The sequence below is a fragment of the Carassius gibelio genome, chromosome A22, assembly GCF_023724105.1.
Source record: "Carassius gibelio isolate Cgi1373 ecotype wild population from Czech Republic chromosome A22, carGib1.2-hapl.c, whole genome shotgun sequence".
In the NCBI taxonomy this organism is placed as follows: domain Eukaryota; kingdom Metazoa; phylum Chordata; class Actinopteri; order Cypriniformes; family Cyprinidae; genus Carassius; species Carassius gibelio.
The window spans coordinates 16,386,718-16,458,806 of record NC_068392.1 but is presented as its reverse complement, the minus strand read 5'-3'; the positions used below and the strand labels follow the sequence as shown (position 1 = coordinate 16,458,806).

General features: G+C 38.1%; 1 protein-coding gene across 2 annotated transcripts; it reads left to right on the top strand.

Moving 5' to 3' along the window:
• The first annotated feature begins 16,495 nt into the window (after nucleotides 1-16,495).
• LOC127942643 (CD276 antigen homolog) lies at nucleotides 16,496-63,773 on the top strand. Of its 2 annotated transcripts, none has more exons than XM_052538498.1 (4): nucleotides 16,496-16,590; nucleotides 62,461-62,501; nucleotides 62,608-62,940; nucleotides 63,020-63,773. In XM_052538498.1, the coding sequence occupies exons 1-4, from the start codon at nucleotides 16,574-16,576 to the stop codon at nucleotides 63,160-63,162; spliced, it is 534 nt and encodes a 177-aa protein (XP_052394458.1). In that variant the 5' UTR covers nucleotides 16,496-16,573; the 3' UTR covers nucleotides 63,163-63,773. The 2 variants fall into 2 exon arrangements, with proteins under 2 accessions (XP_052394458.1, XP_052394459.1); XM_052538499.1 differs by lacking the exon at nucleotides 16,496-16,590 and adding an exon at nucleotides 31,295-31,496.
• The last annotated feature ends 8,316 nt before the right edge of the window (nucleotides 63,774-72,089 follow it).

The following is a 72,089-nucleotide window of genomic DNA, read 5'->3' as shown; positions in this document are numbered from 1 at the left end:
CACTTGGTGCTTTACGCGCAGTGCGTGATGTGCGTGTGTGGAGCGCTGGCCCTGATGTTATGTGTATGCCAGGTTAAAGAGATGGGTCTTTAATCTAGATTTAAACTGCAAGAGTGTGTCTGCCTCCCGAACAATGTTAGGTAGGTTATTCCAGAGTTTAGGCGCCAAATAGGAAAAGGATCTGCCGCCCGCAGTTGATTTTGATATTCTAGGTATTATCAAATTGCCTGAGTTTTGAGAACGTAGCGGACGTAGAGGAGTATAATGTAAAAGGAGCTCATTCAAATACTGAGGTAAGGTTCACTCCACACGGAGTATGACGGCCTCCAAGGCCTTCTTAGCAGGTGCATCCATGCTGGACATCTGCAGAGCTGCAGGGTGGTCCGCACCCTTCACTTTCGTTAGACTCCATAGTCTAGATATGCAAGCCACACCCAGCTCTTATGTTCTCTCGTCCTAAGCTGTGCTCTTCAAATACACACTAGGCGGGGATTTGGTAGTCTGGCAGTGTGGCAGTGTGTGACGTCATGTTCTTCCAATGGTCAGTTTACACATGATATTCAGAGCGTTTCGATACAGCGTCTCGCTCCCTCGAGGAACCATGGTTACATGCGTAACCTTGAGACATTTTCACTGCATATGGCCCATTGTGCTTACTATTAATTACTTCCCAAGGTTCCTGAAGCTTGAACTCATTGTTTCCAATGAGGATTTCCACTCCAGCATCAATTTGACGCAACTTCATTGAGGTACAGCCATTTGTCATTTGGAATGTTTTCCATTGACACTGGTATGCTCATTCGTGTAAACACTTTGGGAAGTTCAATGAAGTTGTTCTCTTCCAATGCACTCACTTCTAAGTTGGTGAGCACATAACTTTCCACTCGTTTCTTTGAGTTCATGGTGCTTACCATCATATCAATCTTTCTACCCTGGACATTCAACTGTCTTGCTAGTGCATCAGTACAGAAGGTGGCAGAGCTGGCTGGGTCCATAAAAGCATACACTTCCACACACATATTACTCTTTATTTTGACAGAAACTTTGGCAAGAACACAGTTGTCTCTGGACCCAGTGCAGGCACTTGTCTCATGACTCACTGTGGCAGGTAAGTGGTAACTTCAATCTTCAGGAATCTTGCCTTGTGTGGTTAAGTGTAAAATGCCAGGATTTTTTTTTTTGAGCACAGCTGACGTGCTTCTTCTGTTACAGCTTAAGTGTCCCTTCACCAAGCATCCAAAGCAAAATGCACTCTTTGTTAAAAAGTAAAATTTGTCTTTATATGGCTTAACACCGAACTGAAAACATTGCTCCAAGGTATGGCCTTCATCACAGAATGCACAAGGTTTTGTGTAGGCACGGATGACTGATGTTCTGTTGGTTTTCAACATAGTCTATTCTTTTTGAGCTCCACCAAACTGTTTGACGTCAATTACAAAACTGTTGCTTCTTTTTCCTTCTCTGTTCAGCTTATCACCTGTCAGAGCATCCAGATCTCCAATCAGTGGGTTTAATATTACCTTTGCTTGATCAACAAACTTCACCAACTGAATGAACTTCTTTTGTTGTGCTCCTCATAGTCATAAGCATATGCTCTCCATCTTTTGCGCTACTTGCAGGGCAGCTTTGAGATAATAATCCTCATGTTGGTAGGATTATGCAACTAATCCATATATTCAATATCCTCCATTACATAGCGACAAGTGACTAGGAAACAATGAAAATGCACTTAAAGACTTTCCATCCTCTGACTTTATTTCAGGCCATTTGGATGTCTTTTGCATTAAGGCTGTTGCAATTTTCAATTCATTTCCAAACTTCTCGTGCAAGAGTCTCTGGGCTCACCTCAAGTATACTGCTCCAGGAAGTACAACTTTTCAGCACTACTGTCAGCTCTGGAGTTGACAGCATCTTTGAACGCTTTCATAAAAGACCTGAACTCAAGTGGATCTCCATGAAACAAAGGAACATCACATTGAAGTAGACAAGACATCTGTTGATTCTTCACGAGCATTGCTGTGATATCTGTCTGAGTTTCATCACTCTTTGAAGTTCTGATGTATCACGGCCAGATACTTCATTGACTGGTGCTGACCATCCCTTAGCAGTAATTGTTTTCTTAGGTCTGAAGCTTACAGGCATACTTGAGTAAATTACTTGAGGATGTGATGACTTTTTGTAATGATTTGATGATACACTATAATCATCATATTCATAATGCTCCTGTTTTGGAATGCATACATCAGCTGCTTGGATAGCCCAATTTTGACTTGCACATTGTTGTTTTTCTTCACAATCTTGATGCACTATAATTTTGGCATTAGACATTGCAAGAGCCTTTTCTATTTGCAACTTTTCCATTTCAGCCTTTAACTTTGCTTCTTTCATTTCCAACTCCTGCCTTCAAAGGTGCTGATTTAGCCAACAAAGCTGCTCTGTTAGCTTCTTCCTTAAGACAAGCTGGGGATGGTGTGGATATTGAGGATTTTTGGGAAACAGACATTGCGCTACTTCCTGACACAGCTAAATGCACTTCTTGGTTTCCTCAAACCACAACCAATTTTTTTTTTGCAGCATATTAATTTAGGCTGATTGGCATCATGCTCTTCATCTTTTAAATACAGCAACACTAATGCATTACTTTCAACAAATTCTTCAAACAGCCTTTTGTAGACTCTAAATTGCTGGTTTTCAACATTATTCAAGTTGCAAACATTCTCCATAAGTAGTTCAATCTCGTTTGATTTCGCAGTTAATTGCCTCAACTTGTCTTTTCTGGTGCTTGCTGTGGAACTTCTCTTCCAAACCCTTGTCAGTTGGCGCCCTCCTGCGTTCGGACCAAGTAATAGCATCATCATCGTTGTCTTTGTTGTCCGCCATTTGTGAAACCTAAAAGCGTGCAAGTTCACTTATGAAGTTTCACATTAACTCTTCTTGCAAAGAAGATGATTGATCTTGCTTCAGTCATTCCTCCTTCGAACACAATACGGCATGACTTTGTTTGTCCACAGCAAACGAGCCCTTCTGACTTTGTATGCATGGTCTTCCTCTAATGTGCTGTAAATTGCGCACTTGCAATAATTCCTTTAGGCTTTAACAACGGAGAAAGCTATTGACTTACATGAACGGGACATGTGAGTTTCTTTTTGATTATACCACAAGTTTTGACGTGTATATTCCTATTTTGCATTCATCAAATGAAGTCCTTAGTTTCCTTCATCTTGGTTTATTCTTCCAAGTCAATAAAGAATTACACTTTTCACATATAGCATAACCCTCTTGCTTAGCGATATCTTCTCAACAACTTATTTATAGAGATACTACACTTGTTAGCCAATTTATGCTATATCAAATACAGTTATGAAATGGTCAAAAGTTTTGTGTTCTTCCATTTTTCTGAACTTATTGCATGTGCGTCAATATCTGTTCAAGTGAACTACAAACAATGACGTAACTGAACATGCACAGTAAGAATAAGTATAAACCAAATAAATATATTCAACAGTAAATGACTTATTAACAAAAACAATATTTGTATATAATTTATATAATAAAAATGTTAAAATATAAGTTCAGATATTACAAGTATGCTTGAGAGTAATTTTGCTTATTTTACATTTATTTATGTCAGAGTCTGCTGTCACTTTGGTCATGTTTATTCTTAGTTTTGAAGCAGCGCCCTGAAACACCTGTGTCCTGTTTTTGTGTGGGCACATGGATTTATTTTGTGCTACTATGTGCCATGAGTTCCCCTGTCTAGAATTCTTGATACCCACCCTTCTTGTTAACCCATTATTTGCTCTTCCAAGCCCACCCCCCTTTTTTAATAGCGGTTGGCATCGAGCTAATTGGTAAATTACTGCCACCTTCTGAGTTTGGATCAAACAGGGATTTCTTAATCATTATAACCTACTGTATAATAAAAACCTGTTTCTATTAGAAAGACTAACAGTTCCCTGACCTGCACTCTTTCAGTCATACTAAGGGCTTTGTTGGTTCATTTGCTGAACCTGTCCTGCTTTGTTTGCTTCCCTATTTATCTCCATTTGCTTCCCCCACAGTGTTTCCTCTTCTGTGCTTGTTTTTTTTTATGGCCTTATGTTTAATGTAATGTTTAATTTATTATTAAAAAAGAGTCCATTGCATCTCGCATTTTAATACTTGTCCCATCGCTAACTCAATACCCAAAATTTCTGGGCCATTTAAATATTAAATTCAAATAATACCTACAGTAATTATGCATGTGAGATATTCAATATTTTCATAATTTGTTACAGAATCTGGAATATGTAAAAAGGACGCTCTAACTGCAAGCTGTAGCCCCCAGGGGGTTCAGGCAAAATGGCAGTAAAAAACATAACAAAAACAGAAATACTTGAGAAAGTGTGCATAGTAATTTTTAAGAATTGAATGCATGGGCTGTGTAATATTCTAGCTCTGAAATTTTCTAATCTAAAGCAATATGCACTTTTTTATGGATGTATAATGGCTTATTTAAACAATGTAATAACTTTTCAAATTAATGTATTTCATTCAGGTTGCCTGCCACCAAAGAATGAGTAGTGCTACACTGAGGGAAAAACTGTATTGGACACATACGGTAGCATGTGAGTAAACACAGATGCTGTTTAAAAAAGGGTATTTGTATAAAAATCTTAATGATCTTGTTATGTTTTTTCTGTATTTGTGTCCTGTGGACTGTTTAAATATCATTAGTCGCTGTCCAAGTGTTGTTCTAGGGTATGTTTCCCAAAAGCAATTTCAGCTAACTATAGTCACAAGTTTTAATGTTACTAGTTCCACAATTCAGCTTTCCCGAAACCAGAGTTCAGACATACTACAGAATTTTCAAACAGCATTGCAAACTTAAGTGTTTTGAACTACAGGCTTCAGCCTGTGGTTAGAAGCATAGTTTCTTGTTAGTAAGACAGTAAGCAAGCTGACACGCAGTACATCCTGTATCATTCATTCCAGTTAAATAAAGCCTATATGTTTTAAAATTCAAAATATAAGGGGAGATAGGGGAAGAGGGCCCCTCTAAGAACAATGTCCATATACTAATAAACTACAACACAATTACACATGTAGAGTATCAATATTATGCATTGCCCAACATATTTTTATGGTAATCAAATGAAAACAATTAAAGTCCCCATGAAATCAAAATGTAAGTTGTTTTTGCTTTAAAGGGATAGTCACCCCCAAAATAACAATTTTACGTTTATCTGCTCAGGTCGGGTAGAGTTACATTTACTTCGTTACATTTACTTGAGTAAATTTATTGGGTAACTAATACTTTTGTAGTATATTTAAAGATGGGTTCTTTTACTCTTACTTAAGTAAATTTTTGGGGGAAATCTGTACTTTTACTTCATTACCTTGGGCAACGCTCCTCTTGTTACTTTATTTTAATGCAATAAAAGTTATAAATACTTCAGTTTATTCCAAACGCGCCGTCTACTTTTCTCTGGGTAATGAGCAATGCTCATTTGCGAATGATTCATTCTTTTGAGTCAGTTCTGTTCAAAGGCTTTATCAAAGGAGTTGGCAAACCAGTGAATTGGTTCGTGAATCAATTTGAATAATTCATTTGGTTCCTGCCGTGCGGGCTGAGCTTCTGAAGCGGTTCACTCAGTGTTGTATCCCTAACATTAAGAGCGTTGAAGACCTGGCTATGGATCTGCACTGAATTGAAAGCAAATCTTTAAAGGCTATTGTTTGCTAGTAATGACTAGCATTAGAATGGATTGAACAATCCGGATGGGACAACATTGTAATATGTAGTGTTTCTGTATCTTCAGGAATTACTTTATGAGATTCTATTTACAAACTCAAGAATAAGTAGGCATGGGAAATACATTACATATTTGTGGGTACCAGCACATATGGGCATCCAGGGAAATGAGAGAGTAGACGGACTGGCAAAAGAAGCAACAAAAAAATGAAAATGTTGATGTCAAAATTAAATTATCAAATCGGAAGGGAAGAGTTTAGTGAGGAAAAAAAATACAAAAGTGGCAGCTACAATTGATAATGAAATTAAAGGGAGACATCTGTACATGATACAAAATATGATAGGTATGGAAAGTAAGAAAGGGGGAAAAAAGAAGGAACAAGTCATAATAAACTGATTGAGGATTGGACATTGCAAGCTAAACAAAACTCTTCATATTATAGGAAAACACCCAACTCGATTAGGAAACAATTTATAACATCTTTATATCATGTAAGAAATATATACTAGAAAGACAAGAGTTCAAGAATCAGCTACGGGAAATAGGTATATTAGAATGAAATGTTAAAAATATAGTAACATATGGAAAAAAATACCAAGTACGGAGATATTTGTTTAATTTTCTAATGAGAACTGGACTGGAAGGACGAGTTTAATTAAAATTTACTAAGTTATAGTGATATAACAGATTGCAATAATGCAACACTATGGATGTCAACTGCCGTAAAACTTAAATGATGAAAAAGAATATGAAGATCTTTATTAGATTAACACCGCGTGTGCTGTCCACAGTTCAACAGGTATAACTTAGGCTACATTCGATAACAGAACACAATACCACTATGACATTACTTTGTTGTACGTGTAACTTATAACAGAAGGGAGCCAAGTTGAATGCAGCTTCCAAAAGACAAAAAAAAGCCGATCAATATAGTGTGCTCCCTTCACTCGCTCGCTGACTGAATACCTCTTTCTGGCGAATTCTCTTGTCAAAAACAAAAAAGTGCAGATGTGTGTACGAATCTGTAAATAAGATATTGATTTCACAGTGTTAACAGTTTCAGTGATTTTACTGGGAGTTTTTGAGAGTGATTGAATTCTAGACTGTCTGAAAATGTTGTAAATGTTATTTGCTTTCTTTCTGTACAATGAAAGATTAGTAGCCATTATTGTATCACATTAACTTTCAATGTTAAATACACATTTAATATAAAGTCAGTTGTATTAATAATATGTTATGATTTGACACCCATATCTGTAACTTAAGTAAACTGCATTCGGTTCGTTATGTTCAGATGTTCGGTAACTTAGTGGTCATGTGAGGAGTTTTCACTCTTCTCTGTGTCAGAGGTTATGTATACATATATAATACATTAAAATATAATTTATTTCAGTGATGCAAATGAGCATTTACGTCAGCTTTTTTCACAGTTATGATACTTCAAAAAATTATTCTACTATATTTATTTATTACCAATGCTGGAAACAGTTTTGATGCTTCATATTTTTTGGAACCTGTGACATTTTGTTTAGGATTATTTGATGAATAGAAAGCTAAAAAAGAACATAACTGATAGTAGTATTTCTGAAGGATTATGTGACATTGAAGACTGGAGTAAAGGCTGATGATATATATATATATATATATATATATATATATATATATATATATATATATATATATATATATATATATATATATATATATATATATATATATAATTACACACACATTTCATCTATATATCTAAATAAAAATTGACTATAGATATTCAGTTTTTGACCCAAAGTAACTAACAAGGTTTTTTTTTTTTTTTTTTAATCTGATACTTCTTTACTCTTACTCAAGTAACTATTTGGACTAATACTTTTACTTTAGTAAATAATTATATAAGTACTTTTAATTGAGTTCAGTTTATTGGTACTCTGTCCACCTCTGCCCCCAGGGCATCCAAGATGTAGGTGACTTTATTTCTTCAGTAGAACACAAACGGAGATATTTTACTTGAACTGTTGCAGTCTGTTAGTCATATAATGGAAGGGGTTGGGAATCATGGCTAAAACATACACAAGCAAAACCAAATTAAACCCAGCAGCTTGTGGCGAGACATTGATATCTATAGGTGGTGGTGGATGAGGAGATACCCCATGACAATGTAAAGCGCTTTGAGTGCCTAGAAAAGTGCTATATAAATGTAAGGAATTATTATTATTAAAGACACAAAACGATAGGTCTATGTGAGAAACTGAACAGTATTTATATTTATTTTTTTTACCTCTGATGCATTAAAATGCCTTAACTGCACTGCGTGTCCATGGAACAGTCTGTGCGTGAGGCGTCTTCTTGCTTTACGGTGGATCGCAGACTTATAAGTGCTTTACCGGCACATATCTCAAATGGACCATTGACACAATCTCAATTGGAAGGGATGAAAAAGAGGAAAAAAGGAAAGAGGAAAGAAGTTCACTCAAGAATTCACTTCAGAATCTACTCCAGTTAGTAAATCTAAAGCTTATTCAATAATCTGAGCTCAGTCAAAGATGCACATTTAGCTCAGCCCAGATGAGGAGGTTGAGAAAGAAGAAACGGTTTTCTGCATGCCTATTCCTACAGTGTATTACGTTTACATAAAAAAACTGCCTTTGTTTTGTTAAGTATTTGATTAAATATTTCACATTTATTTGTGAATTCCTCGTCTGCAACAGAACTCTCACACGCCATGTTCTTTGAATATAAAAGATGTAAACTCCATTTTCCTGCAAAATGGTGGGCGCATTACACAGGCTTCGTCATGCGGCAGTGACGCCATCAGCCTTCGAATGCGCCATTGAAGTGTGCACCATTCACTTTGGGATGCAGCCTTTGTCTTTGTTAGAGGAAATTTACTTGGAGAAAATCCTCTCTACTTACTTTTACGTAATTAATTTTATCTAGTCTGGAAGAGGCGTCTTGATTACCATGGTAACCAGGGGTCTGTGGGTCGTTCACAGACGTCTTGGCACCAAGTCTGGTTGTTTTGGATGAGGGGTGTTGGATTATTTGTTAAATATAATTAATAATTGTGTGTCTGATTGGTCCACACGCTACATACCAAATAAAACACACTTTTGATGAGGTAACAAGAAAGAAGGATAATGTAACAAACTTTTATAGATTGGGAAGAATGAGGAAGGAATCTGCAAACATTCAAATACAATTTAATAACAAAATAAAAACAAAACTGAAAACAACATAAAATACAGGTCTGGTCCTCTCTCGCCATCACTCCTCTTTTCATCCTTCCAGAGCTCCTCCGTGGGACTTGAGACCGGTGAGTGGTGCATGTGTCCCTAATTACCCTTTACTCAAACAGCCTCGCTCCGTTCCCATGGCTCTCAGCCCCGCCCCACTCATCACAGATATGCACACAATAATATCTATACCCATGTATTTAAAGAGGTAAATTCATTTGGTGCTGTTCCTGTGTGTGCTCAACACCTGTTCGCTTTGCATATACTTCTGGAGGATCTAGAGTTAAGTCAGTTGATCTCAACAGTTTATGTGACACCTTTATGATTCTGTCACAGTATTTGCCTGCTTCTGAAGAATGGGTAGTGTTGCATTGAGGGAAATATTACACTGGACCCAACAGAAAACCAACAGCATGTAAGTAACTACAGATACTATTTTAAAGAGGGTGTTTGTATAAAATATTAAAGATACAGCAGTTTAAAAAAAAACGTATTAATTCTAAGGCTGATGATACATGGGGCAACTTTTTGGGCAATGTTGTCATCAATGGGCATCCAGGTGAGACACAGGACCCAGTACAAAACTAAAGTTTACAGATAGAGATGTGTTGCCCATTCTAGATGGGAAATGCCAACATTGCTCAAAAAATCTTCCCTATGCATCATCACTTTAGGAGTCATGGGCTGTTTCTCAATATGTGTACAGTGTCCTGTGGACTTGTGAAACGTCAGGCTTCTTACAGCGGAAGAGGTTATTTTGGCCTCATTGCCATTGCTAAGGAACTGTTGACAAGTTTGAGTGCAAAACCCACATGATATTATACTTTCAGTGCCCTGTAGTTGGTGATATCACACATTTGCAACACTCATTACAAATGTACTGGAGTTAAAGTATGTATGTAAGTAAAGTACAGATGCCTATTTAAAAAAATAGTGAAGTAGAGAGTAAAGTCACAAGTTCTATTGTTACTACTTCCACAATTCAACCCTTCCTGAAACCATAGTTTGCACGAACATTTGCAAACAGCATCACAATCTTACATGGTTGCCACTACAGCTTTTGACCTATGGTTAGAAGCATAATTTCTTGTTAGTAAGATGGATTTCAAGAGATCATGCTCTTGGGTACAATAAGCATGCTAACATGTAGTACCTTTTGTTTCCTTCATTCAATTTAAAGCCATTACTTTTACAAAATTTATAAAATTGTGCATCTAGACAATGTAACGACAATTAACGAGATGGGTCTTTAATCTAGATTTAAACTGCAAGAGTGTGTCTGCCTCCTGAACAATGTTAGGTAGGTTATTCCAGAATTTAGGCGCCAAATAGGAAAAGGATCTGCCGCCCGCAGTTGATTTTGATATTCTATGTATTATCACATTTTTGAGTTTTGAGTTTTGAGAACGTAGCGGACGTAAAGGATTATAATGTAAAAGGAGCTCATTCAAAAACCGAGGTGCTAAACCATTCAGGGCTTTATAAGTAATAAGCAATATTTTTAAATCTATACAATGTTTGATAGGGAGCCAGTGCAGTGTTGACAGGACTGGGCTAATATGGTCATACTTCCTGGTTCTAGTCAGAATCCTGGCAGCAGTGTTCTGGATGAGCTGCAGCTGTCTAATGGTCTTTTTGGGAAGGCCGGTGAGGAGGCCATTACAATAGTCCACCCTGCTGGTGATCAAGGCATGAACAAGTTTCTCCAAGTCTTCCAACTTGTATTATTACTATTGTTCAGCAGAATGTACATAGCCCCACTACTACTACTAAAATGAAACAAACATATTTTTTTAAAGGAATAATCACACAACATTTCTTCCATGTTTTATTTTAGTAGTAAATCCCCTTTATTTACCAAAAAATAAAGTTTGCTTAATTTTCAATAATTAAAAGATAAATGAATGTTTTATGCCTTCATTTGATAACCAGAAAAATGTAAATACACAACAGAATTTCCGAGGGGGAAAAAACATTTCATAAGGCTATGTAAAGAAAAAAAATGTAACACATTAAGTTGTTTTTATGCATTTAAATAATTACACATGCTAAAACACAGAATTGGGTAACAATAAAACATATGGTGAAGAAAAAATAAAACATTTTATTAGGGCCTTAGACGTAATTTTTGTTAAACTTTTAATAAACTGATTTGAAAATGTATGTTTTATGATTTTAAGTAATTGGACATGTTTTTTTATTAATACAGTTTAATTAACCATTAAAAAAGAGTTGAGAAAAATTTAAACCCCCCCCCCAAAAAAAAAAACGGAATTTGGGAAAAAATAAAACTGATTTCATAGAGGCCTACAACTGCCGTGAATGCAGAAAGTTGGTGCCAACCAAAGCTTCTAGCACCACAAGCCTTTTCTACCATTTACAGACAAGGCACAAGCTCGCATACGAGGAGTGCACCAGACTAAGGATCTCTAAACCCACTAGCTCTGGCAACACTCCACACACTACAAACACTACACAGATAACACTCCACAAATCTTTAACGCGGAGTGTAGAACATGAACGAAAGAGCGCAAGGTAGTGTAGCATCACAGAGTCTGCATTTCATATAGCGGTGGACGTGGCACCCATTTCCGTCATTGAACAATGTGGCTTTATATGCATGCTAAAAACACTTGATGCAAGATACAGTTTACATAGTCGGCCACTAGCAGTCCTTTTGAAAGGATATTCAGCTGCAGCGGAAATATAATTACTTGTCAAAGGGATGCACTTAAGCCTAAACCAGTTGCATCGGTTTTCGGATCACCAGTACTTCTTTCGGAAGTTCAATAAACCGGTTGAAGAAAATGGTTCTCCGGTTCTTTTGTGTCGACCTAATGACATCATTTGCGATGATTGCCCTTGATTCAAGCCTTCGGTTTGCCCGTGCTCATAACACTAGCACAGAATCAGTTCAGAATCAATCACCAAAAGAATCAGTTCAGTTCAGACGCCCTGTGTGTCGGTCTGCTTCACGCTGAATCACACAACACATGCGCAGTATCATCAGCTCCTCGGTTCACGAATCTGTTTTCGAATCGGTTCTTGACTCGAGAACGAGTCAATCTTTTGTTCATTATCTGGCTCGGATCGGTGTTCATTTTCAGTTCAACTCAGAGGGAGTGTCAGCCACATTAAAAAAGTTAACAGCTTAAGTCATTTGTGGATTAATGCTTATGCGAACCATTTCAAACGATTCAGTTTGCTTTGGTGAACTGGTTCAAGAAGATCCGGTTACATCAAATGATTCGTTCGCGAACCGGATATCACTACACTTCAGTTTTTTGAAATCTCACAACAGACACGGAAGAGAAGAAAAGGCTGAATAAAGCTGAATAAAATTTATTTTCGATGCTTCAAAAAATTCTAACTGACCCTCTGATGTCACATGGACTACTTTGATGATGTTTTTCTTACCTTTCTGGACATGGACAGTAGACCGTACACACAGCTTCAATGGAGGGACTTAGAGCTCTCGGACTAAATCTAAAATATCTTAAACTGTGTTCCGAAGATAAACTGAGGTCTTACGGGTTTGGAACGACATGAGGGTGAATTATTAATGACATAATTTTGATTATTGGGTGAACTAACCCTTTAAGTATTTGTTTAGTTTATTAAAGGTTACCTTTTCAATAATCTTGCCTATGAAAGGAAAATTTTATATTGGTCTATAATTGCTGAATATGTTGTTATCAAGATTGCTCTTCAGAAGGGACTTAACAACTGCAGCTTTCAGGACATTTGGAAAATTCTCAAAAAGAAGTGAGGAATTCACCACATCTATGAGATCTGTTTCTAAACTAAGCACCCTTTTGAAAAAAATATGTGGGAAGTATAGACCAACAAATATATAGAATACAGCATATATGCAATCAGATAATAATTGCTGTTAATAGTTTCATCGTCTGGCTGACTACATCTTGTTTAAATTTTTCTGAAAATTCCAGTCATATGCACATAATCTGACAGTCACCACTTATAAGCTACTACTAAATATTGTAGAAACTTAATTTTCTTCACATTGCTTTGCAATGATTTGTTTCATAAAAAGCGCTATACATATAAACTTGAATTGAATAGACCATTTTTTGATATCCAACTCCTGTTACTTTCCACAATTGTCTATTAGTTTTCATAACACTTGTTTATCTGTCTGTCTTAATAATCTGTTACTGCACAACAGGACTATATTCTTTGGTTTTACTCATTGTTACCCTATTTTTTAGCAGTGCCATTTTTGAAGAGTTCACATGTATAAATGCGGAAATCCGCAGTGAACCAAACATCAAACAGAGCAAAATGACAGTGAACACAAAACAGTGAAGTAGTCACTAGGTGCACTGTTTCTAACAGTGACATCTTGGAGATCTCAAATACCCCTTTTCAACCAATGCAGTTTGGGTGCTGGTTCGGAGCTAGAGCCTAGTTTCAAATTGGTTCTTTGTCTTTCGACACCCAAAGCACCAGCTCCGAACCAGGAAAAGTGGTTCGTAAGTAGCACCAAAACATTGCTGGGATAGAAGTAAGAACTGCTTGTGTCAGGGGCTGGGGTTATTGTGACCAACAAAGTCCCATATTTGAAATAACAGCTAAACACGAATAAGTTGGATTCGTTGTGTTTGGATGCCAATGTACTGTAGGTTCTTAAAGCCATGCACACCAATAGCAATGGCACATCCAACATAGTTTATGATGTTAAGGTTTGTTCGGGATGGGGGTAGCCGGACTAGTTGGCGTGTGGCACTGGTGCAGTGTTAATTTCGTTGACGAAGACTATGACGAAAAATATTCGTCAACTAACCTTTTTCACGGACGAAAACTAAATAAAAACTAAATAAAAAGTCAGATATGATGACGAAAAACGTGACGAAATATAACTGACACTTTAGTCAACGAATAAAAATGAGACGAAAATATATGGGAGGGACGAATGGAGAAGAGATCCAATCAGAGCGAATCTTTGAGGGTAGGTTGATCTATGCAGAAGCAGCCGAGCCATTTTAAAAGCCGCGGCAAATGGAATGGAAGCGCCACAGCTAAACAAACGCAGCAGCAGTTACACGGAAAAGAGAACAAAGATGAGTTTGCAGAAATTCGCACAGTTTCGAGGACGTTTTCCCATAACAGTTAAGTTGTTTACACAGGGAACTACACTGCGACCTTTTGAAATGCCATTGCGACCCAAATTTTTATGGGGTCGTAAATGTATCACTGATTATTTTTGTACCTATTTATGTGTAATGCTATGTTTTAATATGAGCATTTATTAAAACAGAAATGTGTAAGAATACGTTTTATAACGTGCTCCAAGCATTCAACACATCAAGTTGGCTTCAGCCCCGCGCTGCGGGAAAGTTGAACTGAGCAGCTGGTTACTCGCGCAACACTGAACTGAGCTCTCCTTCAGGACGTTTGCGTCCTCCTGCACCTGAACGAACAAATACAAATCGCATTTTAAATAAACATAAGAAAAAGAGCGAAAAGTGAAAGAGCTCAATTCAGCAGCGCGGTGTTCAGGGAGCAAGCAGAGACGCGTCTCAAAGTCTTCTTGCTTTTGTACCGACAACAAATACATACTAAATATGTCGAAATACCCGTCTTGGAAAGTGTGTTCGAAAAAGTCTGTAGTTGTGTCTTCAGTGAAAGTAAAGAGTTGGAAAGAAATCGGATGTGTATCTTTATAACGGATGCATTTGTCTCTTAAAGTGACCGCGCCTAATTTACTAGCTCTGCTGTCAGTGTCTTTAATATATGAAAATGAAAGTAAATCACTCACTGCTCTTGATTAAATTACTTTGTAGTTTTAACAAGAATTTATCCAAAGTCAATCCAAAAATCAGATAGAATAGATTATATTGTTTTACTAGTGACTAAAAAAAAAAAAAAAAAATTATTAGGGACCTGAGCATGTTTTGCTTAAGTGTTTCTTTCTTTAATTGCTAATGCAACCTTTTCACACCACAGACTGAACCAAATTAAGCATTGCATCAGACATTATCAAGATGAATTTGTTGTTCTGACACAGTTTAACCCTGAGTTATTGTCATATTTTATTACCAATTTCTAAACTACAGCAGATAAACTGTGATATTGTAAGAAACGTTGAAGGTGTCTGAATACATTTTGGTTTGATTGTGTATTTTATTTTACAGTGAAGACTATGCAGTGCTATTTTAAATGAACAAAAACAAACTTAAAAAAATTTAAACTTTGTGTAAATATCACAAATAAAGAAATAGAATGAACATACAATACAAATATAATATAGGTGGTTGTCTATTTCAATAATACTGTACTTCATCTTGAAAGAATGTCATATGCATTGCATATCATTCAGGACGAATGCATATCTTTTTCAGAGAGCATGTATATTTTTCATTGAGAGCAGGCCTTATGTTTATTTTATAAATACCATTCCATAACAGACTGATGGAAACATTTAGTCAAGTCAACTAAGTTGACTTTGTTCTACTAAAAAAAAAAACTAGACTAAGACTAAAAGACTTAAGACTAGACTAAGACTAAAACTCTTATGATATTTAGTCGACTAAAACTAGACTAAGACTAAAACATTTCAGATGACTAAAATGTGACTAAAACTAAATGGTGTGTTATTCAAAAGACTAAGACTAAGACTAAATCCGAATTTGCTGTCAAAATTAACACTGCACTGGTGCACCACGGGAGCGACTGGAAGGCAGACGGCTCTTTATGCTTTTGAATTGTTCCCACGATGCTTCGGTATCGCGTGCTGAATGGTCCGCCCAATGGTGATGCATTCTGAACAAGCCCATTGTGTTTTTTTGCACTGCCACGCTACCGTTGCTAGGGGAAATTAGCTGTATTCAGATGACGTAAGACCTGGCTCTGTGGTGGCTCTCTAGCCAGTGCGGCAACCGGTTCTTAGAAGGCTAGCCTAACCAGCTCTGAACCAGCAATAGCTCTGGCTCTGAACAAGCACCCAGTTCCTTCTGGTGGAAAGGATTAAAAAATTATGAATTAATACAAGTTATTAATCAACCACATGCATGTTACGTCATCAATAATACAGTAGTTCTATATTGTTGAACCAGTGTGATTCAAATGATAGCATTGTGACCATGTTCGGGAAACAGTCGTGGCTATAGTTAGGTTCTGCATTCATACATTGTAGTTAATCAGCATGTTACATGTATGCATAAGAAAAGTAGATCTGTGGCTGGTTGCATAAAAGTCTTAGATTAGTTAAGTTAGTCATCTAATTTGGTTAGCCATCTAATTTCAGTTTCATAAAATGTTTGAATCTGAAAAATAAAAGAATAATTAGCCCTTGGCTAACGGCTAGTTGATGATGCTTGTTCTTAAGACACAGTTGTAACACAGCAGCTGGGTGAAAAAAAGTGTATGATAGGAGACCTTTAAAAAATTAACTTGACAGAGATGGATGTGAAAAGGTGCATACCTTTTATGATTGTGAGGGAGGAGCTATATGTACAGACAAAGGTACGGTAGTCTTTCTATGATTCTCCTCTCTACAGACTGTGTGGAATGATTTAGTCTCATTTTGTTTAACTAGTTTAACTTTTTTTTTCCCCCATGTGAATATGATGCAGCATTAAGGGGTGCATGGATTCCAAATGTAGGTAGGTGATTATTTTTTTTATTTTTTTCATGTAGTATGTAGAGTTTTACTATTGCATGTATAGTTTAGTTTTTTTAACATATAGTATTTTATTTCAGTGTATATTCATTTGTCAGTAATGAACACATATTTCAAATGTTCGGCTGGTATCTAAAACAATTCTCATGTTTAACAAAAAATCTAAATGCATCAGGGAATTTGCTCATAGTTTAAAGAAAATGGTACGAGTTGGTGCAAGTGTGTACTTGCTGGGACCCCTCAAGCAGCTGGAGTGAAAAAAATTCCAACATTCAAGTGCATGTTAGTTCAACATTTGGGTTAACTTTTTTTTTTTTTTTTTTTGAACTGAAATATTTTTTGATTGTTTGCATTTTAAAGTTACATATTTATTTAAGTTTTACATTTTATAATGTAAATTGTTAAATTGTTGTAATATGTAGGTGTTTGCCAGGCTTTCTCAGAAAACTTCGACCATGTATTTTCTTAAGAAATATGTGTTAAAAGCATTGTTTATTAAGTCATAATGGTTTCACATCACAATAAAGTTAATCAGACTCATTATGCTCATGTTTTTCTAGTGAACATATGGCTCTTTGTAAAGTGGAAACTGTAGTCCTGTTTACATTTTCAAACAAAAGAGCTCTTTAATGTTTCAGCTGCTCTTCATTGTTTAATTTGTTCATCTTGTGTAATGCGATGAGTGAACGCAAATATTTCCCTTGTCAAATCCCATATGAAATTCATCCATTTGTGCCCCTTCCAAGCATTTTAGCTAGCTTAAATAGCTTGTTGACACAAACACATGCACAAAGAGAGCAAGATTGAGGTGGTTAACCAACATCCCCAGCTAAGTTTGCTAATGAATTACACTGGTCTATTAGCAAGACAGCACCAAACCAGCACCAGCATGTTGAAAAATACAGGTAGAATTTTCAAACCTTTCAGCATGGTAGTGCTAATAATTTCTGATAATATAATTTTAATAAGATAAAAGGCCACTTAATTGTACTTAGAATTCATCCTGCATCCCATTTTGCATACTATACAGGTGCTGGTCATATAATTAGAATATCATCAAAAAGTTGATTTATTTCACTAATTCCATCCAGAAAGTGAAAATTGTATATTATATTTATTTATTACACACAGACTGATATATTTCAAATGTTTATTTCTTTTAATTTTGATGTTTATTACTGACAACTAAGGCAAATCCCAAATTCAGAAAATTAAAATATTGTGAAAAGGTTCTATATTGAAGACACCTGGTGCCACACTCTAATCAGCTTATTAACTCAAAACACCTGCAAAGCCTTTAAATGGTCTCTCAGTCTAGGTATGTTGCACAGACGTACAGTACGCAAGACATGGGTTTCAGCTGTCGCATTCCTTGTGTCAAGCCACTGTTGAACAACAGACAGCGTCAGAAGCGTCTCGCTTCAAAAAGGACTGGACTGCTGCTGAGTGGTCCAAAGTTATGTGCTCTGATGAAAGTCAATTTTGCATTTCCTTTGGATATCAGGGTCCCAGAGTCTGGAGGAAGAGAGGAGAGGCACACAATCCTCGTTGCTTGAGGTCCAGTGTAAAGTTTCCACAGTCAGTGATGGTTTGTGGTACCATGTCATCTGCTGGTGTTGGTCCACTGTGTTTTCTGAGGTCAAAGGTCAACACAGCCGTATACCAGGAAGTTTTAGAGCACTTAATGCTTCCTGCTGCTGACCAACTTTATGGAGATGCAGATTTTATTTTCAAACAGGACTTGGTCCCAGCACACAGTGCCAAAGCTACCAGTACCTGGTTTAAGGACCATGGTATCCCTGTTCTTAATTGGCCAGCAAACTCGCCTGACCTTAACCCCAAATAAAATCTATGGGGTATTTTTAAGAGGAGGATGTGATATGCCAGACCCAACAATGTACAGTAGAAGAACTGAAGGCCACTATCAGAGACACCTGGGCTCTCACAACACCTGAGCAGTGCCACAGACTGATCGACTCCATGCCACGCTGCATTGCTGCAGTAATTCAGGCAAAAGGAGCCCCAACTAAGTATTGAGTGCTGTACATGCCCATACTTTTCATTTTTATACTTTTTAGTTGGCCAAATTTTCTAAAAATCATTTCTTTGTATTGGTCTTAAGTTATATTCTAATTTTCTGAGATACTGAATTTGGGATTTTCCTTAGTTATCAGTTATAATCATCAAAATTAGAAAAAAATATGAATACTTAAATATATCAGTCTGTTTAATAAATGGATATAATATACACGTTTCACTTTTTGAATGGAATTAATGAAATCTACTTTTTGATGATATGATATTCTAATTATATGACCAGCACCTGTATATCCTATATTGTTAAGAAGTTACAGCCAATAATGCACTTATTACTGCGTGATGTCATCCAAAGGTCACTCACTGAACAGAGAGAAGCATCAAGTGTTCTTCTGAGGCTGAACAATAATGATAATGAAAGTGGACATTTATTTACAAACTTCTTACAAACTTCAGAATCAGAATTAGCTTTATTGCCAGGTTTGTTCACACATACGAGGAATTAGTTTTCGTGACAGAAGCTCCGCAGTGCAACAAAATGACAGCGACAGAACAAAAAACACAATAAGGAATAAAAAAAAAAAAAAAAAAAAAAAAAAAATAGGTAGGTAAGGAATAACAATATAAAAATTGAAAATGTATAGCAGGTATATTACAATGAGCATTTATATATGTACAGGTATATATTATGTGCAAAAAAATTTAAGTGTACGCTAAGTAAGTGTGTTAGATAAATAAGTGAATGTGTATATAAATAGTGTAGTGTGCTCCACAGTTATTATCAGCTGTTCATAAGATGGATTGCTTGAAGGAAGAAACTGGTCCTGTGTCTGGTCGTTCTGGTGCTCAGAGCTCTGTAGCGTCGACCGGACGTCAACTGTACAAAGAGGGAGTGTGCTAGATGTGAGGGGTCCAGAATGATTTTGACAGCCCTTTTGCTCATTCTGGATAAGTACAGTTCTTGAATAGAAGGGAGGGTTGTACCGATGATTCGCTCAGCAGTCCGGACTACCCTCTGTAGTCTTCTGAGGTCAGATTTAGAAGCTGAGCTGAACCAGACAGTTACTGAAGTGCAGAGGATGGATTCAATGATGGTGGAGTAGAACTTTTTCAGCAGCTCCTGTGGCAGGTTAAACTTCCTCAGCTGGCGAAGGAAGTACAACCTCTGCTGGGCCTTTTTCACAATGGAGTCAAGTGACCACGTTGCTATGTATGACACAATCTTTTGAAGACTGTGATTGGTTGGTTGTCCAAGAAGGAAAAAAAGAGTGATTTTAAGTACAGGGTGTATTCTAATTCTCACTTTGAATTTACATACGTACTTTTTCCTATTTGACCGTTCTCTTGCACACACACACACACTATATGTGTGTATATAAATCCATTTCTTATTTACCATGCTTTTAATTTCCTATAAGGTATTTGATTGGCTTAGAATGATAAAAATTGTTCCACTCTTTCTAATTACAGTGATTGCTGTCCTATTTAAGTGGCGGTTTGAATGTTGGTTTTAATGTATCAAACATGGAATCAAAACCAAGAAGGGCGAGAAAGCCAAATTGGACAGAGGAAGTGTTTACTGTTAGCCCAGTTAGTGGATGAACACAAGGCCATTCTTAAAGGAAAATTTGGGTCGGGTGTCACAGCAAGGGACAAGAAGCAGACATGGGAGCGTATAGCACAAACTATTAACTGTTCATTCCCCCTGCTTGTGCGCACCTATAAGCCTGCTATATTCATAAATGCAGTTTTTTGAGCCTGCAAGGCGATTACAGCTCTAGGCGGGAACTTGCGGTCTTCCAGGCCAAGTGCATGCAACCACTGGCACCTAATTTTAAAGTCTGCTGGAAAACTATGCAGTCCAGCAGTGCTGTCGCAACTAGCAACACACCTCCATATCATCCTGATCACTGTACTAAATATAGATAAATCTACGCTAACTTGAAGATCTAAATAACTATATAATTGCTATAATAGTCTATCCTGGTCATTATCAATACTCGCAATTCCAACTCCTGACTCACTACAGTGATTTTGACGGAACAAGATGGTTTTATACTGCCAAGGGCGTGGTAGCTCTTACCAAGGGGCGTATTGAGCTGGAAACTGCTTACGTCACCTGCCACCGCTTACGTCACTTGCCACCGCAACATCCAATAGGAAAAATCAACTGCAGTAGCCACAGTTCAACCTGAAGAGGGCAGCACGCAGACGTTTTTACACCATATATTGTAGAATTAAAACACTTTATACTCAAATGTCAAAAAAAGTTACTCGAATCAATGAACAGCACTAATAAAGCCCCATTCTTCTAGATCATTAACTAAAAAAAGTTGGTTTAGGGTTTAGTTACTCTTTAAGAATGGCCTTGTGTTCATCCAATAACTGGGCTAACAGTAAACACTGTTCCTCTGCCCAGTTTGGCTTTCTCGCCCTTCTTGGTTTTGGTTCCATGTTTGATACATTAAAAGCAATATTGAAACCGCCACTTAAAGCTGCGGTAGGGAACTTTTGACGCTCTAGTGGTTAATAAACAGAACTGCTTGCGTCTTGCGGAAGAACATCGTAGCCGGAACTACTTCTCTCTGTTTATGTCTATGAAGAATCACAAAGGTACTGGGTTACTCCGCCGCGGTACCCCCGAAGCAATCTAAAATAGTCCGAATATAAACACTTATTATAGGTGCACCTTAGTGATTCAGGACAAGCTAAAAACACGGTTTGGAAAATGGATGCATGGTGTACTCGCTCATTATATACATTTTTCTACATTTTGAACACAAACAAAGTTACGGACTGCAGCTCTCATTGGTTGTTTCTTACCGGGAGCGGATTACTTTCTGCAAATGGCAATAGGAGCACTGGGAGGAGCCAGAGGAGCTTGATTTTTTCACAGATTATCTGTCTCATATTCTACTGTAAGGACATAATGACAGGTTTAACAAATATGTAAAAAATATACTTTTACAAAAGTTACCTACTGCAGCTTTAAATAGGACAGAAATCACTGTAATTGGAAAGAGTGGAACAATGTTTATCATTCTAAGCAAATCAAATACCTTATAGGAAATTAAAAGCATGGTAAATAAAAAAAGGATTTATATATACACACATATGTGTGTGTGTGTGTGTGTGTGTGAGAGAGAGACAGAACGATCAAATAGGAAAAATTACGCATGTAAATTCTAAGTGAGAATTAGAATAAGCCCTATACTTAAAATCACTCTTTTTTCCTTCTTGGAAAACCAACCAATCACAGTCTTCAAAAGGTTGTGTGATACATAGCAACGGGGTCAACCCCGCCTCCTCACTAAGATGAAAGTTTTTGTCTTTTCCTTACTCAGAGTTGCTCTCAGATCAGTCCCGAATCGCTCTTAAGATAAGACTCCTACGTAAAAGTTTTAAAGCTAAATTGAGAGGATTCTTAGAATCTTTATGAATATGGGCCCAGTTTTTTAATTTACATTATATGTTAATGTATATGTGTTGTGCTATTACACCCCACAATACAGCAACTGTTTACCAAGGTTGAAATATATTTTTTATTAATCAAATTAATAAGACACAGGCTGAGAGGGAGTAAACACTGCACAATAGTCCGAGTAGCAGTAAAGGAGGCCATCAACATGGCGGCCACGCCAAGTAATGACATCATGATGCCCAAGCCCTATAAATATAAAAAAATATAAAAGGTGTGCATTATAGTTGACACCTAGATGAACCGTTGTTTGACTGTAAGTCATTCATCTAAAATGATTGACGTTGGAAAAGTGCATACCAATATCCCATGTAACTTTAGAGACGGTCCCTAAATTTTAGAATATCGAATGCTAAAGTCAAGAGAACTCTGCGTTTAAAGTTTTTTCTTTTTTTTTACTTTCTTCCGTTTTCTTCTCTCTGCGCCGGTTTTTCAAAAGTCTTTTAACCGGGCAGAGATGTCCATCCATCAATTATAAACACATTCAGCCACAAACATGGCTTTTTAAACCATAAAACACCATATAAAGAAACGTACTTCCATGTTAAGCGTTTTAATGATTAATTTGGGAATTCGACTGGTCCAGAATATTAAACGGTACGTTAGCTATCTTGTGATTTAATAAATCAGACATAGTGAGTCGATATAGTTGACCAAGTTAACAACAAACAACTGCATTGTAATAAAGGCTTTGTAAAACTGCACAGCGTTTTGACAACAACTACCCAGCTAACACAGTTACGTTGTGACGACGTAACTGGACCAGACCATATTCGTTGCAGCGACATCCCAAATAACGTTCCAGCGACGTAACTTTGTGATTCCCATATCCGTCGTGGCGACGTTATAGTGGAACGTCGCTGGAACGTGATGAGTATGTCCCAGCGACCAAACTGGCACGTTATGAGAACGTTACTATAAAGTACCATATTGGTTGCAGCGACGTACCATATAACGTTCCAGTGACGTAACTTTGTGATTCCCATATCCGTCGTGGCGACGTTATAGTGGAACGTCGCTGGAACGTGATGAGTACGTCCCAACGACCAAACTGTCACGTTATGAGGACGTTCCTATAAAATACCATATTGGTCTCAGCGACGTACCACATAACGTTCCAGTGACGTAACTTTGTGATTCCCATATCCGTCGTGGCAACGTTATAGTGGAACGTCGCTGGAACGTGATGAGTACGTCCCAACGACCAAACTGTCACGTTATGAGGACGTTCCTATAAAATACCATATTGGTCTCAGCGACGTACCACATAACGTTCCAGTGACGTAACTTTGTGATTCCCATATCCGTCGTGGCAACGTTATAGTGGAACGTCGCTGGAACGTGATGAGTACGTCCCAACGACCAAACTGTCACGTTATGAGGACGTTCCTATAAAATACCATATTGGTCTCAGCGACGTACCACATAACGTTCCAGTGACGTAACTTTGTGATTCCCATATCCGTCGTGGCAACGTTATAGTGGAACGTCGCTGGAACGTGATGAGTATGTCCTGACGACCAAACTGGCACGTTATGAGGACGTGACATTACAGGATCATATTGGTAATTCATATTTTCACCTCACCATTACCTTGAAATACATAAAGAACTAATAAACTCAATCCATCTCTGGTGCAAAAAATAAACCTTATGAAATCTTATTGTAATCTAATTATAGGGGATTCATAGTTAATACATTAATTACATACATGCAATGCAAACAAATACAAAAACATTACATTCTAATATAAAATAGACAAAAACACACTGCATTCATTCACAAATCAATATTTATTCTGCACTACTTTGTACAAATACGAAGCCAAAACATTTTGAACATCGCACCTGTTCTTTAAACATGCAAAATGTTACTAAGTTATGAGCACAGAAAACTAAACCCATCAATTCATAGATTACACAATATAAACAATAGAAAATTTTTGTCTTAAAGATGGGGAGATGGTTAATGACGTTATTAGTGAAAATTAAAAATAATTATCAGTAAACTTATTGATACAACATAATTTAGTGCAACAAAAAATACATGATAAATAGATATGAAACAATTCAGCAGATACTGCACAGAGATACTGCACAAAGTAAAACTGTGAGCGTCGTATATGAGGCTCCTGGTATAAATGTCTGGTGGTGATGTGCTTTAATTACAGGACATGCAGGAAAAAAATTTGGCTAATTCATGCGCACGATTTTCTATTTCATTCCCTCGATTTGCTAAATCATGTACACTATTTATACATCAAGAGAACGAATTGGTAAATTGTGCATACGATTTAGCAAATCAATGAAATGTAAAAGTAATCGTGCACATTTTAGTACATAGAGGGAACGAATTAGTAAATCATGGACATGATTTCTTTCTTTTTCTTGCATGTCATGATCAGGGCTCTGTGCTCACTATCAGAGGATAAAACTAAACAATATAACAATTACCAAAGAACCATAATTTTTGAGCTTCTCAGAAGAAAAACATTCATAAAGCGTAAAGATATGAAAAATGAACAATATAGAGATTTCTAGCATCTCTCCTGTATTATTTGTCCCACCCGAAAAAACAAAGTTTTTTAAGAAAATGAGCATATCGACTTTCTCAGAAGAATCTGTGATCTGTGATTACTGACTGTGGAGAAGACTCTTTCAGACAGTGCTGAGGAGGCAGAGTTAGGTGCTGGACAGCTGATAGGGAAGAGGAAGAGGGTGTTTCTTACCCCAGCAGCAGAAGACAGGCTCTTCTGAGGGAAGGACAGGAGGCTTGATGCAGTGTTTTGCTGTAGAACAAGGCTCCTTCTCAGCACCTGATCTTCTTCAGAAAAGAGTTCCTCTAGTGTAGAGTCAGACACTCAGACTTCTTGCAAACTGGAATCTTTTAATAACATTTAGCATATTATTGTAGTCATGTTCATTGTTTTTATTATAACACATGGCAAGCTTATAGAAAATTGTTAAACGTGTTCTTCCTCCTCTTCTTCATCCTGGGCCTGCACTGTCAACATCCTTCTCTGAGCTGAAAGGGAGGATCATCTTGTTAATGTTGCTCATGTATGTTCACAACCAGTCAAAAATCTGGAATCTTTTCTTTATGGTTTTCAAGAGAAGTCTCTTCTACTCACCAAGGCTAGATTAATTTGATTAAAAAAAAAAAAATTAAATTGTAAAAAAAAAAAAAAAGAAAACAGAAAGAAAGAAAGAAAGAAATAACAGTTTTCATACTGTTTTTTTGAATATACTTAAACATATTTATTTAAATAATTATGAGGCAAAGCTGAATTTTTCAGTAACTTTACTCCAGTCTTCAGTGTCACATGATCTTTTTCATATACTGATTTGCTGATCGGGAAACATTGCTGATTATCACAAATCAGTGCATTTACATGCACCTAATCACATTATTGGCGCTATGATCAAAGTGTACATCTGCTCATGACATACATGATGTGAATCACATCCCCCCCCCCCGCCAAATAAAATAAATAAATAAATAAAATAAATAATAAATAAATATAACTGTAGTGTAGACAAAATGTTTAGGCAGCACAACTGTTTCCAACACTGATAATAATCAGAAAAATGTATTGAGCAGTAAATCATCATATTAGAATGATTTCTGAAGATCATGTGACACTGAAGACTGGAGTAATTAATGCTGAAAATAGACCCCTTTTGCGCGGACGTCACAGGTACGTCACGGCGCTAGCTGGAGGCAAAACAAACGGAAAACTGGAGGCGGCTAATACAAACCAACACAGGGTCGGCTACTCAAGGAGCTTAAAATGTCGTCTTGTTGTGTTGTTGGTTGCCAGAATTGACGGAGAACATTTTATATACATTGTTGTGATTAATTGTGACTGGAATTTAAGAACATGGTAAGAAAGAATAAATACAGAAAGTTTATAATTATTTTCCAGTCTTCAGAATTTTTATTTCTAGAAAATATTTACATCTTAATAATAATTTTACTGTAATGTCACTCTTTATTTAATCTAAGGATTTATACACCCTCAGTTTCTCGGTTTCTCTATCAGGTAAGTGTAGATGTCAGGCCACTCAATCAGAGGTAACTTAATCCTTTCAGATCGTCCATCCAATGAGTGATTGTGTACGGGTCGACCAATCTGGTTCCGTCCGTTAAAGTTAACTTTTTTAAATAATTATCGCGGTCCCGGACAGTGAGTTACCTTAAATATTCAGATAAAGCAGATATACTCAGATTTTCTCCAACCATTGTTAAAAAGCCAAGCTAAGAAAACTCTCTAGCTACCGTTTGTTCAATTGTTGAGGGGAATCTTTCTGCCTCCAGCTAAGCCCCGCCCACACAAATACGTCACCTTGTTTACCAACTGTAAAAGGGTCTATATAGCTGTGCATTATAGAAATAAATTAAACTTTTAAAATATATTTAAAACTTTTGACCAGTTGTGTACATTGCCACATTTAAATGAAAACTCAACTTGTAATAAACAAAGCACACATTCTCAAAGAACTTACATTCTGGTGACTACTTCCTTCCCTCACTGCTGTCAGTTCCCTTCAGTCATTCCCAGACCTCCTTGTTTTTAATCTTTCCCTCAAATCTACAGAAACAAACATCATTTTACAGACAATTTGGATAAGTCACGAATTGCAATAGTTATATAACTATAATCACAATGCTAAATTATATATATATATATATAATTATAAATATATATTGAATCAGCACACAAGTATCGGGATAGTATTGAATTGGCAGATTAGCGTATCATCCCAGCCCTAGTTACTACAGTCAAAACAATGAAACTCTCTATCAATAACTGATATTTAAAACTGTTAAAAGAAAAGGCTAAAAATATTGCACACATATAATACACAACACATATAATACTCTTCCTTTGGTGTTTTGAATATTTCTATGAGTAATGCTACACGCTGTGACTTTGTGTTGCTTCAAGTGCATCATTCTGCGCACTGGTTGTGTTTACGCGATGCACGCTGTATAGGAGCCATTCCCTTTCGTATTATAATACATTAGCACAATGAAAGATTCTTGTTCTGTCCCATCTACCACATGTTGCTGCCTTCATTACTGTGCTATAAATTTAAAAGAAATGTATTTTACACACACATACATTATACACACACACACACACACACACACACACACACACACACACACACATATATATATATATATATATATAGACAGTTTCAACGGCAACAACATAAACAAACGTTACTGCGCATGCGCGCTTTTGTGGACCTAACCTAACCGGTAGACTTCCAAATAGAATCAATAACAACAGCCAAGTCCCTCTAGAGTAGATATTTTTTGATAACAAACAAAATATGTTTGCTGCGTGGATCAGGCAGACTTGATGAAAATGTAAATTCATCCTTTGCCAGCAGGAGATGTTTTAAAGCATAGACATAAATAGAGGTTTCCCCAGTAACAGCTGTAAACAAAGCAGAGCTGGTACGCTCACACGCTGCTTTATCAGGCATATAACATGCAAGTCTTCCTTCAGAAATACAGCGATATAAAAACACCTGTGCCTCGTTTTGATATTTAAACAATGTTAGTAATTATTAAACGTGCAGTACGTAACGTTACTCATGTTTATTCAACGAAGCCTTTTTGAAAATCGATCAGTTTTAAAATTGTGGCGAGTCTCCAAAAATAAATACATGTATGGGAAACATCCCGCAGCACAACCACCTGAGCCCAACTTCAGTCTACGCATCAGCTTGCCTTTAACTGCGTTTGTAGAAGGCACTGCAGCCAGACCGATATACACAACACAGACTGGAAGTTAACTTAGGTCCAGGCGCGTGCATCCGATGAAACTGTCTAATATATATATATATATATATATATATATATATATATATATATATATATATATATATATATATATATATATATCAGTTTGAGACCAAAGGTTTGGACACACCTTCTCATTTAAAGAGTTTTCTTTATTTTCATGACTATGAAAATTGTAGATTCACACTGAAGGCATCAAAACTATGAATTAACACATGTGGAATTATATATGGAATTATATACATAACAAAAAAGTGTGAAACAACTGAAAATATGTCATATTGTAGGTACTTCAAAGTAGCCACCTTTTGCTTTGATTACTGCTTTGCACACTCTTGGCATTTTCTTGATGAGCTTCAAGAGGTAGTCATCTGAAAGGGTCTTCCAACAGTCTTGAAGGAGTTCCCCGAGAGATGCTTAGCACTTGTTGGCCCTTTTGCCTTCTGTCTGCGGACCAGCTCACCCCTAAACCATCTGGATTGGGTTCAGGTCCGGTGACTGTGGAGGCCAGGTCATCTGGTGCAGCACCCCATCACTCTCCTTCTTGGTCAAATAGCCCTTGATGCCTTCAGTGTGACTCTACAATTTTCATAGTCATGAAAATAAAGAAAACTCTTTGAATGAGAAGGTGTGTCCAAACTTTTGGTCTTTACTGTAAAATATATATTTTACAGTTGTATATATATATATATATATATATATATATATATATATATATACACACACACAAACACACACACACACACACACACACACACACACACTTTTGCACATCCTGTCATACCAGTGACTGGGTGTTACTGCAATAGACTGCAGCATTAAGGTTAACGATTAATCGATTATTTGATCATTAATTTAAACGACGATCGATCATGGAAATGATTGAAAATTGACATCCCTACACAGAAGTATAGAAAATTCTACATTGATTTAAATTTTTTTTTGCAAAAAACGACACTGATATCGGATCAGAATTACTGTCTCTTCTCATAGTGACAGCCAATCACATTAGTTTTCTGGTATTGCATGCACTTGATTGGCTTGCGTCTGCGCTAGGGTATTTGCATAAGATGTTCTGACTGGAGGACGGCTGCATTGGCGCTTGAGAAGTCTTCAACTTCTATTTAGAATTAATTTCTAGAATTAATTTCACCATCCTTGACGTCACTTCATTTAAAAGTAAACGAGAGGTGTTGACGCCCCGTGTGATGGGGCGTTATATGTCTGGATACCGCTGCACAAATCTTTCAACAACGAGAAATGTAGTTCCAGCACGGCCTTACATCCAGGACAGCAGAATGGTCAGGATGACCTGAAACACATAACCAACTGAAATCAATTTAAAAGTATTTAGTCTTGCCTGAGTGATACTGAAACAACCAGGTTTAGTTTTTCACCCAGGAGAAACTGCTTCCTGTGGAACAGTCTCCATGAAGAATGATCTCTTGATCCTGGATCCTTGCTGCCATCCACGCAGAGATGATTTGGAGGATATGTGGTTGTGTCTAAAGGGTAATGAATCAATGTTACAAGAATACTGATAGCAGCACTATTGATCCTGTACCTTATGTAAATGTTTTCAGTACTGAACAAGTCAGGAACCAAATTAGTACCAGTTCTTGAAACCCATCTCTACTTGTAATAGTTGTCTTGTTGCTGCTGCCCAGACTGTCTCTTTCCCTGATGATAAATATATGTGTTCATTTTTAAAGCAATAAATAATACATTTAAATTACTAGGTGGTAACAAATATATTTCCTTATAAGGAACTCACTGAATCATGGACTCAACTGGTGGTTGTCAGGCCCTAAGAAAGTGGACAATTTGTTTACTTTTTGTGAAACGAAAGTATCAGATCAATTTGAGAATTAAACTAGCATTAAAAAGCATGCATGTGAAAAACACCATCAACACCAATAATGAACAGATGACAGAATTTACAAGCCTGCCACTTGAGGGAGAAAAGGGGAAATTATTAATCCCACATAACGTTACACTGAACATGATTTCGGCAGCCTCGGTCTAATTAATGTTAAACTTTATATTTAAAGTTCTATCGGTTTATATTCAAGTTCACAGCATGGCTAGCATGAGCATCATCAAGCTCGAGCAGCAGGTATTCAAACAAACTAATTAACGTTACTACGGTTAAAAATTTAATTATTAGAAAGTTAACACTGTATAGTTTATAGTGATAAATTTCAAATAATTTAAAACAGGTAAGGTTATATTCGATTTTAACAGTTACCGTTACCTTAGACCACCTCTGAGACTGCTTTTGAGCTAATTAACCAAACAGAGCATTTATTTATTAAATTGAAAGAGAAAACCTACAAAAATACAAAACACTACTCATCTTTGATGGCATTTAACGTTATATCAGTTAAAATCTATGAATAAAAGTAGATTTATAGGACTTACCTTTCCTCCGTGTCCGTCCGCTGGAAGTTGACCGTTACAAAATGACGGGCACGCGCACGTCGCGCACGTCGCGCACTTCACTCAGAAAGTGACGTGCGCTGCTAGTTTAAGGTTTAAATGTTAATTTGTCCCGTACTCTCTTTCATTAACAAACATTATCACCATTTGCTAAGTAAATTGTTTATTTTATTGTTCTTAAACTGATGGCATATATATATAATTATTTTAACATGCTTGATTATTTTATTTGTATATTTCCCAAAGAATATGCTGTTCAAATGGTATCTTAATAATAATAATACATCTAGTGCAATAATATTAAAAGTTATCTGAAGACCAGCTGACCACGTCGCTACAATGTCCCCAATGGGACTAACTAGCGACGTCTTTTGAGTACGTGCCCACGACGTTTCTGGGAAGTTAGCAAAGATTTAAAAAATGGAACTTTACCACGACGTCATCACAACGTTGCCATAAAGTAATGTCGCGCTGACCAAATGACGACTAACTGGCGACGTCCTCACAACGTTCTGTGTTTGCTGGGTAGCTACTCCGTCCTACACCAACTACGCACATCAGAGTATGTGCAGCCCCGCCTCGATAGGCTGCAACATGGTTTACTTGGTTCCATTTCCAGAAATAACGGACTAGTCTTCCTGTCCTTGGAGTTTATACTCCTGGGGCGAATTTGCCGAGCCCGGCTGCCAGGGATGCAAGTCCACAGTTCGCGTACTTGAGAAACGCTTTTCCTTTTGGGACACATCTTGTTCCTTTTTTGTGTGTGCTTACATGCAACCAGTTGTGTTTTGCATGCTATACAGTGTTGCCAAATTCACAGACTTTCTCCCCCCTCGAAATTGGGGTATTTTTGGGAAATGTTTGATTAACAATTTGGTGGGTTTTACAAAAACCTGGCAACCCTACTTTGCGCGCTTTGCGCTTGGTCGAGGGGAAGTCAGTCACGCGAGACAAAGAACTTTTCTGTACTCTGAAGAAGCGAAAGAAGACAGAGTAAACTGTAGCTAACGTTGATTTTTTTAGTTGTTTTTCTCATTTTTAATCGCGCTTCGCTTAAATTTAGGTAACGTTAGGACAAACGACACATAGCAGACACATACGAGAGTCATGGTTGTAAGGTATGTACAGTAATCATTTTTTATGCTCTCAGTCAGACGGCGAAGTCAGATGCATCGTATTTGCGAACGCACATGAACGCCACCCCAAAGTCGTAATTTCGAGTGGGAAACTCAGAATTTTCTTTAAGCTCGAGTTTTCGAGTTGGGGGCGTGTCAGTGAGAAAGATGAAAGGATCGATTGATCAATGGATGCAACGTCTGGACAAAATAAACACTCTTAGGCTGCATTCATTTATTATTCATTGAGATTTCAATTAAATCTCATGTTTATTTGCATGCAATTTATTTTTGTACTTGTAAATAAACTTGAAGAAACAGTGTGTTCACACAAAAAACATAAAAATAAACTAAATTTCACTCATTATACAGTGGATAACAAGTAACAACAAACTATTTAGTTTAGTTGGGTCCACACATTATGTTCACCTGTTGGAGCTTCACTTTTAACTGCAATTCAGGGCCGTGCACAGACATTTTGAGGGGCAGTGGCCTAAACCAAAAAAAGGGGCACTAAGGGGGTGGTTGCTTGTTAACACAAATTATCCAGTTATTACAAAATGTACAATTAAAAAAGAAGACAGTACACGCTCAAATACATTTTTCATCATTCATGAAAAGCCTACAGCTGAAACAGTACATAGCATCATTCTCAGGAGAATACTCTAACCAGGGGTGTTCTTCATACCACTGTCCCTGAAACGAACGTCCTTGATCATTTTTTGGGAACAGCAAAATTGGACGACAGGGTCCTACTGAATTTGAAATTTGTATGTTACATTGTATTTCTTTACATGAGCAGGATCTGATGGATTTTGTAACTGAAGCAAAAACTCAAAGTCTTCTGGCTTTTTCTCTGTTGTATACATGGCTGTGGCTGCCTCACTCTCCATTTCTTCCTGTTCTCTTCCCTCTCTGTCTCATTGTATTGCCTTTCTATCTCATTCTGAACTTTTTCTGTCTCTGGCTCAGTTCCAAGACCTTCACTTTTACTCCGTTGAATTGATTCTGAGGTATTTTCATCTAAATATAGAGAATGAATAACAAACCTGTTACAATCATATTTTAAATACAATTGTTAGGCTTTAGTGCGAATTAAATGTATGTTCTTGTCATATAATTACTCTTCCATTCAAATAATTTAATGTCTATCTTTCTTGTTATAAAACTCTAGCATATTCAGACTCCTTTATTGTCAGCCAGTTTAACAACACTTACCTGTAAGTGTCTGATTTGGCTGATGCTGAATGGGCTCTCCCTCACTCTCTGAGCCTGCCTCTGCCTCATCTTCAATGGAGTAATAAGTAATAGACATTTAATTTCATATTAGCATACAGCCTAAATCTATATATACAACTCATTTAGAGCCTATGATGTGTTAGTCTCAACTAAGACAAGTGATTATAATGGGAGATATACTTACAATAATTAAACAGACAAACTGTCTGCTAACTGTTCTATATGATGATTTACCTGCTGGCTTGCTGGAGCTTTGAATCCATGTTTGCAATGCTGAACTGCCTTTAGCAGCCTCCCTTCTCTCTTTCTCTCTCTGTCTCCGTCTTCTTTTTTGTGAAGGCATTGTTTTTTTGTTGTTTTTTATGGTTGCCTTGTCTACAAAGTGTGCCAACAACAGAAAATGTAGTTATTTGTATTAGATCTGATCTGATCAAGAGTACAATTATAATTTGATTAGACAAGCAGCTTCTTAGAACGTGGATATGTTGTACAAGTTGTTAGCACTAGTAGAAGACCAAGAGCACAAAACATTACCGACATAAAAAAAAAAAAAAAAAAAAAAACTAACTAATTTCGCAGATTCAACCACTGTCTTGCATAGCCTAGCTGTTAAAGCGACAGCTTTCGTGAACTGTCGTGTTCACAAGCGCCGCAAACACATACTGTGAGTGATGCTGCGGAGCGAGCGGGAAAACCTGGAGCGGATTCGCAGAATCAACGGAATGCTTTGAGCGCAGCGGTGGGGAAAAGGGGCACCTCAGTCGATGAGGGCAGAGGGGCAGTGGCTCTGGCCACCGGGCCGCCCCCCTGTGCACGGCCCTGCTGCAATTAGCATAAAATTCTTAAATATGGTATTCTTTATTCATGAAATAGTCAAGTGTCCGTGGGCCTAAATATTATCTGCATGCACAATAATAATAATAATAATAAACACATTATACTACAATGCAAGGGTTTTCGATCTGGGGTTCAGGATCAAAGCAAATGGGTCCACAAAATAATATATAGCCTACCATATTTTCCAGACTACAAGTCATATTTTTGAATTTTCTGAGATGTGCTGAATTATTCCAAAGTAACTTATATAATGCATGTAATGTCAAAAAGCCTAAGCACAACGTAAACATAAAAGTGGGCACTTGCAAGTTTCTCTAAATATTGTTCTCATATCTGTGTGACAAGTCTGTACACAGTAGTATTGTCTGTACCACTGTTTTCTACATTTCAGGATGAGGTTCACAGTAAACTGAGATGGCAAGTGTATTTTGTTTGGTTTCTTTATTTAACAAAATAAATACTGTTTGTAACAATTGGCACTAGAATTAGTTTATTATAGGCCTAAATATTTGAGTTTTTGTTCTGTTTTGAATAGCATTCAATTTAAATAATTCGAAGTGAGCGAAAAGAAAATCTTTACAGTGTTTATAGTGTTTAAGTTTCTTTACATTTGTTTTATTTATCAGTATTTAAATTATGCAACTTATGTGTTTTTTCCTGACCTGGTGCAACTTAGCCCTATATTGTGCTGTATTATTAAACAAATGTATTATTTAAAAATGGGGATCATCAAAAAAAAAAAACGAAATTAATAAATAAAACAATCATATCATGTTCATTATACTCCAACCCACAATAATTTTAAGCCTTAAAATCTTGTAATTCTGAGGGTGTCCTTGAAAAATCTTCTCTGCTAGGAGACCCTAGCACCAAAATGTTGTAAATGTCCTGTGCTAGTGGACAGGCATCCATATACAGCAGAGTCTGGTGTGGAAGGAGGAACTGTCCTATCGTCACAACAGCTCTCTGTCTTCACCAACTTCCCTGAAAATATATACTGATTATCATAAATATAAATATAGTTTCACAATGCTCATTTTTATATGATCAGAATTCTGCCAGACTGATTTTTTGTCTTTAAAAAATCATTTGAAAACGTGATTTTAAAAATTATTTTAGAGCTTAAAGTGCCTAATTTCACAGGCTGAGCATGAGCATCCAGGATACACCACAAAGGCTGTTTTAATACAATAACGAACACTTCACACAAGATGAAGTTTAGAAAATCTTACATTATTGTTAATGTAGTGACAGAATGTATTTGTATTTGCCAGTAACGTTCCGAAAACTTACCACTAGGTGTCAGTAGTGATACCAGTAGAGTGTGTAGATTACGAATCAGAAGTTTTTTCACAAACTTTTTTTGTTGCTGTTCCCATCCTGAAAAGTAGAAAAAATATATACAAAATATCAAAACCGTTACTTTATTTGATCAAGAAAAAGTTACGGTTACCTGTTTTAGTGACCAATTTTAATAACTAAGTTAAAAAAGATCATCATAATTCAACCTCAGACTGTAACTTAACTTGAACCACCTCAAATAAACCAACAGGGATGTGTACAATTACAAAAAGAAGATTTTGAAAATGTATAATCTTTCTAATCCAAATAAATAATTTGAAATATCAATCTGAAGTGAAATTTAACATTAGATTGATAAAACGATGAATAAAAGCGCATTTATTCTTACCTTAGCTCAACACCAGTAGTCAGATGACCGTTTCTGTTTGAATTTCCAAGTAACGTTAACGTTAATTAGCTCCGTCCTGTAATGAAGGTTGTTCGTTAGTCAGGTATCTCTGTAGGATTATGATGTGTCCTCAACGTAGCTATAAATAAAGGATAACGGTAGTTATATCTTCAGTCTTTTGCAATAAATTGAATAATTCTTCTGTCTTCATGATTGTTTACGCCATCACGTTTATGTTATTTTTTTCTGCCATCACGTTTACATGACTAACGTAACATCACGTTAATGCCCCTCGTGGCGAGCGCACGTTTAAATACACTGTATTTCATTTAATTTAAATCTATGTGTTAAATATTTATTATTTTATATGATATAATACTATTTCAATCTAATTATCTATTTAAATATATTAAACGTTCATATATTTTAATCTATTTAACTTTAACTATATTTAATTTATAGATCTAATACAGATGTAAACTGCGATTTCAGTCGATGCTCCAGTAAAAAATACAACTCAAATAAATAAATAAATCCATGTAAGATTTTATATGGTCACATTATGGTACTTTAATTAGGCCTATGTAGAAATCAAAGGATTGCTTTGTGTTTATATGTATATGAAAAAAAAAAAACTTATGTCGATTTCCTGAACCTGTTCTGCACGTTCTACAGATGTCCAAGAAAAGATGTCCAGACAGATGTCCAAGAAAAAAACGTTCATATATTTTAATCTATTTAACTTTAACTATATTTAATTTATAGATCTAATACAGATGTAAACTGCGATTTCAGTCGATGCTCCAGTAAAAAATACAACTCAAATAAATAAATAAATCCATGTAAGATTTTATATGGTCACATTATGGTACTTTAATTAGGCCTATGTAGAAATCAAAGGATTGCTTTGTGTTTATATGTATATGAAAAAAAAAAAACTTATGTCGATTTCCTGAACCTGTTCTGCACGTTCTACAGATGTCCAAGAAAATCCTTAGCCCAAAGGTCAAATTTTGAACCTCAATTTGATGTCCAGATATGAACCGGATTTGCACATCGAGTAGACATCCATATATGGTCCAGACCGACCGACACAATTTAGACTTGATCTGCACTTCGTATAGACGCAGGAGCTTCAACATTGTAGCTGTAAAATGTCACATGCAGTAGCTAATATAAAGAAATATGTTGTGCTTTTTCTTTTAAAAATGTTGGTAACGTTACAGTTAATACTTACAAACTTTGAAGATTTTGAATACAGAAGTTACATTTGTAATGGTGTATTTTCATTTAGATGTAGTATTATTATTTGTGCGGTAAGATTAATTACTGCATAAATTAAGATTATTAAGTAATAAATTCATTTTAAGACAGCATGGACAATCCATTCCATCGTTTGTTTATTTAGGTTGAGTTTAGACCAAGAGCAGAGAAAGACACCCACTCCAGCTCAACATCTGCTCAACATCAATGCTATTGCAATAATTTGAATGATATAGTATCATGAGCCACAATTAAAGTCTTGTGACACTCATGCCAGGCGTTATTGTTGTTGTTGAGTTTACGCGCGCTGATTTGAAGTCCAGGGCTGTTTTTTAGTCCCAGTCCATCCCTGTATAGAAGTCTCATGTTTGCTGGGTGGTCGAAGTCGGCTGCATCGTATTTACGAGTTAAACGCACATGAACGCCACCCCAAAGTCATAATTACAAGTGGGAAACTCAGAATTTTCTTTAAGCTCGAGTTTTTGAGTTGGGGGCGTGTCAATGAGAAAGATGAAAGAATCGATTGATTGATGGATGCAACGTCTGTTGACTGTAACTTTTGTTGTTGAAATTGATAGACGGGATTGAATATGGCAATTAATAAGTTTGTATGCGATACAGATTAAAGTGGCTTCATAAATTATTTAAAACAAAAAAACAAAACATCTGATGCAAATTCTTTGCTCTTCATTTTCTATAAGCAGAGTTTACAACACAGTTGTATTTTCTTGTCATTTATTTAAAGAAGGTACACCGGCCATCTTGTACTGACTAAACTGACTTGAACGCATCCGACTTGTTAACTTGTAAGTACGAACTTCCCAAGAGGAAATGCAGCATTTGCCACAATTCTGCGCGCAAAAGATCGTATTTTGAGCGCGCAAAGTGTGACTTGCACGTGTACGACCTGAGTGTGGAGAAAATTTTTGTCTCGCAAAGAAGAAAGTATTTTGAGCGCACAAAAATCTATTTTGCAATTAAAATAAGTTTTTGGATTTTTGCAGACCTTCTCATTTGCGCATGCAACGTTTCACTAGCTTGCTCACCCGGGGATTATTACAAAAAGCAGGTTATGTGTCACACCCGGGTGTGTTTGAGGATAAGCGAGCGAATAACCTCACCTTTCGAAAACTGAAGGTTATATTCAGGGTATGTAAGTAACCGTAACATCCTCTCTGAAGATAACCAGCACCAGCAGCACTGACAGACGAAGAAATGGCCACAATACCAATATTAAAATCCAACAGGGATCAAATAAATAATTTGTTACTGTTGTATTTGTAGAACATAAAGATTAAATAAATTGTTTATTCAACAGCTGTGGTGGTGGTAATGGCATATATCTTGCACTACCCTTCCATCTGGCTTTCTTCCATTACATTCAGTAATCAGGTTAGAAGGTGCGATGGTGAGAATATGTGTGTTATCAATGCATCTAACCACACTGGAAATCTGCAAATGAATGCAGCCTCCTAATCTGCAGGTCCCTTATAAAAAGACGTGATTTATTTTATTTTTTTCATGTTTTTGTATGATGAAGTTGAAAGTGGTCCGGTGAGAAAAATAATCTTGTTTTCATTTTCATTAAAGGGTAAGTACACCAAAATAGCAAAATTATGTAATTAATAACTCACCCTCATGTCGTTCCAAACCCGTAAGACCTCCGTTTATCTTCAGAACACAGTTTAAGATATTTTATAAGTCCATGTGACATCAGAGGACCATGTTGAATATTTTGAAGCATCGAAAATACATTTTGGTCCAAAACCAGCAAAAACTACGATTTTATACAGTATTGTTTTCTCTTCCGTGTCTGTTGTGAGAGAGAGTTCAAAACAAAGCAGATAACGAACAACATACTGACGCGACCACGAGTCAAGAATGGGTTGCATCGGTTTTCGAATCACCAGTAGTTCTTTCGGACAGTTCGATTCAATAAACTGGCTGAAGAAAACGCTTCACTGGTTCTTTTGTGCTCTATGTAATGGTGTCATTGGGGATGATTGCCCTTGATTCAAGCCTTCGGTTTACCTGGGTTCATAACATTAGCACAGAATGAGATTCTTTTTCTTGCAGGACCATGAACGTTATAGTACTAAAATAGGTTTAAGGATTGCAAGTGACATTGTTATTTAGTTTCTTTTTTCTTGTCTTCACCACCTAGCTACTGTTGTAACATGCTGAGAGATTCAAACAAAAAATTATCAATAAATAGGACAAAAATAAATAAAATAAATAAAGACTACAAGTGACGTCACTAGCGGAAGTGCAAGTGTCTGACAGTGCAAATGCAAGTCTGCAGCCAGACCATTCTTGGTTCTCTTGGTTGGTTGTGCAGATTTTTCTTCCACACAATAATTTCCGTGTGACATAATTTCTGCCAATCAGAGATGAGGCTGCTCAATCCTGATTCGGCTGCCTGGACAACCAAGGCATTGAGGCAACCATCATGCACTCATTAATATAAGGTGTTTTTCACTTCCAGCCTTTATGAACAATTATATATAGATTATAAGTGATTAAATACAAGATTAAAAGTAGTTATTAAGATTGATGTAATTGATCAAATGTGCTTAGAAAAAATATGATCAGAATATCAACTTGCAAAATAATTATTAATTATTAATGGTATTGTATTTTTCCTCTTCTTTTGTCGTGGTAATGCAAGGAATATTGTGATTTTGCTGTCAGGGCAGCCAATCCGAATTTAGCAGCTTCGTCTCTTGATTGGCTGGAATTGACATATTGTAACATTGGGTTCTGATGAGCAATTGAGTTGTTGGCATTTAGAGAGCAAGAGAGCACTGAGGGCGGGCATCAAGGGAGCAAGATAGGAAAACGTTGCATTTGCAAAAAAGAAGGTCTGTAAATTTTTTAATCATGATGTTCAAGATGGCCCCCTGTTTGGCTTGGCTGTTGCTGCATAACATTTGTGTCAACTTTTTACATTTGTACTCTCCCTATATGTAGCCAAATCAGCCCTATCGTCTGACTATTGTGTCTCTGCTGCTCGGACTTATGATCGATGCTCGTTGTTGGACATCAGAGTGTCTATGGAAAGACTCTTTGAAAGCTGGGAAAGTTCATAGATTCTCAAAGTAGGCTCTTCTAATGCTTTTTACAGTGTGTTAATTTACCGTCCTCCTGGCCCGGCAGGTTTCTTTCTTACTGACTTTTTATCATCTATCATCAAACTTGAGAAGGTTTTAATTATTGGGAACTTTAACCTACATGTTGATGATTTAACATGCAACACAGCTGCTAATCTCCTTTCTATTACAGACTCTTTTAATTTCATTCAGCGTGTTACTTTACCGACACACATTAAGGGTCACACCCTGGACCTTGTATTTTCTCTTGGTCTAGATATAGTAAATACACATGTGGAAGATGTACATGTGAGTGACCATAGCTGTGTGATTTTTAATATCAACTTTCCTCAAGATCCTCTGCCCCAGAGAATTATGAAACAAAGGCAGATGATTAATCATGACACTGCCGAGAGGTTCTCTACCTTATTTGACTCAAGTTCTCTGATGGGATGCACTGATGTTGATGAGCTTATCCAGTCTTTTAATGGCCAGTGTTTATCAATTTTAGATAAAGTGGCACCAATTAAATTAAGCACTGTGTCCCACAAAAAACCTGTCCTTGGATTGATGAAGTTATCCAAAGTTTTAGGATACATTTTAGAAAAAAGGAGCATCTTTGGAAATCTTCTAAGCTCGAAGCTCATAGGCTACACCTTAACCTGTTAGCCAGCACCCCCCCATTATGGGATTCACAGCTGAAGTGCTCTACCTAACTTATAATTGTAATAGTTTCCTACTTCAGTGTGTTACAAACATAATTCTGGTGTCTTTGGAAAGAAGAACCTTTGGGCTTTACTTTTTATCAACCAGATTTGATAATGCTCAAAAATATTATATATTACACTATATATTATATATTACACAAGTTATATATACACTGAAGTGCCTTGAATTTTTTTTTACCACACTTAAATATTTTTTATTTGATCTAAAAATACATGAAATGAGTCCTGGAGCAATCTAGAAAAGTAATGGGTTGAAAGCCACATGTCTCGTGAGTTCCTATTTCAAATCTGAATAAGATATCATGAAAAATGAGACTCCTGCAAATATTTTTTCTGAGACTATGTCTAGACCCCCACCCACCAAATATAAGAAAATATATCTCCCAATAGTATTGAAGGCTTCTACAAACGATTTAGTCAGTAAACATACCACTGCATAGTTTCTTTCAGTAATAAAACACTACACAGAAACTTAGACTTCAAATAAGTGATTTATTTCAGCACTAGAAAAATACAATAAGAATAATTTGAGTAAGAATAATAAGAAAAATAAAAAAAGATTTAACTTTGTTTGCCAATTACAGAACATCCTGAGATTGCTAGAAATGCAATATTTACAAATTCTAGAAAAGGTTGTAGCAGAGAAACTCACCCTTTTTTCTAGAGAAACAAGAGTTATTTGACAAATTCCAGTCTGGTTTCCATAAAAAGCATTCCACAGAAACGGCGTTACTTAAAGTCTCGAGTGATATTATGATGTCAGCTGACTCGAAAGAATGTACAGTGCTGGTTTTATCGGACCTCTCATCGGCTTTTGACACTATTGATCATAATATTATGATAAATAGACTTCATGATCTGGTTGGTATGTCTGGATCAGTTTTAAAATGGTTTTCATCCTACCTGTCTGTTAGAAGTTTTAGTGTTTATGTTATACATATTATGTCTGAAACTGCAGAGTTGTTGTGTGGGGTACCCTAGGGTTTTGTTTTGGGACCTATCTTGTTCCTCTTGTACATGTTTCCTCTTGGTCAGATAATTAGTCAGTTTAGCGACATCTTACCTATATCTTACCTATATCTTACCTTATCGTATCTGTATGCAGATGATATCCAACTGTATTGTTCCTTTAAGGAAACTGAGTTCTTTAAATCGTCTTCCTTAATCAACTGTCTGACTAGTATCAAACAGTGGTTATGTGAGAACATTTTGCTTTTGAATTCTGACAAAACAGAAACACTAATTATCGCCCCTGAAAGAAAAATCCTACAGATAATTCAACATATTGGTGACTTGGACTCGTCTGTCCAACCAACCGAGGAACATTTCCAAATTAAGATCATTTGTGACCAAGGGTGAGTTGGAGATGATCATTAATGCATTCATCTACTCTCGTTTAGACTACTGTAACAGTCTTTTTACTTGTTTGAGTAAGAAGGAGCTTTATCGTCTCCAGGCTGTTCAGAACTCTGCTGCAAGGCTTTTAACTCGCATTAAGAAAAGATAACACATCACACCGGCTTTAGTAGCACTTCACTGGTTACCTGTCCAGTATAGAATTCATTTAAAAATCCTGGTCCTTACTTTTAGAGCCTTGCATGGCAAGTCCCTACCTACATCACTGACCTGATACAGTTTCATACTCCTACCCGGAGTCTCAGGTCATTAGATCAGAGGCTTTAGTTGTTCCTCGTCCTCATTTTAAAACTAGAGGGGACCAGTCATTCCAGGCAGTCGCTCCTAGGCTGTGGAATGCTTTGCCTCTTTTTCTGTGTTGTGTAAACTCAGTTGATTATTTTAAAAACAACTGAAGACTATTCAAGCAGTCTTTTGGTTAGTTGAGGGGTTTTATTGTTGTTTGTTGTGTTTGCTGTTTGTATTTTGTAGAATGCTTACAAACTGTTATTGTATTACATTTTATTGTGAAGCACTTTGTGATTTTTATCTGTGAAAAGTGCTATATAAATAAATTTTACTTACTTACATATCCAAACACATACTTTAAATGCAAAATTGACTTTAGTGCACTCTAAATACTTAAATACTCAAAATAATCTTTGCGAGATAAACATTTTCTCCACAAAACTCAGATTGTGTGTGTGTAAAATATACTTTTGTCAGCTCAAAATATGAACTTTTGCACTCAGAATTGTGGCAGAAATCTAAGCTGATAAATAACAAAAACAATTTAAATAAATTAGATATTAAAAAGTAAAAGGAAATGAGTTTCACGTTTGTTCCAACACACAATTTACAATTTTAATGAAACCACTGTTGACGAATTTCCATATTTATTAACACCGTAAATTTGAGGTTTTTATATTTCCATTCTACAATTATAACTGTACTTTGTGTTTTATTATTTTGGCATAACATTTTATAAAACTGGTTAATTATGCTGCGTGAGTGTTTCTAATACTAATTACAATTTTTATTTGACTGCTTTCTCTTTTCAATCTTTTGACATTTTTTTCCATATTTGGTATGTCATCGTTTTTTTTTTTTTTTTTTTTTTTTTTTTTTCTCTCTCTCTCTCTTAAGCTATTAGGGCAGGGGTCTCAAACTCAAATTGGCTGGGGGCCATTGATGTGATTGACACCACATACGAGGGCCATTTTAACATTCAAGCACAACAAGAAAGTGGACATTTTTAAAACATTATTTTTTAATTTACTTCAAATTACATTGCTAAAATATTTTTGTCAAACTTAACAAAAAATTGTAAACAGCATTGTCTCTATTATTGTTATAACACTATATATATATTAGTTCCCTATCTGTCGGTCACTACGAGTTATGTCGACCGACAAATGGGGTCTCACTTGGGAGGCCAATCATCTCTGAATTTAAGAGAAAACGCCAATGAAAATTGGCTAGTGGATTAACATACCTGAGCCACTCCCGTGCCGACGGGTATAAATAGGGCGACAGGTGCATCCACTCATTAGATTTTTGCTTCGGAGCCGAGTGGTTGTATGAAAGCTGTTATACTCCACAAAGCCATTCATCTGCTGTGTCGGGAAGCTGTTCTGGTTGGCGGTACGGCGCAAACAGCGGTGTCCCTTTCAGCGATTCCCCTGGGCGCCCTCAAGACGCCGTTTCGTCCTTCTGGATGCGGTCGTTTCCTGTTCTCTGACAACGGCCACGTTCGCTCTCTTCCGTGTCTGGGCATTCAGCACGCTGAAGGCGCGTTCGTGGATGGTTCATGCACGCACTGTGTGTGTGACCATGGCAACGCTGTGATCGCGTCTCCCCTTTCTTAAAGGGAAAGGAGCAGACCGCTCTGTCACTACCCGTTCTGGTTTCTCTGTCTCGAGCAGAGGACCGCCGGCTAGTGCTCTGGGAGATTTGAAGGTGACAATGAGAGCTTCTCCGCCGGGCCACGCCCCACGAACCTCTTACCCCTTCCGCAGTGTTTGTCCTGTGCGGCTGCTGGGTGATTTTGCTGGGCTGTCTTATGGCAGTCCCAACGGGTCATTCAGTTTGCCGCCGGAGATCAGATGTCGATTGCAGCATCGGGGATGGGCTGTTGACCTCTGTGGATGAAGATTTGGCGGGGCTGCCCCCCTCGGGTGTTGTCACCACTGCCGAATTGGACCCAGAGTTGACAGCCGTGCTTGCCTATCAGGATGGAGGTGAATGCACCGCCCAGCCCTGAGTGCTCATGGCTGTTTGATTGGTTCTCGGTGTGGAGCGCGACTCACAACCGTGTTTTACTCTGGTTCCTTTCTTCCCGGATGTGCATGGGGAAGTGATGTAGTCGTGGATGGCCCCTTTTACGGCCGGAAGCAGCTCATTTCGTTCCTCCGTCCTCACTACCCTTGATGGCGGGGCAGCTAGGGGTGTGTTGACATTCCCCAGCAGGAGAGTGCGATTGCGGTTCACTTGTGTCGGCAAAACGCCGCCACTGGGAGGGATAGTCCGCACCTCTCACCCAAGGCCTGTAAGCTGTCGGCCGCGCTCGCTACCAAGGCTTACAGTGCTGCGGGCCAAGCTGTCTCTGCTTTGCATGCCATGGCTATCCTGCAAACCCAACAAGCCAAGGCTTTAACAAATGCACGAGGGTAGGACCAACCCAAGGTTGATGCAGGAGCTGCGCATGGCGACTGACCTCCCCCTTCTGGAATACGGAAGTCACAACGCAGTCCCTCGGGTAGGCGATGTCCACTCTGGTGGTCCAGTAGTGCCGTTTCAGGTTCAGCCTGGTCTGTATGAGAGACATTGACAAAGTGCATTTTCTCGATGCTCCCATGTCCCAGGCTGTCCTCTGTGGCGACGCTGTCAGGGGCTGTGCCCAGTAGTTCCTGACAGAACAACAGCAGACTGAGGCCATACAGCACATCTCGCCACGACGTGATCCTCCGGTTGCCACCATTCCGTCGCAGGCAGTGCCTCAGCCTGCTCGTCGCCGAGGGCGCCCTCCTGCGTCCTCCACACCAGCTCCGCCCCGTGCTGAGAGTTCTTCGAGGCCGGCGCGTCGAGCCCCACGCAGGAGAGCGGCGCCCCCCGTGTCACTCCCGGCTGCGAAGTCCTCGAGGAAGTCGACTAAGCGGCCCTGACACGGGCAACTCGGAGATGCGGAGAACTGCTCTTCAGGAGATGGCGAAGACAGCGCCACTCCTTCCCCCGGAGGAGGGCCGGGTGGAGAATCTTCTCCGGCGCTGGTCGAATGGCCAGTGGCACCCACATTTTCATTGAAGGAGCAATTTCTCCTTCCTCCGAGTTGCAAGGCTCGTGGGCTGACAATGAGCGACGCACAGCTTCCTCATTCTCACCCACGACGCCCCCTTTCGCCAGCGGCCAAGAGGTCGCGGTTCGGAGACGCAACGCCTCTCCACGCGTCTCTGGCCAGTTCCTCCGGGAACACGGGGAGTGTGGTTGTGATGACCCAGGACGCAGAGCCTTCTGGGCCTTCCGGCACGACTCCCCATCGCTGCACCACTGCGGGTATGTCGACTGTCCCTTTGGTGCCACTTGTACAGAGTCTGGGAGCGTGGCTTGCGCTGCCCAACCCGTCACGCTGGCTCATCCGGATGGTCCGACTCGGCTATGCGATTCAGTTCGCCCGGCGACCCCCCAAGTTCAATGGCGTGCTCGAGACTTCGGGGGCAGTCCGGGACACCCCTGTCTTGCACAAGGAGATTGCTGTCCTGCTGGCGAAGGATGCAATTGAGCCGGTCCCTCCAGCCGAGATGAGGACGGGGTTTTACAGCCCTTACTTCATCGTGCCCAAGAAAAGCGGTGGCCTTCGACCTATCCTGGATCTGCGAGTCTTGAATCGGGCCCTACACAAGCTCCCGTTCAGGATGTTGATGCAGAAACGCATTATCAAATGCGTCCAGTCCCAGGACTGGTTTGCAGCGATCAACCTGAAAGACGCGTACTTTCATGTCTCTATCCTCCCTCGTCACAGACCGTTTTGCGCTTTGCTTTCGAGGGTCAGGCATGGCAGTACAAGGTCCTCCCCTTCGGGCTCTCCCTGTCCCCCCGTGTCTTCATGAAGGTCGCGGAGGGCGCCCTTGCCCCACTCTGGGAAGTGGGCATCAGGATCCTCAACTATCTCGATGACTGGCTCATTATGGCCCGGTCCCGAGAAGAGTTGTGCGATCACAGGGACTTTGTGCTCCGGCACCTCAGTCAGTTGGGGCTTCGGGTCAACCGGGAGAAGAGCAAGCTCTCCCCTGTGCAGAGAATCTCTTATCTCGGTATGGAGTTAGACTCGGTGAGTATGACGCCACGTCTCACCAGCGAGTGTGCCCAGTCAGTGCTGAACTGCCTGAGTTCCTTCAGAGGCAGGACAGTGGTACCACTGAAACACTTTCAGAGGCTCCTGGGGCATATGGCATCCGCAGCCGCAGTCACGCCGCTCAGGTTGCTTCATATGAGACCACTTCAGCACTGGTCCCGAGTCCCGAGATGGGCATGGCGCCGCGGTACACATCGTGTCACCGTCACACTGATGTGTGGCCGCCTATTCAGCCCCTGGTCGGACCTTGCTTTTCTACTGGCCGGAGTGCCTGGAGTTGCTGGCAGTGCATCTAGCTTTGCGACGGTTTCATCCGCTAGTGCTGGACAAGCACGTGTTGGTCCGCACGGACAACACTGCGGCTGTTTCGTACATCAACCGACAGGGCGGTCTACGATCACGTTGCGTTGTCTAAACTCGCCCGCCATCTCCTCCTCTGGAGTCAGACGTGGCTCAAGTCGCTGCGCGCTGTCCACATCCCAGGGGAGCTCAATCGTGCAGCCGACGCGCTCTCACGACAGCTCACCTAAGGCATGACTTGATCCTTAGGTTCCTAAGGGGTGCCGGAAGGTTACATCCTCCTAGGACACCCCTATATCCCTCCTGGGACCTCTCTATTGTCCTGGCGGGACTTCAGAGGGGTCCCTTTGAGCCGCTGGATTCGGTTGAGCTGAAGTTCCTGTCTCTCAAGACAGCGCTCCTGATCGCGCTCACTTCCATCAAGAGGGTCGGGGACCTCCAAGCATTTTCGGTAAGTGAAGAGTGCCTTGTGTTCGGGCCGGCCTACTCTCACGTTGTCCTGAGACCCTGGCCTGGATACGTGCCCAAGGTTCCCACCACTCCCTTCCGAGACCAGGTGGTGAACCTGCAAGCGCTGCCCCTGGAGGAGGCAGATCCAGCCTTGTCGTTGCAGTGTCCCGTAAGAGCGCTTCTCATATGCGTGGATTGCACCCAGAGCTTAGAAGCTCTGAGCAGCTCCTGGTCTGCTTTGGAGGTCAGCAGAAGGGGAAGGCTGTCTCTAAGCAGAGGTTGGCCCACTGAATAGTGGACGCCATCGCCTTGGCTTACCATTCCCAAGGCGAGCCGTGCCCCCTGGGGGTGAGGGCCCACTCCACATGAGGGCCTCCTCCTATGCGACATCTGTCGGGCTGCGGGCTGGGCGACACCTAACACCTTTGCGAGGTTTTACAACCTCCGTGTAGAGCCAGTTTCTTCCCGTTTGTTGGGTAACAGGTAATTGGCTGGAAGGGCTGGCTTGGTGTCTCGCTTGCTGCGCCATTCCCCCTAACACGGGGATGTGAGCGGCTTCTTCTCCCAGTAGAGTTCCCCGATGGGCGTACCCTGGTCGAGCATCCTCCATCACCCTCGGCGTCGGACTTGGCGGAGCAGTCTGTCGCCAGGCCCAGTACTGGCGTTAGCATGCCCGGAGCCGGTCAGCCCCTGTACTGGGCTAGGTGTCCATATGGCTGGGTTCCCTACGGGTAATCCCATATGTGTATTCTTCCATGGTAAGGTTTCCCTCTTGGCAAACCCGTGTCTTCCCGTTCTGTCAGTCTCTTCTGGCAGCCGTTCCATCCCTACTCCAAGGTAGGACCTGCCTCAGAGACCCCTTCCATATGTAGTACTGCCCCCTGGGTCAGTCCATATCGGTATATCCACATGTCACCTCCCTACGGGTAGGATGTGGTCTCCGTAGCGGCCTTTCCTAAAGGCTCGCTTCTCCATTGTCTTGCCAGCTGGAAGAACAACTAGGGAAGATTTGAAGCAATCTTTCACCGAAGGTTGAAATCCCTTCCATTTACTTATGTGGGCGGAACAGCAGCATGGCCTTCTCCAGCAGCGATGTACTCACCCTTTGGCCCCTTCGGTACCAAGGTCAGTGAATTTGCGCTGGGGCTTTGGGAAGGTTACGACCTTAAGCGTAGCTTTTGTGGCACGCCAGGGCTTGTCAACAATTGCAGCGCCACAGGGTTGTGACGAGGTTCAGGTTGTGGCGTTTTCCATAGGACCCCATTTGTCGGTCGACATAACTCGTAGTGACCGACAGATAGGGAACGTCTCGGTTACGTACGTAACCCTCGTTCCCTGATGGAGGGAACGGAGATGTTATGTCCCCATGCCACAACCTTGAACCATTCGCTGTTGCCGGGACACGTTCTCGGCTCCTCAGCTTAAAACCTAATGAGTGGATGCACCTGTCGCCCTATTTATACCCGTCGGCACGGGAGTGGCTCAGGTATGTTAATCCACTAGCCAATTTTCATTGGCGTTTTCTCTTAAATTTAGAGATGATTGGCCTCCCAAGTGAGACCCCATTTGTCGGTCGACATAACGTCTCCGTTCCCTCCATCAGGGAACGAGGGTTACGTACGTAACCGAGATGTTTTTAACAGGTACCTGTAGTGCAAATATTTTTCCCTTTCTTTATTTTGACTTAACTAAAAAAAAAACTAGCGATCAACTAACAACATTGCACTGAACAAATGCAAACCCTGAATACATTTGTGCACCATTCTGTTTCTTGCCAGAGACCTGGCAACGCTTCTGCTCACACAACTGAGCCACATTTGCCCTGATGGAGGTCACAGTTGAAACTCTGAGTACAGCTTCAAGATGGGCATCACTAAGCCTGGACCTGTACTTGCATTTATTGAAGTTCATAGTTGAGAAAAGTTTCTCACACAGATATGTGTTTCTAAAAAGGCACATTACCCGACTGAACACTTTGGACAGTTCTGGGAAGCATGGAGGTAATTCTCTTACAAACTGTCCAGTCTTGTCTTCTTGTGCCTGTGCCTCTCTGAATTTAGTTTTTAGCTCACTGTTGCACTGCAAGTCAATAAGTTCCATTTGCAAAAGATTTGGGACACTCTCCACATCAGCTAAGAAGGGGTCTGCAAACAGCTGGGAAGTGTCACAATGTGCCTTGAAGTCAGCAAAACGTTGATCAAATTCCTGAAGTAGGTTTTCAATAGCAGAGGCATATTCATCACCACTGAATGCTGTGCCCTCCTCTGCAAGAGATCTGCATGTTGGGAAATGACTAAGGTTTTTTGCAGAAAGCTGAGTTTTCCACAATCTTAGTTTTGTGGAGAAGGCTTTCACACTGTCTTTCGCTGCTGTGATGAGCTGACCTGCGCCCTGGAGCTTCAGGTTAAGGACATTCAGCTCCTGTGTTATGTCAACTAAGAATGCAAGGTCCATGACCCATTTAGGATCATCAAATTCAGGAACATCCATTCTGCCATCTTCCATTAATCTCTTCACCTCTGATCAAAGAATCTCCTCAGAACATTCCCCCTGCTGAGCCAGCGGACCTCAGTAAAATAAAGTACATCACCATATGTTGACTCAATTTCTTCTAAAAAGGCCCGAAACTGGCGATGCTGTAAACTCCTAGACCTGATGTAATTTATACATTTCAGGACAACAGACATGACATGTTCATATTTCAAGCATTTGCTGCACAGTGCCTGTTGGTGTATAATGCAGTGCAGAACAACTGCTGCATCTGCATTTTCCTCTTCTAACTTTCTCTGTACTAGTGCTACCAGTAAATTTTTTTCCCCTGTCATAGACGGGCACCATCAGTGGTAATGCCGACTAGCCTATTCCATGGCAAACCAGCGTGCTCAATGGCGTCACACAGCTGCTGAAATATATCTTTGGCTGTGGTACGGCCGTGCATTGGACACAAACTCAGCAACTCTTCTGTCACTTCAAATTGGTCATTAATACCCCTGATGAAAATCGCTAACTGAGCACTGTCGGTTATGTCTGTGCTTTCGTCAAGCGCCACAGAACATGCTGTGAAAACTTTAGATTTGCTGCGTAACTGATCATAAATGTCACTCGATAACTCGCTGATCCGCTCTGCCACTGTGTTCGCCGACAAAGATAGATTGTTGAACAAGTTTTTCTTTCCTGGACAAAGAATATCAGAGACCTTCTGCATGCAATCCTTTATAAACTGCCCTTCTGTGAATGGCTTTCCTGCTTTAGCGATCAACTCACTCACCACATAACTTGCCTCAACTGCAGCATCAGCATCCTTTTTGTCTTTATGGAAAATGTTTTGCTGGGACGTTAGCTCTCTCTGCAACAGCGTGGCTCATCTTTTTCTCTCGTCTTCCTGGTACTTATCATACTGGTCTCCATGTTTAGTCGAGTAATGACGCTTGAGATTATATTCCTTTAGAACGGCGACTTTTTCTTTGCATATCAGACAGGTAGCGTTTCCATTAAACTCCACAAAAAAATACTGCAATGTCCATCTTTCTTGAAACTGTCTGTGTTCGTCATCCACTTTCCTTTTTTCGGTTTGGAAAGAGACATCTTTTCATTCGCATTTCGCAGCCAAACAACATAAACTACGAATGCCCCGAAACCAGCAGTTTTTAAATCTGTCTGCATGCGCTTTATTTTTTTATATTTTTTTTGAGACAACTAGAAAATAATTTGAGACACCAGTATTAGGGCAAATAAAACCACAACAATCATGACGACTTCTGTTTCTGAAAAACCTGCAGTGTGAATAGGGCCCATACAGAATTATATAAAAATGCTTTTAAAAATGTAACTAAAAATCTAACTGTAATAAGCCAGTGAGTGAATGAGTGTAGGTTGGATGTAACAAGATATCAGATGGTGGATGAAGTTTAATACAAATAAATTCCATCATAAAATAGAAGAAGTGGTAAAGCAACACAGGTGAATGGCATCACGAAAAGTCACAAGGATTAAACTGGAAACACGGTGTCTCTCAACACATACAGCCTATTTTGACTAAAATACCTATGTTACACCCAGGGCTAATTTAGAACAAAGATTGTAATGCTCTACATTAGGGATAGGCAACTTCAGTCCTGGAGGGCCACTATCCTGCAGAGTTTAGTTCCAGCTCTGATCAAACACACCTGAACTAGGGATGGGCGTATCGATCCTGAAGTATCAATATATCATAACTGATGCGAGCATCAAAACATTTTTCATACTGCAGGGCTTCAGGCTGCAACCAAATTTTTCCTGTCAGTGCGACTAATTTTTGTGAGCAGTCGCACTGGCGCGACCACCAGGTTGCCCAGCTCATAGATTGCACACGTACGTCTGGAAGATGTCTGTTAAAGATCTTTTGATCTGGAAAGCATCTGCTGTCTACAAACGTCTTTCAGATGTCAGTTTTACATACATTGTAAATCATAAACATCTTAAAGACATCTAATAAACCTCTATTTGACATCTAAAAAAAAATAGACGTACTGCAGATGAGCAAACACTAAAAAAATACGTCTTGCAGATATAAATGCAGCGTCAAATAGACGTCTCCGAGATGTACATGTGCTATCAGGGGAGAAATGGCAAATGCAATATAAGCGAAACTAAAACGCGCTAAGTTTCAGCTGCGCAGAGCGGACCGATTATCAGCTCGAAACAAACTTGTCTGAGCTCAAAACAGCTTTACTCAGCAGCCAGAGTTGATTTTGCGACACTGTTACTGCACAGATTGCTGCTAGATCCGGTGAGAAGCGTTTGAATTCACTGCACAATGATATGGTTACTATGAGATCTTGTGAAAATGATTTAATTTCTGCACAGAATTCTGTTATAAACAGCGCTGACACCAGAAGCTGAAGTGATAATGCTAACTGTAACCATGGTGTTGTGGTAGAAATAGTTGCATTATTTCATTCATTTCAGGGTTTATACAACCTTTTGAGAGAGAAATTCAAGCACTTTAAATTGACTTTCAGGCATTTCACACAACTATTTCCAGAGTTTTAAAGCTCTAAGATTATCCCGTTTGAATGTTATTTTTAATGGGATGAACATATACTTTATTGTAAACAAACACTTTTAAAATTATAAAAATACATCAAATCACAATTATAACCAGTAGACAGCAGCAGAGGAGCACTTATTGGCCTATTAGTCATGCATTTCTATTTCTCTTTATTTTGAAATTATAAAATTATCAGATTTTGTCAGAATTTTACACTTTTTTGTGTATGAAAAAAAGTCTTCAGTTCTTCAAACTTTTCTTCAATTTACTACTAAATCACACAATCACTGAAGTCGGTCAGTTCTATATGCCAGGAAAATAATGGTACATTTAATAAAAGTGGAATATATACATTTTCTGTATATGAAAAGTAGATTTTGCACCTGTTACTGTTGTTAATAAATGTAAATTTTGTATGCATCTTAACTCAAGCTTAGTGCGTTACTGTCAGATATGTATAAAAAAAATAAAAAAAATAAAATAAAATAAAGAAGAAATTAACATGAAATAGTATTAGTATAGTAACTGCACTTATTAACGAAAAACAATAGTAATTTTATGATTAAATGATCTTTATTTTGAATACCCCCACACAAGACCTCCAGCACTACTAAATATGCTCCTGGTACCACCATCTTAGAAATTAGTGGTCACTGCTCTCATTTACATTTATTCATTTAGCTGACACTTTTATCCAAAGCAACTTAGAATTGCTATTTATGTCAGAGGTCGCACGCATCTAAAGCAACTAGGGGTTAAGTGTCTTGCTCAGGGACACATTGGTGTTACACAGTGGATTTGAACCCGCGTCTCTCACACCAAAGGCATGTGTCTTATCCACTGCGCCAACACCACCCCAATTCTCTCAAATGTTAGTCTGGAGCCCTGTACTATGTAGCTTGTAGTATCAACACCTGCTTTCTGGAGGCATATTGTTGCTGGTCGCTGGCCAGTCTCTCTCTCTTTTTGAGCCATATTCATATCATGAGTTCATATTCGGTTACTTGATTGCACTCTAAGTGTTGAAATAGACTGGTGGTATTATATTTGGCCATTCAAATTTAGGATTAAGAGAGAGAGAAAAAAAAATCGTCCTAATTGTCATCAACAATATTTTTCCCCCAACGACATTGAGACAGTAACAAACAAACTCTATTTGAAAGGCAAAAAGTATGACGTAAAATTGACAATTGACATTTTCTTCAACGAATAAAAAAAAGAGACAAAAATGTTAGGGAAGAACGATTTGGGAGGAGATTCATTCAGAACTAATTTCTTGCATGCTCTGGAAGATAGAGGTGTATGCTTTTAATTAAATTTTTTTAATACCATAAAGTACTTTAAATAATTATTTATTTTTACATTAGTTGAGTAATTTAAAACCCCTTAACTGTCACCCCGTCCCGAATATGGGACACCTACGTTTACTTCACTATATTACAATCAAATCTAATCTAATCTTGACAAACTATATATCATTGGAAAGGTCTAAGACTCCCAAATGTATATTTTGCCAATGTTTTTGTTAATAATTATGTAGGAAAAGTAATAGATTAATTTATGACAAGAGTGCACCCTCAAAAATCTACATTATAACAAGAGTTTTGACCTTTGTTTAAAAAAAAGACTTCTTCATTGCCTTTTTCTCTATCACATTTTAGAAATCATCAGAAATTATATATCAACTGAAAACTTAAAATCTCAAAATTCATCCTTTTAAACCCATTTTAAAATCAGACATTGCATTACCATGTAAATGGTTCATCAATATCATGTTACACAATGTTTTCAGTAATGAATTATAAAAATGTTGGTTTGTTTCATGCACATTTAAGTCTATCTTCAAAAACGTGAGTGACAGTTAAGGGGTTTTAAGTCATTTTAATGCAATGATTTGATTATTAAAGCAGAAATATTGATCTGCTTTAATCAATGCAGAAATGTTTTCTGAAAACAACTTATCTCCATGATGGCGATCTTAAACAATACATTTTCAATAAGACATTGACATCTAAACCTTTCTTAATTCTCAATAAGAACTTCTGTAGATTTGTGACAGAAATAGTGATGGGAAGTTCTGATTATTTTACCAACTCAGACTTTTCAGTCTCGTTCAGCAAAATGAACAAATCTTTTTTCGAGTCATTTCATTCATTTCATTCATTTTAGCAAAATGTAATTAAAATGTTACGTGTTACTTCCCCAACACATCTAGTACTTATGCAAACGTTGGTCACACTACAAACAATACAAAACTAAAATGCTATAAGATACAGTAAATATTAATTCATTGTTTACCTGGCTCTTCAGTCTGTGGTCTGTGAAGACCTCACCTCTTGTCTGACAAGTCTTCGGGTTCAAGTCATTCCTTAATCTCGTGACAGCCCCATACGCTAAATCATACAGTCCGAGCCAGAAAGAGAATTGATTAGTTAATCTCATGAGTCTTTCGGGTCGAGTCGTTCTTTAATCACGTGACAGACCCATACGCTATTTCTGACATTTCTGTTACTGTGTTTTTGTTACTGTTTCTTCAAGATCTGTGGTTTGTTATTATTTTATAAATAAAGAAAAACACTGTTATAAATAAAAAATTGATTAATTTGACTTTTTGACTGGCTATCAGTAAATAAACACTAGGCTATATAATAATATAATAATACAAGCCTACAATACAAAGTATTTATAGCCTAGTTTGTTCATTTTTAATCAAATTTTGAGTTTGCTGTTATAATAATTGCTTTTCCTTGACATTTTGGTCTAATATATGTACAAGAAGATTGCTCAAAAAGGACATAATGACATAAATTAAAAGCAAATGTAATTTTGAATCCAAACAAATAACACTACAGTTCTACAGTCTAATCTGAAGGGTGAACTCAAAAGACATAAACCATACAACAAAGTCGTTTTTTAAGAACTGTTTAAAAAAAAAAAATCTCTTCTTTATCAAATTGATTTTGTCATCATATGGACAACATTTAAAGAATAACCAATAATTATAATAAAAAATTATAACTAGAATTAAAAGTTAGTGAACTAACTTTGATGTTGGCTTGGCCATCTTGGCCATGGGGCAAAAGAGCCACAGTACTTGTGTGCCCAACTTTTTTTGAGTTGTCCCGCTGCAAACAAAACAAAAACAAAAAAAAAACACCTGCAACAGTGTTTTTCCATGGTCCCTTGCTGTTTTCTTTTTTAATAAAAAGCCTAGGCTATGATAACAGCTATGACAGGGTTGTCTAGCTGAATGCGAAATAAGTCATGCAAAAACCATAATCTCCTAAATACCTCCTAATAAATAAATAAATATTTCATAAAACTGAAACTTAAATATATTATTTCTATAGGCTATACAAAACAGAAAAGAAAAAAGACGAAATAATAAGGCTGAATAAGCTGATCTATAGCATGTTAAATGGTGGTTGCTTGTCTATGAGTAGTACACCCCTCTAAGCTCACAGAAGTGGTTTGACCCAAGTCCTCAGCAGCCAATCACATTAACCTCTTCAAACTGATTTTTAACGTGTACTTCACGTGTATTTAACACGTGAAATACACGTTAAATACCCGCTGATTTTTTTTTTTTATTATTCATTATTATCCAGTAATTACTATAAATAATTTGTGCGACCAAATCATGTTTTGCGCCAGTAACTGAAAAAGTAAGTAGCGCAAGTGCCACCAGTGAAAAAAGTTAGTGTAGTTCCCTGCATATACAGCTATGATCAGCTGTTCCTTCATCTTGGCTGAGTTTTCAACGTTGTTACGGAAAAGGTGAGGAAGCTACATGAACTGCGTCGCACTTGCGGCATTCTGAATAGCTGAAATGTTTTTAACTCGATGCGGTGTGGACGCACCTGGACAAAATGAGCACGACCACGTCGCTTCCATGATGAGCGCACATACCGCACGCCTACATTTGAAATAACCATAGACAGTAAAAGAAATGGACACAGCGACCCCATTTGATTCAATGGAGACAAGTGAAGTCAATTAGAAGCATGCACTTCCTGGGGGTCGAGCGTACTGCGCAGACTCAAACTGAGCTTTATGACGTAGATGTCACGTGAGCAACCTGTCTGACAATTGTAAGTCTTCTAATCGCTGTGCCAAGAGAAATCTGAATCACCCACTGAGTCTTGCAGACATTGTTGAATAATTTTGTCCTGCTGCTTTTATGGACTCTCTATGGGCTTCTCCCTTGACTTTATGCCTCCACGTCCCCCCGATTGGCTCATAGACAGTAAAAGATTGCCTGCAAGCTTCACCTCCTGTCCATACGGTAATTTCTCTACTGTGCGACAGAGAGTCGCAGGTTATGACGCAATCATTAGCCTATTTTTACAAAAACTGCTTCTACAGCGTAACATACAAGGTAATGGGGCCTTTTATATATTTTCGTGTTTCTTTAGAAATAATGAATGGACAAATGGAGTCTTTAAATGCCTCAGATGTAAAGTTATTTACTGTCAAAGTGACGTCAAAATTAATGGGAGTCAATGGAATGCTAACAGCAGGTGCTTCAATAAAATATGAAACCATGCCCTCCTGGAAATAACAAACTTGAGCGCACAAAAAATGTGATATGTGAACGGCCCCTAACTGTTCTGTAAAATTTTCTTGCTTTAAAACGTTTGTTCAACAAAAAAAGAAAGAGTTTTATTTCATTTTAACATTAAGGCATGCTGTGGGTCACATCAGTTAAATCGGTGTCTATCATGAAAAAAATCCTTACTATTAAACCTAGGCCTATATCATGAGTTTGGAAATTTTTGAGAAATGCTTAATAAATGCACTGTAACTAAACCCATTAGGTTTTAGCTAACTAAATTTACTGTAGATTTAGATGACTAAAACTAAAAACAATTCAGATGACTGAAACTAAATGGAATTTTAGTCAAAAGACTATGACTAAAACTAAATCAAAATTTGCTGTCAAAATTAACATGGCAGCCCTATATGCTCAGCAGAGAAATCTTCAGTCACAGGTAGGGATGGGAACCGAAAACCGGTTCTTATTCAGAACCGGTTTTGTTCTTTGAAAAGAACCGGAACCGTGAGCAATTTCTAAGTTTCGGTTCCGAAAACGGTTCTGATGCAACACGTGACCAAGCGTTGTGAGCAGCCTTGCGCCGGATATTCGGCGTTTCCCGTAAAGGATGTCACAAACCGAATAACAGACACGCCTACCTGCCTTTTTAATTACTGAGCACATTGATTCCAATGACGCACATCCACAAACTCGTTGTGCTGTCCCGTCTTTAATTGCCAAACACATTGTTTCCTACGACTGTATGTGCACTCGCGCCTTTGATAACTGCACATCGTTTTGTCTGTACATCTAATGGCAGCGGGCTGCACCTGCCACCACTAAATTACATTATATTTGTCCCATAGTGTCATTAATATACATACTGGCTTCAACTTGGACCACTAAATAAATAGACTGCTATTGTTATACAAGTATGAGGGTTAGATTATTTAGTGTACAGGTCATTTCAAGAGTGATAAACAAAGTGATAGAAAATATTTATTTTAATGCATTTTAAATGTTTAAAAATGTGGAAACCACTCATTGCATCACACCATCTCCTGACTGCATTATTATTTGTAAAATAGGGACTTTATGGAGAATGTGTATACATGTTTAAGTTTAACCGTTTATATTTCATTAATTAAGGGAAATTAACAAGTGTCTCAGCCCTCAAGGGACTGTTTGGCCAACAAGCTTATTCCTGCTTGAAAAGCAAAACATTATTGATAGTGTAAAAAACATCAACTTTGAAACACATGCTGATTGATGGACTAGTATTACTCAACATTACTTACTACCTTCCAGCAACGCTACATTCAGTGAAGGTAAAATAGTAAAAAACATAGTTCATTTAAATGAAACCAGAAGCCGAACCAGAAAATTTCTAAAAATACCTCACCCCAGACAGCAACATAGTGTTGGCCCAGATACGGCCCACATCTGGCCCGCATGAAATCCATGTGGGCCAGATGTGGGCCAGACCTGGGCCGAAATTACTTGCTGTCTGGGACACTACTTATGAAGATCTGTACACTGTAATATAGGTTGCATTTTGACATTGCGAACCTTTAAATTAAGTTGACAGTAAATAATAAACAGTATTGAGCATTGAGTAGTTGAGTATTGAATTGAGTATTAATGGAACCGGAATCAGAACCGGAACCGTTAGGTGGAACCGGAACCGGATTCGGAAAATTTCTAACGATTCCCAACCCTAGTCACAGGTAACTTTACCCTTGTTCCCGGACTTAAGCAACAATCCATAGCATCAGGTTTTAACAATGTCCAATTTGTTTTATGCAACAGTAAAACATGGCTGTTCACATTCAGAAGCTGTAGTGATGCTTTCTTTTCCTTGAAATAATGTGAAACATATGTTGATTATATAATTTTTAAAATAAATAATTTGATTTTAGAAAATAAATATATCATATCAAATATCACATTAAGTATGCTATCATATTACATTTTTCTTCAATATCGCACAGCCATGCATCATGCATGTGAATGGTTAAGTCTTTTAAGTTCAACCGTGATTTGATTGCTATTAAAAGAAACTGTTTGCAAAATGGAAACAACCGCACTGATTTCAGTTCAATATATTTACATAATGTTAAATCCACTGGAAATAAATTATATAGTCAACATCACCAAGGACTCAGACATGAGATAGCAAAGCCTGTGCTGTGTATTAGCAGAAGTCTGATTTACTATGATGCTTAGTTTTCTTTGCCAAAACAAATCATCTATAAAATATATATATACATATAAAATTGTCCCCAGAGCTTCCTTAAAGGGGCCATATGATGTTTCTTTTTTTCTTTTTTTTTAAAGATAATTATTTTGTGTATTGGTGTAACAGAATATGGTGACATGCTTTAATGTTCAGAAAAAATATATTTTTTAAATACTGTACATTATTGTAGGTCCTCTATGCAACGCCTCTCTGAAACTCAATTTCTACAAAGTCCCTCCTTCCGACAAGCAAAGTCTGCTCTGATTGGCCAACTGACCCAGTGCATTGTGATGGGCCGAACACTGGAAATGTAACGCCGGTAATACCGTGTGGTGTGGTATCACCATGTGGGAGGGGGGGGGGGGGGGATCCTCTTTTCCTTGTTTTTAAATAGCTTATAAATGGGTGCGCGTTATACATTCACTTCGAATTAGCAGCAATTGGCAACCTGGCGTCAATTGCTTGAATAAAAAAAAGGCTCACTGATATTAAATACAGACCTTTTAATAACATAATGAATAAAAATACTACGTATAGGCTAAAAAACTAAAAACTAAAAATCGGCAAACTGTGGACCCACACAAATAAGAACCGTAAACGTTTACTTCTTAGCCAATATTAGAATGTATTTAAAACTAATTAGAAAATAAAATAGGCCTAAATAAATTACACAAAGTTTAAACAAGATAAAACCATATTTCAATCAGGACCACTTCCGTCAAGTATATTTTATGACAATTATATTGCATACAGTTAGTGTTGGCGGTATGGCTATGTTCTCGTCAACACTCCACACACCAGAGAGCTGCACGGGTCCGATTTTGTAAATCCGCACCCGCCCGTACCCGCAGTATTTAAAACCGCATCCGACCCGTTTTCTGACAGCAGCACTAATTAAAATCCACACCTGACCCGACCCGCTTAAAATAGAACCGACACCCGACCCGCACCTGAAATCAAATCAGTTAAGCAAATCACAGTAGACAAACTTTTTTCGAATTTTATTGCCAGGTCGTACAGAAGTTATTTATGGAAAACTCTTTTTAAAAGATATTCGTTTTTTATACATTGTATCTTAATTTTGATCAATGTTTTATCTATCAATTGCCCATATTTTAATAAATAAGAAGCAAATATATAGCAGACAATTAAATAACCTTAGTGTAATTGACAGAATTACTAAAAAATATTTTGCTACCTAATATTTAAATATTTTTTGTATCACGCATGCATGCATGTCTATTTCCCTCATATTAAATATAAAACGCATGTGGACTGATATTTTCCAATGTCTGGACTCCTTTATTAATAGAGTAGGCTATATAAACAGACGTTTCAATATACTGGTATTAAATGCATTTTCTGAGAATTTATATTTCACTTTTTTACTGCAAATGTCGAAATACGTGCTCTTTGGTCCATCAGTCACTGATCACATTAGAATAAAATATCTCATAATAAAATACAAAATTGACTGATTTATGAATGTATATGCATAGTTCTCATCAGTCGGAAATACAGATAAACGCTTTCATTTGTTGTATTTTTGATCCTGAAAGAAAACAGAACAACAAAAGAGCGAATCATACCACCGTCTGAGGTTGTGCTTCAAGTCGAACGCACACATTTATTAATCGTTCACAGCTGAGCATCGCGAGAGGCGGATCTGCGCCAGAGCGCACATGTAAATGAGCTGCACAAAGTCAAAAAAACAACAACCCTGGATAGCCTAGATTAGGCCCATATTCACAAATGTGTTAGCTATGGAATGAAATATCTGATATTCAGATTGTCAAATACATGCAAGTGGAAGTGTATTGTTGTTTAAACACCTTTATAACGATCGCGTTATGCGCAATATAATTTTATGACACAAATTTTAAAATAGGCTTAAATCAAAAACATTTTAATTCAGATTCTGTATATAGCTATATATATATATATATATATATATATATATATATATATATATATATATATATATATATATATATATATGAACGGAAAACAAAAACAACGAAAAAAAAACAGCTGACAGATCTTAACGTCTGTTACCTATGACTCATGCAGCCGTTTGCGCCGTGGTGATTTTTTTCAAAAGTGGAACGTAGGCCTATTTTTACGTTTGCACGTGACTGTTTTGAACCCGTGTTTCCCTGTGTCTAACCCGACCCGCACCCGTATCCGACACAGTTGGATATTTTTCACCAGTTTCAGCCAAATTTGCGGGTACCCGAACCCGTGCAGGACTCTACCACACACCTGTCCATGCAGCCATGCTTGGACAGAGCGGGGAGAGCAGCAAGACAAACCCCCGTGTGGTACAGAACAGAACCATTATAAGCATACATAATTAGAATTCACAATTACGTGAGTTGTAAACAAAATGTGATAGAGACTGCTTCCATTGAAGAGACCGTAAAGAAAGAACAAAATTAGATCGGATTACAGGTTCAGTTGGTGGAGTTGGGGTTGGAGGAGGGAGTTACTTGCAAGCAGCGATGCGATGGAAGAGACACTGAAGAATGGGAATTTAAATAGACAGAACGTGATAGGTGTCAAGACTGGATTGGTACACATCAGGAACAGCTGACTGTCAGCTGATGCAAGCTTGACTAACGTGGCCTTACTGAACTAACGCGATGCTCGATTTCTAAGAAACGATGATACATCCTGTAAATGTTGTCATACATGCTTCACAATGCCATAGAATAACCTTTTTTTTGTCTAAATGGTTTCATAAGGAAACTTTAACATCTTAAGAACCTTTCTGTTTCAAAAAAAGTTCTTTGTGCCGAAAGAAGGTTCTTCAGATTATAAAAAGTTGAGAAAGAGATGGTTCTTTAAAGAGCCTTTGACTGAACAGTTCTTTGTGGAACCAAAAATGGTTCTGTGAATAACCTTTTAGGCACCTTTATTTTTAAGAGTGTATGCCTTTCACACTTTTTTTCAAAAGCACCATTGCACCATTCATCTTTCACACCGCAGGACTATTTAAAGGTAAAGTTCGCCCACAGATGGAAATTCTGTCATTAGTTGCTCACCTTAAAGTTGTTCCAATCCCCTAAAACTTACGTTCATCATCGGAACAGAATTAAAAATGAATGAAATTCAAGCAGTTTCTGTACCTCTATTGACAACCCAGATAGGTATGAATGGAAACATCAGTAGTCCATGTTACTCCAGTGGCTCAAGCAGAGGAATACTGTATTGCTGTATTATTAAAAATGTTTTTTCCTCTTGCTCTCCTTGAAAACAGTACAGCGCTTCTGGTATGGGTTGTATTGTGAGAGTCGTGCTCTCGTGTCAACAGAACACACGTGACGTGGTGCTCTCGTGGACCGAAGAAGAAGCTCTCATGAATGCGACTTGGAGATTGAAGTTTAAATGAAGAAAATGTGGAATATAGTCGTTATTTATTTGTATTTTTAGGACACAAATAAACATTCCTGTTGCTTCAGAAAATGATTGAATCACTGGAGTAACTTGGATTACTTCCATTATGTTTTTACTATACCTTTCTGGGCCTTTGATGTGAAAGTTGCTGATGCTGTCAATCAAGTAACAGAAACCTCTCTGATTTCATTTAAAATATCTTCAATTGTGTTCCAAAGGATAAACGAAAGTCTTGGGGGATTGGATCAACATGAGGGTGAGTAATTAATGACAGAATTTTCATTTTTGGGTGAATTATCTATTTAATTTGACCTAGTGAAGGCAAGATGGTGATTTAAAACCATGTTCATTATCTTATTCTGTTACAAGATACTTAACAATGTCGTAGACAAATATTAACAAATCTTTTTTTATTTATTTTTTTCAGATGCTGGCTCATATATTTAATTCTACATCTGATAGACAAAGGTTAGAATTCACAGACCTCAGTTAAGATATTTGATAATTATCTACAAATCTATTCTGTGCTGTTATTTTGTTGTTTGCTTTCTAAGGTTTTTACTCTCATCTTCAGGGTCTCTGCAGGACCCACTTGAAATTGAGGGTGTTGTTGGAGATTCTGTCATCTTGCCATGTTCATACAATGCAAGAGTGCTAAACCCAGATGAAAGGAATGCATTTTGGAGATACAATACACACAAGAATGTTTATGATATTGAAAATGACAGACCCGTAACAGAAGACCAGGATGCAGTGTTCAAAGATCGAATAGAAAGTTTTCCCTCAGAGTATAAAAATGGAAACTTCTCCATCAGACTCAACCATCTGAATTTCACTGATCAAGGGGATTTCCTTTGCTCTATCACAGAAGTGCAAAAGAAATTCAATCGAAGGTTGACAGTCAGAGGTGTGTGTTAAAGTCATTACAGAACCTTCCTGATCAAAAATCTTCTGCTTTGACGTTTTTTTTTATTTGTGTCTAACAGCTTCACCATCTACTTTGTCTCCTCCAAAACCAACGACTCATTCAAGAAGCTCTTCCATGAAAACACAGCCGGATGGGATTGTAACTTTCCTTAATGCTGTTTTGGAAGTTTTTGTTTTGCACTATTTTGGAGTATTTTACTAGAATATTGTATTTCTAAACTGTGTCTCACACTGTGCCTTTTCTTTAACGTATACTCACAATTGTTTGTTTCTGCGGCCAACAAGAATTGACCCTACTGGTAAGCCCAACCCAGTCTAAGTATAGTTACTGTTGCTCACTCGGACAAAGAAACAGAGTTGCTCACTTACAAATGTTACAAATGTATCTGGTATATGCATGTATTGTTTGTATGTTTCACTATTGTAGTAGCCTAGTTCAAATTCTTTATTTGTATTAGTTAGACTATCAGTGCTTTCTTTTCAGGGTATATGAGTGTATCTCTGCTTTAACCTGTTAACCTGACCCCCCATTATGGGACTCACAGCTGAAAGTGCTCTACCTAACTTATATTTGTAATAGTTTCCTACTTCAGTGTGTTATAAACATAATTGTGGTGTCTTTAGAAAGAAGACCCTTTGGGCTTCACTTTTTATCAACCAGATTTGATAATGCTCAAGATTTGATATAAATATTTTTTTATTTGATATAAAAATACATGAAATGAGTCCTGGAGCAATCTAGAAAATTAATGGGTTGAAAGCCACATGTCTAATGAGTTTCTATTTCAAATCTGAATAAACTATCATGAAAAATGAGGCTCCTGCAAATATTTTTATGAGACTATGTCTACACCCCCACCCCCCAAATATAAGAAAATATATTTCCCAATAGTATTGAAGGCTTCTACAAACTATTTAGTCAGTAAACATACCACTGCATAGTTTTTTTTTTCAATTATAAAACACTAGACAGAAACTTAGACATCATATAAGTGATTTATTTGAGCACTAGAAAAATACAATAAGAATAATTTGAGTAAGAAAAATAATAATAATTAAAGCTGCAAGCAGCGATGAACGGGCCCTCGCACCCGGGCTCACCGGCAGCGAGTGGCTTTAGTAAATAGGTGAATGGTGAGAAATATGCATTTAAACTCATAAATATAAGTGCAATATATCAAAGTTTATTCCATATATGTGCCAATCTTCCTGTTGCCAGCAGGTGGTGCTCTCATTATAATGGAATATTGGCCTTCAGATGTGTTCAGGGCAGGACTCTTATCGAACATGTGAAGTTTGGGGAAGACCGAACAAATTATGCCTGAGTTACAACAACTTCTCTTGCTGTGGCGAGACATCAAATTTTGTCATGGCGCCTAGGATTCACCGTTTAACAAAAACTCAAGATCTCCACAAGTTAACATTGCACAGGCCTTTAGATTAGACTGACCACAAAAAATACATTAATCTCAAAAAAATTCTAGGAGTAGTTTGTCGCAGCGTAAAACATGTCACTTCCTGTTGCCAGTAGGTGGCGCTATGACTATAACTGAATATGGGCATGTAGATCTTTTAAGGGTAGAAGTCTTATCTAACGTGAAGTTTGGGGCAGATTGGACATTGTATGTCTGAGTTACAGCAACTTCCTTTTTCATGGCGAAACATCGAATTTTGTCAGGCCGCCATGAACACGCCCTTTATCGTATTCTCAAAATCTTCGCAATTTAACATCGCAAAGGCCTTTAGATTTAACTGACCAAGTTTGGTGTTGATCTGAATAAATCTGTAGGAGGAGCTCGTTAAAGTACAACCCCTAAAAATGGCCAAAACAACGCCAATTTTGCAGAGAAAATTCTAAACAACCGACTTCCTGTTGGGATTCGGATTTCGTACCAAGATACTTTTTTGTAGGTATTGGTGTGTTACATGTGTGTACCGATTTTTGTACATGTACGTGAAACATAGCTCGAGGCGCACTCTGTTGAAAGTGTATAGGTGGCGCTATCGAGCCATTTTGCCACACCCGATGGAATATTGTCCTTCAGATGTGTTCAGGTAAGGACACTGATCAAACATGTGAAGTTTGGGGAAGATCTGACATTTTATGCCTGAGTTACAACAACTTTTATTCCCTTGGCGAGACTTTGAACTTTGTCACGGCGCCATGGACACGCCCCTTAACGAAAACTCAAGATCTTCACAATTTAACATTGCACAGGCCTTTAGATTAGACTGACTATAAAAAAGACATTGATGTCAAAAAATTTCTAGGAGTAGTCTGTCAAAGTGTAAAATATGTAACTTCCTGTTGCCTATAGGTGGCGCTATGACTATAACTAAATATGGGCATGTTAATATGTTCAGGCCAGGAGTCTTATTAAACATGTGAAGTATTGGGCACATTGGACATTGTATGTCTGAGTTATAGTAACTTAATTTTTCATGGCGAATCAATGAAACATAGCTCGAGGCGCACACCGTTGAACGTCTATAGGTGGCGCTGTCGAGCCATTTTGCCACACCCACTTCTGAAACCCGTATCAGATGTAAATTTTCGCCAGTTCTGAGGTGTGTGCAAAGTTTCATGACTTTTTGAGTATGTTCAGACCCTCAAAAATGCGATTCATTTTGGAGAAGTATAATAATAATTAAAGCTGCAAGCAGCGATGAACGGGCCCTCGCACCCGGGCTCACCGCCATCGTGTGGCTTTAGTAAAAAGGTGAACGTTGAGAAATATGCATTTAATGTCCTAAATATAAGTGGAATATATCAAAGTATATCCCATATATGTGCCAATCTTACCGTTGCTAGCAGGTGGCGCTATCTTTATAATGGAATATTGGCCTTCAGATGTCTTCAGGCCAGGACTCTTATCAAACATGTGAAGTTTGGGGAAGATTGAACATTTTATGCTTGAGTTACAACAACTTCTCTTGCTGTGGCAAGACATCAAATTTTGTCATGGCGCCATGGAAATGCCCTTTAACAAAAACTCAAGATCTCCAAAAGTTAACATTGCACAGGCCTTTAGATTAGACTGACCACAAAATATATGTTAATCTCAAAAAAATTATAGGAGTAGTTTGTCGCAGCGTAAAACATGTCACTTCCTGTTGCCAATAGGTGGCGCTATGACTATAACTGAATGTGGGCATGGAGATCTGTTAAGGGCAGAAGTTTTATCTAACATGTGAAGTTTGGGGCAGATTGGACATTGTATGTCTGAGTTACAGCAACTTCCTTTTTCATGGCGAAACATCGAAATTTGTCAGGCCGCCATGGACACGCCCTTTAACGAAATCTAAAGATCTTCGCAATTTAACATCGCAAAGGGCTTAAGATTACACTGACCAGGTTTGGTGTTGATCTGAATAAATCTCTAGGAGGAGTTCGTTAAAGTACAACCCCTGAAAATGGCAAAAACAACGCCAATTTTGCAGAGAAAATTCTAAATATCCGACTTCCTGTTGGGATTCGGATTTCGTACCAAGAGACTTTTTTGTAGGTATTGGTGTGTTACATGTGTATACCGATTTTTGTACATGTACGTGAAACATAGCTCGAGGCGCACTCCGTTGAAAGTGTATAGGTGGCGCTATCAAGCCATTTTGCCACACCTGATGGAATTTTGGCCTTCAGATCTGTTCAGGCCAGGACCCTTATCACACAAGTGCAGTTTGGGGAAGATCGAACATTTTATGCCTGAGTTAAAACATCTTTTATTCCCATGGCGAGACATCGAACTTCGTGACGGAGCCATGGACACGCCTTTTAACGAAAACTCAAGATCTTCACAACTTAACATCGCACAGGCCTTTAGATTAGACTGACCACAAAAAATACATTGATGTCATAAAATTTCTAGGAGTAGTTCATCGCAGCATAAAATATGTCACTTCCTGTTGCCAATAGGTGGCGCTATGACTATAACTGAATATGGGCATGTCAATCTGTTCAGGTCAGGAGTCTCATCAAACATGTGAAGTTTGGGGCAGATTGGTCATTGTATGTCTGAGTTATAGCAACTTCCTGTTTCATGGCGAATCATCAAAATTCGCCAGGCCGCCACGGACACGCCCATTAACGAAAACTCAAAAGCTTCGCAATTTAACATCGCAAAGGCCTTCAGATTAGGCATACCAAATTTGGTGTTGATTTGAAGAAATCTCTAGGAGGAGTTCGTTAAAATACAACGCATGGAAATGGCAAAAATGACACAAAATTTGCTCATAATATTAAAAATAACCGACTTCCTGTTGGGTTTAGAATTTTGCTCCAAGAGTCTTTTTTGTAGGTATTGATGTGTTACATGTGTGTACCGATTTTCATACATGTACGTGAAATGTAACTCGAGGCGCACACCGCTGAACATGCATAGGTGGCGCTGTCGAGCCATTTTACCACGCCCACTTCTGAAACCCATATCAGATGTAAATTTTCGCCAGTTCGGAGGCGTGTGCAAAATTTGGTGACTTTTTGAGCATGTTTAGGCCCTCAAAAATGCGATTCATTAAGGAGAAGCGGAATAATAATAATAAATATAGCTGCAAGCAGCGATGGCGGGCTCAAGCCGTCAGTGCAACGCCACCCCGGTGGCATCGGGAAAACTGTGCCCAGCGGGCATAAGCATTTACAGTAACCCTCTGGCAATCAAATTTTAAGGGATATGGCAGTTAAAGGGTTAATCCGACCCGTCTAGACTTTGAAATCACATACACAGAACAATATATATAACTTTAGTAACACTTTATTTTAATATATATATAAATGTATAAGGTGTACATTGTAGCTGACACCTAAATTAACACATTAAAATTGTTTTATGACTGCAAGTCTTTCTCCTCAAATGCTATTGAGCTTCAAATTTGCTTTTGAGTCCATGTGAAAAAGTAGCATAATTTACATATGACTTACAGTTTGTTTTAATAAATATCAAACATTCAATTTAATGGTGCATTATAGCTGTCACCTAGATGAACAATTACAGTTGTTTTTATGACTGTAAGTCATTCTCTTCAAATGCTACTGACGTTAGAAAATTGTATAACAATATCACATGTAACTTAAGAGACGGTCCCTAAATTTGAGACTCTCGAATGTCCAATGTCAAGCCAAATTTATGCCTGTTTTTGTTTTGTTTTTTACTTTATTTTTCTTTTCTCTGTGCCGGATTGCTGATGACTTTTACCCGGGCATAGATGTCCATCCATCAATTACGAACATTCATCCGCAAATGTCCGAGCGGTCGCGAGCGCGGATGGGAGAATGGCGCATGTTTTATTTTACTGGGATGGTGCCTCCTCTGGGAGTTGGTGCCCTACGAAGACTGCGTATTCTGCATATAGGGAGCGGCGGTACTATCTGGAAGATATATTCCTCAAACCGTCGTACAAGAGGAGGTGATGCTAGTACTTCAAGCATCTCTCAAAACCTATCTGTTCATAAAGCCTATATATAAAGTCTTAATATAGTATTCCACAATATGTTGTGCTATTCTAATATTATTGTGGTTTTTTATTGACATTGTTATTTGCTGTTATTTTTTGTTTTAATATTGTTACTGTTGTTACTTGTTGTACGGTGACCTTGAGTGGTTTGAAAGGCGCCTTAAATAAAATGCATTATTATTATTATTATTATTATTATTATTATTATTATTATTAGCTGTACACTTGATAAAAAAAATTAAATATAAACTTATGCAATTGTATATATATGTATATATAGTGTACAGTTTTCTTTTATTGCATCTTGAAATAAATGTTTCTGAGTTCTGTGTTTGTTTATTTTTTTATTTTTATTTTTTTATTTTTTTTAGGAAGATTACAGCCTTTAATCTCCTCAAAATAAATGTGCATATAAACCATGAACAATTTAATTATAGCTGTATTTATAAAATGCTTACTAATGACTATTAATTTTGGGAGATGGCTATATAAAGCAGCAACAGTTGATGTTGAGGCCTAAGATATTTCTTAAGCTGTAATGATGAAAAAACAACAACAACACAAAATTGCTTTTTTTTCTGCTGGTGATTAAAGAGATGATTAAGTCTCCCTCCCTCTCTCTCTCTCTCTCTCTCTCTCTCTCTCTCTCTCTGACACCAAGCCCATCCCCTCTCCCACACATTCACACAAACTCAGCACACACACTTAACACACAAACACACACACACACACACACATTACCCACAGTGACAGAGGGACAGAGTGACATCAGATGTATGGTAGTTTTTTAATTTTCTATCATCCATATAGTGTTGTATAGTCATGAAACTATGCATATTTCCTCAGCATGACTTCTATGTGTACATTTTGTTGAAGTGTTTAGAAGCTGCACTTTAAAAAAATAAAAGACATTTACTGGTTACTTTTTTACTGTTATTTCAAAAAATCACCACGACAAAACCATTCAAGCTATCCAAAATTAATTTGCATCTGTTCTGTAAGATAAATTCTTTAAACAGTGGTAAAAGAGGATGTGGTGCTGATCCTTCAAGAGTCACTCAAAACGTGTCTGTCCATAAAGCCTATAAAGAATTATTCTTAATATACAGTTCACAATATTTCAGCTTGTTATTCTAATAAAGTGAGGGTCATTTTATCAGTAAATACATAAAATTCATATTATTTTTCTTTGAAAGATTTCTATAAATGATTTAAATCATATTTGTTTCTACAATAATTATTTAAAAGTAATCCTATACCTCCATCTGGTGGCCATTATTGGTACTAAGAATTGCAAGCTTCATTTATAAGTTATGATAGTTTTAATTTTATGCTGGCTCTTGAAAATGATAAAGCTATTAAACTTACTGTGCTTCCTTCAAATGATAACTTCTACGTATATAAAAAAATATGAAGAGTTTGGAATGAAAAAAATTAAAGATATAGTAAAATAACTATTGTATTTTTTTTATGTTACTTTAATAAATCGCTATGACCACACCATTTAAGCTATCCTAAACCCATTCGCAATTTAACATCTCAGTATATTGGCTTCATGTTAAAAAAAGTTTGGTGTGAACTACTTGTGTCTTCTTGGAGGAGTATGAAATCATTTACAGGCTGATTTTATCATAAATCCACAATAGAATTTCTGAGTTCTGTATCAATCAGTGTTGTTGTTTGTTTATTTTTATTTTTTTATTTTTCATAGGAAGATAACTGACCCTTTACTCTCCTTTTTAACAAATGTGCTTATAAACCAAAAACAAGCTATTTATAGCTGTATTTATAAACTGGACAAGTTTCAAGGACACTGATCAAACATGTGAAGTTTGGGGAAGATCTGACATTTTATGCCTGAGTTACAACAACTTTTATTCCCTTGGCGAGACTTTGAACTTTGTCACGGCGCCATGGACACGCCCCTTAACGAAAACTCAAGATCTTCACAATTTAACATTGCACAGGCCTTTAGATTAGACTGACTATAAAAAAGACATTGATGTCAAAAAATTTCTAGGAGTAGTCTGTCAAAGTGTAAAATATGTAACTTCCTGTTGCCTATAGGTGGCGCTATGACTATAACTAAATATGGGCATGTTAATATGTTCAGGCCAGGAGTCTTATTAAACATGTGAAGTATTGGGCACATTGGACATTGTATGTCTGAGTTATAGTAACTTAATTTTTCATGGCGAATCAATGAAATTCGCCAGGCCGCCACGGACACGCCCATTAACAAAAACTCAAAATCTTCGCAATTTAACATCGCAAAGGCCTTTAGATTAGGCATACCAAATTTGGTGTTGATCTGAATAAATCTCTAGGAGGAGTTTGTTAAAATACAATGCATGGAAATGACAAAAATGACACAAAATTTGCTCATAAAATTAAAAATAACCGACTTCCTGTTGGGTTTAGAATTTTGGTCCAAGAGTCTTTTTTGTAGGTATTGGTGTGTTACATGTGTGTGCCAATTTTCATGCATGTACATGAAACATAGCTCGAGGCGCACACCGTTGAACGTCTATAGGTGGCGCTGTCGAGCCATTTTGCCACACCCACTTCTGAAACCCGTATCAGATGTAAATTTTCGCCAGTTCTGAGGTGTGTGCAAAGTTTCATGACTTTTTGAGTATGTTCAGACCCTCAAAAATGCGATTCATTTTGGAGAAGTATAATAATAATTAAAGCTGCAAGCAGCGATGAACGGGCCCTCGCACCCGGGCTCACCGCAATCGTGTGGCTTTAGTAAAAAGGTGAAGGTGAGAAATATGCATTTCAAATCGTTAATATAAGTGGAATATGTCAAAGTCACTTATGTGCCAATTTTCCTGTTGCCAATAGGTGGCGCTATCATTATAATGGAATATTGGCCTTCAGATGTGTTCAGGCTAGGAGTCTTATCGAACATGTGAAGTTTGGGGAATATCGAACATTTCAAGCCTGAGTTACAACAACTTCTCTTGCTGTGGCGAGACATCAAATTTTTTCATGGCGCCATGGACACGCCCTTTAACAAAATCTAAAGATCTCCACAATTTAACATTGCAAAGACCTTTAGATTAGACTGACCAAAATAAAATGTTGATGTCATAAAATTTCTTGGAGTAGTTCTTTGAAGTGTAAAACATGATACTTCCTGTTGCCAGCAGATGGCGCTATGACTATGATTGAATATGGGCATGTAGATCTGTTAAGGGCAGAAGTCTTATCTAACATGTGAAGTTTGAGGCAGATTGGACATTGTATGTCTGAGTTACAGCAACTTCCTTTTTCATGGCGAAACATCGAAATTTGTCAGGCCGCCATGGACACGCCCTTTAACGAAACCTCAAGATCTTCGCAATTTGACATCGCAAAGGGCTTAAGATTACACTGACCAAGTTTGGTGTTGATCTGAATAAATCTCTAGGAGGAGTTCGTTAAAGTACAACCCCTGAAAATGGCAAAAACAACACCAATTTTGCAGGAAAAATTCAAAATAACCAACTTCCTGTTGGGATTCGCATTTCATACCAGGAGACTTTTTTGTAGCTATTGGTGTGTTACATATGTGTACCGATTTTCGTACATGTACGTGACACGTAGCTCGAGGCGCACTCCATTGAAAGTGTATAGGTGGCGCTATCGAGCCATTTTGCCACACCCAATGGAATATTGTTCTCCAGATGTGGGCAG

Coding starts and splice junctions, on each gene's coding strand:
- LOC127942643 (XM_052538498.1), top strand. Junction 62,502..62,607: donor TCTACATCTGATAGACAAAG/GTTAGAATTCAC, acceptor TCTCATCTTCAG/GGTCTCTGCAGGACCCACTT. Junction 62,941..63,019: donor TCGAAGGTTGACAGTCAGAG/GTGTGTGTTAAA, acceptor TGTGTCTAACAG/CTTCACCATCTACTTTGTCT.